Source organism: Wolffia australiana, chromosome 16 (genome assembly GCF_029677425.1).
Source record: "Wolffia australiana isolate 7733 chromosome 16, ASM2967742v1".
Classification (NCBI taxonomy): Eukaryota; Viridiplantae; Streptophyta; class Magnoliopsida; order Alismatales; family Araceae; genus Wolffia; species Wolffia australiana.
In genome coordinates, this window is record NC_135850.1 from 5,389,678 (window position 1) to 5,461,766 (window position 72,089).

Consider the following 72,089-nt stretch of genomic DNA (forward strand, 5'->3'; position numbering starts at 1 on the left):
GGAAACTAAGAAAGAAAATGACAAATCTTGGATTTCCAATTTCAAGTCTGTCCGTCCTCTTGGGCATGCCGTCATTATATAGGGTCGTGGGCATGCCCAATCAGGCGTAACTTGAGGGAACCGTCTCAACACGAGCGGTTCTCTCAAAAACAATGAGAAAAATATAATCGGTCGCAATGGACAAGGCCAAAACATCAATGGCCCGGTCCATATTTCGGTGAGGAATAAAAATATGTGCAGCTTCGTCTTCACTTGGAGTACTTGAATGAGGTGTCGCGGACGTCACCTTGTGTGGCTCGGTGCGGTTGTTGGCGACGTTCCGTTTTGATGTCGAGATGGTCCCCCATCATTTATTAAACAAAATATATAAAGTCTAGAAGTTTGATTTATAAGAATTTACTAAATAATCACTAAAATTAAATACAAAAATTACTTATTTGTATAACTCTGAACCAAGAGGATAAGACGAAACCCCGTCGGCTGAATGGTATAAACATCGAGTGGGATTGTGGGTGCCCTAATAGGAAACCTTAGGGTAGAAGCCAAACATTGGTTTTCCCCTAGAGGGCCGAACGTAAAAAAATACAAAAAAATCAAACAACAGATGTGGGAGAGGCCCGTACACATGTAGGGGGGCCTTCCTATATTGGAAAGAAATGATACATGCATGAAATAAATGACAATAGGAAGCTGTTGTCAAACCTGATTTTGGAAGTTATATATCTTCACGTCTGCTCGGGCTCTGCGACGTGGCTATTAACGAGTCTGGGCTTGATCCTCTAGGTGGTCCTCCATCAAAAAGGATCTCAAGGAGGAGTAAATAGAAAAATTATGGAGAAAATATTTTTTACCTCTTGGGATGACCATTTATTGCATTTTAAAAATAATTTCTTTAAGTACTTGTTGCATTCAAAGGTAGCCATTTGCGTGTGGAGCTTGAGAAAACTAAGTGTTAGACATTGGCATTACCATTCCGTGTATTCAAAAAATATATTATGTTGTTAGCTTTGTAATTGAATTATTTCCCTCATATCAATTTATGATGTAAATAAGCAAAGAAACCAACTTCAAAATACAAATCCATGCACAAGGGTATTGAAAATTGCCTAAGCATTTTTAATGGTATCATTGTCATGATGGCATTGGTTTAGTGGGGCTTCTCAATTTATTTTTTACTTTCAAGTTAATAATTTCTCTACGTAATTTGCTTTGAAATACTATTTTTTACTCATGTGGTTTCTAATAATTACTTGTCACATAACCTCATCAACTCTCTTTCTTTGTATTTTGTTCCTTTTACCACGATATTAAGGAGTAGGATGCAATCTTAATGAGCATATTGATACAAGAAAGGAGAAGTAACACATTAAATAGGCATAATGGGCAATTCAGTAGGCACAGAAAATGGCTATACTTGTAATATGAAGTGAATTCATGATGTGCTCTGTATCAATGTATTGACGCATGATGACACATAATTTTAGCAGCTTAGTCTTACTATGTTTACATTTATTTGCATTAATTTGATTATAAATGTGTGCTATCAAGCCTAAACTGATTCATATTATTTTTAAAATGTCAAATTTTCAAGTCAGAATATAATGATTCCAGAATTGTTTGGCATAAAATTCGCAAAGATATATTTTTTAGGTCTAAATACAAATTTATTTATAACTTGTGGGAATATATTGGATTTATTGTGAATTTTAGACTAAGTTTAAGCCTGATTATTTTTTGGCTGACACCAACTATTAATCTTAATAATTATCACATGGTGATTTCCAAGGCCATTGTGGCATTTAAGGCTTAATGGTTGTCCTTTTAATTTTCTAGGGCATGGTGATGTGGACCTATTAAAATGTGACCTTTTGCAATCAATACAGCAAGGGGATGGAGCGTCGAGGACATAAAATAATGTCCTGATTTTCTTATTGAATAGTCAACAAATGCAGCTGCACCCATGTATTATGAGATACATGGCATCACGTATACACGTGGCACACTTGTCATCTTATGATTAGAATTTGGAAGGCAAAATGCTGATGTGGCACATGGTGATGCGCCACCACAGAACTACAAAACATATTTTTTATAAAAGATATTTAAATAATCTATCATCATTTCTATATTTTATAGTTTTCTTAAGGTAAACATGTGTCATGACGAAAGCCATCGAACGTGGATGGGGAGAAAGAATCTGACCCAATTGTGGCATTAAATGCCTGGACAAGAGAAAACCCTAACAGAATGACATGTGGGTGCTGATGAGGATGAGGAAAGAGAACTATTTTGTTTGAATCAACAACTAGGAATTGTCTAACTTCGAAGCTTGATATGAGATGATCTAGAACACCAATTGCGCTGAAGTCTTAAGATTAGTTTCATCTGTATGTTGTCTGCTATATAAATTGAGCTCCCCACCTATGTAGAAAGCATTCTTAACCTCACTTTTTCCTAGAGAGTTAGATTAAAATAAATTGAAGTTTTGAAGGTCCATCGAGGTTGTTCTTAGTGTTTTTAGTGTATAGAGAGGGCTAACAAAGAACTCGGGAGGCTGAGTTGCACCAGGAAGATGCCTTGATCCCAGTGAAATATAGGGATCTGAGGTTAGCCTCATGCCATAATTAATTATTTTTCAACACACTTAGTTAGCTCATTAATCATCAACATCCACCACTTCCATCCATCATTAACACTCATTCTCATCCATTATCATTTCATCTTATCCTCGTCTATCATCCACTTCTCATGTCCCTACACCATCATAGTATCATAAAGTGTCTTCTCTCCTTCCGGGAAAGAAAACATATATAACTACTTTTTCCATTCAAATCATCATTCTACCTTATTTTCACTACCTACATCACTGCCTTAACTACGATCAACTTCACATGTCACCTACACTGTCTCAATTCCATCTCATTTTCAGATCTTTCCTGAGTATAAACCCTAGCTTCAAAATACTAAAATGGACACCTCTTATTTTTCGTGCCCCACTCATCTCACCGCAACCATTCATGTCAACCTTTCCCTCTAGTCTACTCACTTGATAGAGATTCACTATTAGTACTATACTCTTTCCATCTGGTTACATTACTGTTACCTCTGTCATGACTACTATCTCCAACCATTCATTAGCTCTTACATTATTCATAATCCTTCTCACATCCTCAAATTTACCCTTTCGAATCAATAACTAATAAAAATAATTTCTGTCTAAATGTTTACAAATATTACTGATTAAATTGAATTTCATGATGACGTAGTTTTACCCCTACTTTTGAGTTTATTAATGCCCAAATGACATGAATCAAGATTGCAGAAAAAATTTGATATTCATGCAGTCGGATGGTAAATGCGGATGCGAGGGATGTTGGTGACTTAGGTACATTTATTGGGGATTTAGTTGCCATATGCCAGAAAAAAATGGATCTGGCTCACTAGAGTGAAAGTGGGTTCATGCGGTGACAATATGGCGAGTTAGTATTATGGATGTTGGCCAATGTGGTATTTGGACGGAAGAAGAAGGGGTTCTTGGCGATGTATCATGCAGATGAATGATTAGTGTCTTGAAGGAGGAAACCTCTGAATGCCAATAGAGGCATGGCACAAATAGGTTTAGGATGTGTATGCTATGTGACTTAGAGAATAAAACCGAGACTGCTTTGACATCCTCTATGTATCTTTTCTTCACTTTAATATTAAACTAAGTAAAAATAAAGGGACATGCTGTGGTGCGATTTAAAAAGATAATATAGCTAGAGAACCTAATTCACACCACTCCTCTATTAGGTAATGTTTCAACGTCTTAATCTAACAAATAATTTTTTAGATGTCGTTTCATAAGGATGATAAGTATCCAATATTATTGAGATTTGTTAATAGTTTTAGTCATAATGTAAATTCTATTATATAATTTTCAATGCAGCATTCAAATTAAAATGTGAGTAATGACCAATGATTAATATTTTACTACTTATAAAACTAAAGCTATTCAAAAACATACATTTTCATACATTTAATATATATGTGTCTTAGATAAAAGGTTGAAAAGAAGTGCCACATATATTTTAATATATAGGAACAATTAATGTTGTAGTTCATTTATATTCAGAATTATTTATTGTCCATCTTGGAGAAAAATACTTATTCGAAGAAAAATATTACTAGGAAGTATCTAGGAGATAATGAAAGATGCATTGGAATATAAGTGTGGTGATGAAATGTCTGAAATTGATGGCGTGTCACCACCGGTCGTCATCGAGCCAGCAGAGAGAGAGGCAGGGACCGACTGTCACTCCACCCGAGGAGGCATTCACAGCTCGCCACCGCCACCGAGATGAGTCCGCCCGAGCAGCAGTAGCCGCCGCATTCCGTTATTATCCCGCAACCACGGGGCGCGACCGACGGACGCCCGGAGCACACACACGGTTACAGTTGGGTTACTTTATTTTATTTGTTTCCCTTTATTAGGGGGGCGGGAGCTGAAGGGCCCAGCCCTTTTTCCCTTTTTCCTTTTTGGCAAGCTCCGATAGAAATGCTTTTCATATCTTTGGGACAGTTAGTATTAGATACAAGCCATATGATAGGAAATGGTACAAATCAGTGATAATTACATCAACCTAACTGTGCTGACCTTTAAATAGGCTTCTCGAGATGTGTTTATAAAATATAATTTCAATAATTTAAAGAATCCTGAGAGTGTATTAATACATATTTTCCACTGGTAATACCATGAAATGTCATATTATATATCTAGCATAATATATACCTCGATGTATCAAATTAAAATGAAATTTCCCAATATAATAATACTAATAAAAGGCATGAAGGATGCCCTTTGAAAATTTATTTTTATAATATTTTGAATATTATCTGATCATGAACGATACAATTTCTATCTACATTTACTTACCTTAGTAGTATTACAATTAATTGGTCCATCAATTCTTACATTGTTATTCGAATAGAGGTAGTTCGTTCATAATTCACAATTTTTTATTCGGAGGTATACCCATGGGTTGGGGACGTGATACCTAGAAGATTCATCTTAATCTGAATTGACTTCTTAGCAGATTGACCTGAATTTCTTGCTCTCGCTCCCACACACTCGCGCCTTCATCTTAATCTTCATCTGAATGCTCGTCTTCATCCTTTCATATATTCACCGCTTCCATGCCTTCAGATTAATTCACGCTCGTAAACTCGCGCCTTGAACTTCAGATTCATCTTCAAGCTCCGTCGTGCCTTAGATTAATATATTCACGCTCATAAACTCGTGCCTAAATCTTAATATTCACGCTTCGTCGCACCTGAATCTTAATCTTCATGCCAGTCTGAATCTTAATCTTCATGCTCGCTCACTCCCGTCTGAATCTTCATATATTGACCACTTCCGCGCCTTCTTTATTTCATAACATGTTTTTATCTAAAGATAACGTTCTGCTCATAAATTTGCACCTTGCGCTAAAAGTTTTCCATTTCCGAAGGTTTCAATTTTTTAGAGTAAAATTTTAATACGTCTAAGAAAGATGGGCTTGATTTTCGTAACTGAATGTTCAAAGAAAGAACTGAAAGAATTGAATCACTCAAGGAGCAAAGTTCTGCAAGAACGAGTGTGAAGGTCGAAGGCACTTTATCTTACTATATATTTTGGCTCTGTATGTGTTTGTGTTAGAGAGAGGTTCCGAAGGTGTGGCTTCTGGCGTGAGTGAGCGGGAGTGGTTATGAAATAAATAATTAATTATATATAATTCTACATGTTACCAACAATTGAACTATTAAACATATAACATATAATCTAAAGATAACCTCCTAAGGAACCTCTTATTCCCCATCTTCTTCTCCCCGTTCCTTCAAGAATGTGACGATCTCAGCACCGCCCACTAATTGATGGCGAGATCACTGTTCTGAACATCGGGGTTGGAGCCCCGATTTTCCCGTATCAGGCGGCGTCCTCTCCGCTTGTCCCGATGCTCTTTGTGTTGGGCAGTCCCAGTGATTTAACATGGACCTGCTTATCTTAAAATAAATAAACATTAATAAAAAATCAAAGGGATATATAATTTGATTTCATATTTCACTAGTTATAATGGATGCCCTATGTACTGAAAGTTGTTCTCAATGGTACGAGATGTATACCATTCAGTTGACAGGGTTTCATCTTATCCTCTTGGTTCAGAGTTATACAAATAAGTAAGTTATCTCTATATTTTTATTGATTATTTAGTAAATTATTATCAATAAATTCTGATACCATTCAATTGACAGGGTGTGGGAGAAGCCAAACTTTATATATTTTGTTTTATTGATTAAACAAAATATATTGACGAGGTGGAGGTTGTGCTTGGACCGGAGAAGACATAAATCTTGGTTTGGGGAGCAGTTTTGTAAGAAAGTCTGCAAGTTGATCACGTGTTGAAATAAATGAAACCTGCATTCATCCTGGTGAGACATAATCATGAACAGAGTGAAAGTCAATTTGAATATGCTTAGTCAAGGCATGAAACATCGGATTCTTGCGAAGATATGTAGCTCCAATGTTGTCACACCAGAGCGTAGAAGTGGAGGGAGTTAGAACACCAATCTGATGAAGAAGAGATTTTATCCAAATGAGTTATGCGGTGGTGTTAGCAACAGCCTCATGCTCTACTTCGGTGTTGGATTGAGCAACTGTTGGTTGCTTTTTCAATGGCCAGCTGATGAGATTATGACCCATGTAAATTAGAAAACCAACTGTTGATTTACGATCCAGTGGATCACCAGCCCAATCTGCATCATTAAAGGTATGCAATTGATTTGGAGAGTTAGCGTGAAGTTTTAGAGAAAAATCAAAGGTACCTTTGATGTATTTGAGGAGATGTTTTAAAAAACACAAATGACAGGGTTGTGGGCCATGTATGGATTAACATGCGTTATTGACTGCATAAGCAATGTTTGGGGGCATAAGAGTTAGATATTGTAGACTGCCCAAAATTTTGCGGTATAAAGTATCGTCATTGTTGAGATGAGAGAAGCCACAATTTTTAGGGGATATTGTGGTGGCGCATAGGGTATTGATCAGTCATATGTGCTAATTGTAGTATTTTGATAGCATAGTGCTCTTGCAAAAGAGACAAACCTGCCTTGTTGTAAGACAATTAATTGCCAAGAAAGCTTTCGGCCTGATCGAGGTCTCGAACTACAAATTTTGTGCTCAGATTCTTTATAGTCTGAGAGATAAGCTGTTCGTCAGGGCTAGGAAGTAGCATATCATCAACGTAAATGAGAATGTACAACGGTATTTTATTCAAGAATTTTTTAAAAAGTAGGAATAATTACGTGGGCAAGTGAAGCTATGGGCAAGGAAAAATGAACTTAGCTTTTCAAACCAGGCTCGGGGCACCTGCTTTAGCTCTTACAGAGATTTATGGTGACCACATACATGATTGGGGTGTGGTTGAGACATGAACCCTAGAGGTTGACTGACGGCAAACGTCGTCGAGGTCGTCATTCGGTCGGCACTGAGTATGATGGCTCGGTACCAAGATAGTAGGTGGAACGCCGATGGTGTCGTCGTTCGACGAATAAACCCTAAATGGGTAGATGTAACTACGACGTGATGAATAGGCATCCTACGGGTTGTACGAGCAGGTTGTGACGCGAGGGAGGTGCCAAGCTTGGAGGGGGTCACCAGGTTACGACGACCGTGGCCTCTCGAACATAATCAATCCATAGGGTTTGCATGTAACGGACGAAATCGTTCGTACCAGTAAGACACTCGTGACATCGTAGTTTCTCTCAAATTGACTCTTTCACCTACCTAGCCCGAGCACGGTGGAATCAAGATGAAAGTATACTGCTGAAGGTAAAATAGCAAGCGACCGGAGGAGGACGTACCTCATTGTCGGGTGGCTTGTCATGCATGTTGTCTGTCGATAGCGATGACCGGAGCGGGTGCAATGGAGAGGAGCTGGAGAGCGTCATAAGAGGGTGAAGGAGGGATCTAGGAGGCATGACATGAGGCGTAGCTTCAGCTCATGCAGCCGATGAGCCTGACTAGCACATCCCTATAGGGATTGGAGCCAGCGGGACCGACGGTAGGTGCGAGTGATGGGACGTCTCAACGGTGGGACGTAGTCCGTGATGACCGCCTGCAACAATATGTGTGGTCGAGTGAACAGGAGGTGGCAAGGAAATGGCGTGGATGATGACACACAGGATGGCTGAGTTGATCAGCGGTGTCTTGCCCAGTGCGGCGGACGGGGGCGTGATGAGGTTGGATCTGGGAGGTCGCAACAGCCGACCAACTTCTCTTTGACGGGAACGGCGAATGTGTGTCGATGAGGTTGACGTGGTGACAAGATCTGACCCCTTCTAGCACCTGCTGACATGCAAAAGCCCCAAACCGAGGGCAATTGGTCTACCCGATTGGCCGTCTTGGTGGAAACTCGCAAAGCCTGAATTGTTGCCGATGATTCGTGGGGGTGTCTGGCAAGTCTGAGAATGAATAGCTCTCAGTGTGAGATAATTCTCACTTCCTGAAAGAGACTTCAATTTTCAGGACGAAGGATTGTCGGGCGTTATGCCGACGATCGAGCAAGAAAGGCCAGAATGGTTGTTGTGAAATGACCACAATCGGCACCCAATTTAGCACAAAATTAGAATTCTCTGTCTAGTGGGATATACCCAACCATTGGCCGTGTTCCGTCGGGATAGAGGCAGATTGGTGGCACGGACGCGGTCCTACGATGCCTCCCACGGGTAAGATTAACTGTACGGCAGGCGAACGGCGGTGAGCCGATGCGGGACTGGTCATGAGGAGAGAGAATATGGAAGGGGTGAGGGAGAACAATGGCCTAAGGCACCCTCACCGGCATTGCCAAAATCTCCCTTCACCTTCTTCTTCCTTCCAGTCTCCTCTTCCCTTCTCCACCCTCCCTTCTTCCTGTTGTAGGAGGGGGAGACATGTCTTTCCTTAAGCAAAAGTCCAATTTCAAGAAAAACAAGTATGAGGTCTTAGGGCACCCACTCTTCCCTTATACAGGGAAGTCAATTGGGCCCCCATTTGCATCAACAACGAGAGAGGAAATTGGGGTCCATTAGGGGCCCTTATATCATGGCCCCCCATTACAAAATAAATTGGAAATTAAAACATATATAAAAAAGAAAAGACAAAAGAGGAATAAGGGAGGAGGAGTCCGAATTGCTGAGGACCCACCTCCCACATGACGACACAGACACGCGGTGTAGACGGGATGCATCGTAGTGCGACAAAAATAGGATGATGAGAGTGGAAAAAAACACAAAATACGACAAAGGAAACGGTGAAAATTAAAATATGATAATAAAAATGCTTTCACTCGACTGTCAACGACGCATGGCGTTGTCAACGGTTTGAGATGGCGTGTGCCATTATTGATGCATGTAGAAAGTCTCTACTAGGTCATCGTGAAGAAAGGCAATAGAAATATCAAGCTGATGAACATGCGAGCGGTGACTGATAGCTAAGGAGAGAAGTATTATTAGGGATGTCATTTTCATGACTGGACCTTGAGTTTCGTGATAGTCAACACCTCCAATTTGACTAAAGCCTTGAGCTACTAAACGAGCTTTGGAGCGATCAAGCTAGCCATCAGAGTGTAGGTGCTCGGACTTTTTGTGGTATCAAAGCACGCTCAATCAAGCCCTTAAAGCAGCTCATCAGATGGAGTCATTGATTGTGAAAGGTGACAAAGCACTTGATAGCCATAAAAGTCCCAATGCTCTTGTACCGCAAGTCGAGATCAAGCTCACCAAGACAACCTATTCGGGGTGAAAGTGTTGTGTGCTGGCCACTGTCATGGCCTAAGGGCTTGGTAAGCATCTGACCCGTTAGAGAGAGAGGACAAGGGCAGGTTACTCAGGTTTGAACTCTTGCCCTCCTTGGTCTTGAGAAGGGTCTTTAGATGCTTCGTTGGTGGGCTGGGCCTCCTGATTGGGCTATGATACCATGTTAGAAATGGAATAGAGAAATGAAAGAAAAGGATTAAGACCTACTGGACTATTGAAGAAAATGAAGATTTCCTATTCTTTTGTGTCCAACAGTTATACAATGGTGCTTATTTATAGGGACGGATGTCCCCTAGCTTATAGAATTGAACGTGAGAGGTTCAAATGAAGTCTCCCAATGTGATACGAAGGTAATCATCATGACGAGTGATGACTACGAATCTTGGTTGCAGGAGGGGGCAACGCGGTTGATGACGACACTGTCGGTAGTTGAGGAAGACATGGAAGGGATGGAGCTGGAGGAACCACCTCCGTACCCTAATTAAGGCATGCGTCTTTAACACTGAACAAGGCTAAAGACGTGGAAGTTGGAGACTGCAATGGAGATACACTGAGCGCAGCCTAACGACGGTAGATCTTGCATGAAGTGCATCAACACGTAGAGAGTGACGAATGGCGTGAACGTAGTTTGAAGCTTGGCCAGCCCCAAACTGTCCTTTGGTGATGCCTGCTTCTGCAATTTACTCATTAGAAAACTCAGTTCTGTGTTGAACTATTATTGCTCAGCCGTATTATTGCTAACGGTTTCCACATTGATATAGAAGGTTCGTAGCCAGTGTCCAACTATCCGGCAAAATATCTGGTGTCAGATGTTGGCTTATTCAAACTTGACGAGAAAGTTGGAGGGACAGATGGCCTAAAAGCGTTTATTTTCTCTTCCACTTCATCCATTTCTTCATTATTTTTCTTTCTTTCATGGCAAGGCAGTTACGACCAAGCCATTTCTTTTGCTCTATAAATGAGCAACTTTGTAAGTTTCTTTTCTGCACGGGAATGCCATATCAAGTTTTTGTTCAAAGCTTTAGCTCTCTCCTTTTATCTTCTTTCTTCTAGTTATGCGTGGGTGTGAGACCTGCCAACAATTGGTATCTGAGCCCTGTTATTGACCCAAGAAGGAGAAGGGAGAAGCTACCATGCCGCCCAAGAGGAGTCAAGCTGCATTTCAAGTTGAGGATGCATCACCTAATAGTTTTCCTATGCTTTTGAAAACTAACTACTCCTATTGGGGAATGAGAATGGAAGTTCTTCTCAAAGCACATGGACTTTGGGATGTTGTTGAGACCGGAACAGTGTTGAGGACAAAATATCGACAAGCTTTGTCTACTAAGCTTGGCGCGATCTCAGAGGGGATCACCAAGCAGCTTGACATCAAGAAAAGTGCAAAGGAGACGTCGGAAATTTTGTGCAAGAAGAATATTGGTGTCGATCGAATGATAGAGGAAAAGATTCAATCCCTGAGGAAGTAGTTTGAGTCGCTCCCAATGAGCGACGATGAGACTATGACTTACTTTGGAGGAAGCTCTCAGAAGTTGTCATTTAGATGGGAAGTCTTGGTGAATTCATTGAAGAAAAGGTCGTCGTAGCCAAATTCGTTCCTGCAATGCTGGCTAAGTTTGATGTTGTCACAATAGCAATCCAGCAATTCACTGACACTGATACTATGATATTAGATGAAGCTGTTGGATCTCTCAAGCTCCATGAGGACAAGATGAAGGATCATTGTGTCAAAAGAGATAAGCAGGTCTTTTGGCCAAAGAAATGGAGAAAATCAAGAAGTACGATGGCGAGAGCTCTCGCGGAAGAGGTCAAGGTCATGGAAGAAGTCGTGGCAGAAGCAAAGTAATAGGATATGGTAGAAGAGGCTATAATAACCATGACAAAGAGAAGCCTCGCGACAAGTCCAAGGTAAGATGTTAAAATTTTGAAAAACTTGAACATTTTTCTTATGAATGTCTTAGAGACAAGGAGGAGAGGATGAACGTTGCTGATGTTGATGGGAAGGAACTATCAGCACTTCTTATTGCAGTTGTTGAAGGTCCCAAGGATGTTCTTCTCCAAGGAGTTAAAGAGGAGCAGTTAGAAGAAGGGATGTGGTATCAAGACACCAGAGCAAATTATCATATGACAGGTGATAGAAGTTTCTTCCAAGAGCTAAATGAATATGCAGCTGCTTGTGTAATATTTGGAGATGGGTCTACAAGGGAGATTTTTGGAAGAGGAAGCATTCTCTTGAAGCGTCAAGATGAAGGGCAAATTAAGCTGGGTAATTTCCTCTATATTCCAATATTAAAATATAATATTTTGAGTCTTGGACAATTGGATGAATAAGGATTTAGGGTGACAATGAAGGCAGGCTTTCTCTTTATTTATAATCAATAAGGGCGTCTCTTAGTAAAGGTGAAGAAGACTAGAGGGTGTCTCTACTTGCTGAAGTTGAATCTTGTGATAGATTTGGCTTGGACATGGCATAGGAGGTATGGACATTTTAATGTTGAATCCTTGAACAAGTGATCATTGCAGGAGATTGTGAAGGGGCTTCCTCAGCTTGGAATCCTAGATCATCTCTGTAGAAACTGTGTAGCTAGCAAGAAGCATAGACGTTCATTTCCTCTTACAACATCATTTAGGACTAGCCAACCGTTAGAGCTTGTTCATGCTGACATATGTGGACAAATATCACCTGCCACTTTTGGAGGAAGAAGGTATTTTTTGCTGTTGGGTGATGATTATTCTAGATTAATGTGGGCTTCAGTTCTAAAGGAGAAGAGCGAAGCCTTTCAAGCTTTTGTAAAATTCAAAAATCTTGATGAGGCTGAGAAATTTGTGAAGATAAGATATCTTAGAACTGATCAAGGGGGGAATTCATTTCTTCTGAATTCTCATCCTCTTGTGTTGAAAATGGAATCTAGTGACAACTTTCAGCTCCGGGCTATCCGCAGCAGAGTGGTATGGTTGAGAGAAGAAATAAAATTGTTATGGGCATTGTAAGAAGCATGTTGAAGGAGAAGCATCTACCTCATGAGCTTTGGGGTGAGGTAGTAAACACTTGTGTTTACATTTTGAATCGTTCTCCTGCTAAATGTCTAGATGGGGTTACTTCTTATGAAGCTTGGAAAGGGATTAAGCCAAATATTGAATACTCGAGAGTGTTTGGTTCTCTTTTCCATGTGAAGATGTTGGGAGAAAGCTTGAAGAAACTGGATGATAGAAGCAAAGCTACGTTTTTCATTGGCTATGTGACTGGAACTAAAGCTTATAAATTCTATGACACTGATACAAAGAAGCTCCATGTCAATAGAGATGTTATATTTGAAGAAGACAGTCACTGGGATTCAATTTCTACTCATCATTCTGATATGGATATTGTCAGGTCGATCATATGATGCCAGAAAACCAACTTGAAGTTGATGAAGAAGCTTCAGATCACTCTCTACACCGTGGTCATCCAACCACAAAGGAGGAATCCCCAAGAATATTCAGAAATGTTAAAAAGGTATATGATAATTCTTAAGAAATCGACATTAATCCTGTTGAGTTACATCTTACTCAGGAAGAGCCTGCCACTTATCATGAATCTACAAAGCTAGAAGTATAGATACGTGCTATGAACGAAGAAATGGAAGATATTGAGAAGAATTACACTAGGGTGATGGTCACTCCACCACCTTGTTGTACATCCATTGGCCTCAAGTGGGTATACAAGGTGAAGAGGAACCCTCAAGGGGATGTGATCAGGCGAAAAGCAATGTTAATGGCAAAGGGTTATGTTTAGAAGCATGTCATTGACTATGAAGAATTCTTTGCACCAGTAGCATGGACGGAGAGTGCTCGAATACTAATATCTCTTGCAGCTTAAGGAGGTTGGCCTGTTCATCACTTAGATGTCAAGTGTGCATTTCTGAATGGTGACTTTGAAGAGAAAGTTTATGTGAAGCAACCTGAAGGATATGTTATAGCGGGGAAAGAACATATGGTGATGAATTTAAAGATAGCTCTTTATGGCTACAAGCAAGCACCTAGAGCTTGGTACATCAAATTAGACAATTTCTTGTACTCTCTTGGGTTCTCTAGGAGTCCCCAAGAACATGTTGTCTATTCCAAAATCTGCAGAAATTTTCAACTGCTAATTTGTGTACATGTGTTGATGATCTAATAGTGACAGGTTCAGTGAAAAATCACATTGAGAAGTTCAAGGCCCAAATGAAAGAAGAATTTGATATGAGTGATCTTGGACTGCTCACTTTGTACGTAGGTATTGAGGTGACCCAAGAAGTTGGGAAGACCACGTTGGGTCAAAAGGGGAATCCTATGAAGATGCTTGAGTATCGTGGCATGATAGACTGTAATCCATCTTAGATCCCTTTAAAAGGTCGTTGTAAGTTCAGCAAAGATGAAGTTCATCCACCAATGAATTCCAAGGAGTACAAGAGCTTGATGGGGAGTCTGAGGTATTTAACCCAAACTTGACCTGGTATTATGTTCTCAGTTGGTTTTCTTAGCAGGTTCATGGAGAACCCAACTGCTGAACATATGGGAGCTGCTAAGAAATTTTTGAGGTATGTGAACGGAACCTTGGAGTTTGATTTGGTCTATGAGAAAGGAGGTGAAGATGTTTTGATGGATTATTTAGATAGTGATTATGCTGGAGATCCTAAAGACAGGAAGAGTACAACTGGCATGTTATCATTTCATGGGCCAAATCTGATTTGGTGGGGATCTCAAAAACAGAAGATAGTAACATTTCATCATGCGAAGCTAAAGATACTATAGCTACAACTACATCATGTCAATGTACATGGCTGGCTCGTTTGATTGGGGAGCAAAAGGTATTGAGTTGATCTCTGTGAAGCTGAAGGTGGACACCAAATCACCAATTGCCTTATCAAAGAATCATGTGTTGAATAATTGATCCAAACACAGTGAGACCAGGTATCATTTCATACGGTCATGCCTTGAAACAAGAAGATCAGTTTGGCTTATGCAGGGACAGAAGACCAGCGGGTAGACATATTCACCAAGTCACTTGGAAGAATAAAGTTCATTGAACTTCGTGGAAAGCTAGGACTATGCAATGTCCATTCTCGAGGGGGAGATTGTTGGCTTATTCAAACTTGGCGTGATAGTCAGAGGGACAGATGACCAAGCCGTTCCTTTTGCTCTATAAATGAGCAACTTTGTATGTTTATTTTCTGCACGTGAATGCCATATCAAGTTTTTGTACAAAGCTTTAGCTCTCTCCTTCTATCTTATTTCTTCTAGTTGTGAGTGGGTGTGAAACCTGCCAACAACGTATCGCAAAAAGCAGGTATCGAAGCACATGCTCGTGTCATCTTAGCCTAGGCAGAGGTTTGGTAGCTATGTGGCCACGTCTTGAATGCTAGTTGCATAGTTGACAACGCTCACATCACGTCTGCACTGAGCAAGTCCGTACTGTTGGACTTTTGACCTTGTTTACCATATGGGATAAGGGCATCACCGTCTTTTCCATGGGAGACGAGGACACTTAGGGTTTAGTATGCTTAAGGAAGGTTATGGTTCTTGCCTATAAAGGGCATATGAATTAGGGCAGCTAGTATCCTAAAATCGAGTTACTTACCTGGTCTTCCAAGTCCCTAAACCATAGAGGGAGCCTGAGGCTTGTTGGATCCTGTTCATAGTTTCCAAAGGTGATTGTTAGGAGCTCAAGCTGTCGATTTTGTTGTCATGGCACCTACAGGTATTCTCCTAAATTCCATTAAGTGGTATCAGAGAATGGTTGCTCACCTTTGGTAGTAGTTTTGAGGACCAATACAGGTTGTCGTCGCCATTACGGCGACGCCACCCTTGTTTAATCATTTCCTCAAACAGCTAATGGCAGGTGGGCGGCCATGGCTAGGCCATCCTTTAGGGTGGCCTGGCTGGGCCATCTCTTAGGGCGGCACACTGAGTCCATGCGCTTGCGCCTGGGCTGCCCAACTAGGCGACCCCTTAGGGAGGCACGATAAGCCCAGGCACTTGCGCTTGTGCTGCCCAACTGGGTGGCCCCTTAGGGAGGCACGATATACCCAGACAGTTGCGGTTGTGCTGCACAACTAGGCGGCCCCTTATGAGGGTGGGATAAGCCCAGGTGCTTCCACCGGGGCTGCCTAGTTGGGCAGCCCCATAAGGGGGCTTGACAAGCCCAGGCGCTTGCACTTGGGCTGCCTTGTTGGGTGGCCCCTCAAGGTGACCCACTAAGCCCAAGCGCTGATGCCTCGGTTGCCTTTTTGGGCGGCCCTTGAGGGCAGCCCGTGAAGCCAAAGAGCTGATGGCTGGGTTGCCTAGTTGGGCTGCCCCTTGGCGCAACCGACTAAGAGAAGGCACCATTTAATTATAATTTTTAATTAAAAATTTGTTACAAATTGAGCATTTAATATAGTCCTATTGGTACAGCGATAATACAAGGATTATTCAAGCAAAACATTGCTTCAATTGAAACACCCATTTATTTGGTCAAGTTGCTCAAGAGGACAATAATTGCTCAGGATTCTGGTATTCTATGGCATATAAGGTTGGGACACACATCCCAAGCAAGTGTGAAAAGACTAGTGAAGGAGGGACTTTTAAATTCCCTAGATTTCACAAACTTCCACAATTGTGTTGACTGTATAAAGGCTAAAACAGTCAGTACATACAAGAAATCTGCTAATAGAAGCCATAATCTTTTTGATTTGATTCACACATACTTATGTGGACCCTTTGACCCATGCTTCACCGGCCAAAAGTACTTACCTTCATAGATGATTACTCTAGAAACATGTATCTTTACTTCATACGTGAGAAATCTTAAGTCTTCACGATGTTTAAAGATTTCAAATTCGAGGTAAAACAACAATGGGTAAATCCATCAAATCAGCTCAATCTGACAAAGGAGGTGAATACTATGGTCGATACACTTATAAAGGACAAATGCCAGGACCTTTTGGTCGATTTCTAAAGGAACATGGCATAGTTCCACAATACACAATGCCAGGCAAGTCCAATATGAATCGGATAGCTGAAAGGAGAAATAGAACACTTAAGGAAATGGTTAGAGCTATGATGAGTCACTCGACCCTGTCAGCCTCGTTGTGGGGTGAAGCATTGAGAACAGCTGTCCATATACTAAGTAAGGTTCCTACCAAGTCTATAGGGCAAACTACTTATGAGTTATGGACTGGTAAAAGACCTTTTTTAGGTTACATGCATATATGGAGATGGCCAGCTGAAGTCAAGCTTTACAATCCACAGGAGAGGTCTCTGGATTTCAGGACAGTTAGTGCTTACTTTATTGGCTATCCAGAGAGGTCAAGGGGCTACAAGTTCTATTGTCCTAACATACCACAAGAATTGTTGAGTCTGATCAGGCCATATTCCTCTAAGAAGGTTGTGTTAGTGGAAACACATTGAGGGATTTTGTCTTTGAGGAATCAATGGAAGATAAAATGGAACCTCATCACGGTATAGAGGACACTCGTGTCAACCATCCTCAATTAACTTGCACATACTTGCTAATTATTATTCTAGTAATGGATAATACTTTACGGGCGAGTGTGCGAGTCCAAGAACAACCTCAACCACAACCATTAGAGTAACCTCAAGTAGATGAAAATCTACATCAAGGTCAAGAGGTTGCCTAAGAAGGTCTACTCGACAAAGAAGGTCAAAAATTCCATTAGATTATGTGGTATACTTATCAGGTGAAGGTATACGTGAAGGGCAAAATGACCCTAGTACATTTTTACAAGCCATGAACTTTGGACACTCTGATCATTGGTTTTAGGCAATGAATGAGGAGCTTGAATTGATGGATCACAATCATGGAAAATCGTGGACACACCATTAAGGAAGAAAACCAATTGGTTGTAAGTGGGTCTATAAGACTAAGCTTAATCTCAATGGAAGTGTCGAGCGGTACAAGGCCAAACTTGTTGTAAAAGGGTTTACACGAAGAGAGAGCATTAACTATTCTCCTGTCTTGTCAAAGGACTCATTCTGAATAGAATTTAGAGTTACATCAAATGGATGTGAAAAACGGCTTTCCTAAATGGAGAATTGAAGGAGGAAGTGTACATGCAGCAACCTCAAGGTTTTGAGGTCCAAGGAAAAAAAAATATGGTTTGCAAGCTGAATAGATCTGTCTATGGCTAAAGCAAGCTTCCAGACAATGGTACTTCAAATTTCATGAAGTTATCACCACTTTTGATTTTAAGGAAAATATTGTTGATCAATGTATATACCTTAAGGAATGTGGGAGTTACTGGATTTTTCTAGTGCTGTATGTAGATGATATATTGCTTGCTACTTCAAGTTCAAGTTTGTTAAAGGAGACCAAAGATTTCCTATCCAGCCATTTTGATATGAAGGACATGGGGGAAGCCCACTTTGTTATTGGAATTCAAATACACCAAGATAGATCCCTAGGCACTCTAGGACTATCACAAAGGTCCTATACATCAAATGTGTCGCAGAGGTTTTTGATGGAAATTTATTCTCCAAGAAAGGCCCTTATTGTTAAGGGTGACAAACTAGAAAAACTAGAAGGTCCTCATTCTGACGAAGAATGACTAGCCATGAAGGATAAACCATATGCTACGGTTGTTGGGTGTCTCAACTATGCCCAAATGTGTACATGACTCGACCTTGCTTTCATTATTGGATATCTTGGAAGATACCAAAGTGACCCCAGATTCATGCATTGGTAAGCTGCCAAGAAGGTTCTATGTTATTTTCGAGGAACAAAAGATTTGATGATCATGTACAGACGATCAGATCAATTTGAAGTTGTGGGATTCTCGGACTTAGACTTTGCTGGATGTTTAGATACAATAAGGTCTACATCTGGTTATATCTTTATACTTGCTCTGAGAGCTGTCTCATGGTCTAGTACCAAGCAGAAGCTCACCACATCATCTACGATGGAAGTTGAGTATGTGGCTTGTTTCCACGCATCTTCACAAGCCATATGGTTATAGAATTTCATGTCACATCTTGGAGTGGTTTGCTCAATCAAGAAGCCCATACAAACATATTGTGACAATGAAGCTTTTGTAAGGTTCTCCAATAACAACAAGAGCTCAAGTGATTGAAGACACATGGAGGTAAAGTTCTTGGTTGTAAAGGAGAGGATCAGAGATGGATCAGTTTCTATCAACCACATGCTAGCTGAAACACTTACTAAGGCGCTTCCACGTGGTACCTATTGTGGTAATGTCTTAAGTATGGGTCTGGACAGTTTCCCTTGAATTGTGCGGTGAGAGTTCTCACTTAAGATACTAATGTATTCACGTGATATTACTTTGTATCTCTGATTGATTCTTCATGAATAATGATTTGTTTTTTACAAATTGGTGGAATGAAACTCGAATCACTGTCATGATAATGAGTTTATCCAATTCCCTGCATATTGCTATTTAATGTCTTGAGTACGTATTTGGTGCATTGCTAGGATTTATGCCTTGAAGGTATATTACTGCTATGACTGGTATTTATAAGAGATGTTATGATCAGTTGTAATGTGTACTGATGGTCCCTTAATTGTGACATTTGTCAGAAAGGCCCATCAATCAGGTCAAGTGTGAGATTGTTGGACTGTTGATCTTGTTGACCATATGGGATAAGGGCATCGCTATCTTTTCCATGGGAGACGAGTACGCTTAGGGTCTAGTATGCTTAAGGGAGGATATGGTTAGTCCCTATAAAGGGCATACGAATTAGGGCAACCAGCATCCTGAAAATGAGCTGCTTACCTGGTCTTCTAGGTCCCTAAATCATAGAGGGAGCCTCAGGCTTGCTAGATCTCGTTCATAGTTTCCAAAGGTGATTGTTAGGAGTTCAAGGTGTCGATTCCGCTGTCATGGCAACTACAGGTATTCTCCTAAATTCCATCACGTATACCTTTGAGTTTCCGTCTACGACAGATGTAGCAGAGAAGCGCTTTCAAGGGGCGTTCGGCCGGAGCGATGACAGCAGTTTTGCTATGTTGCTGGCAAGGGCAGGAGTGTTGGGTTTGTCGGGGTTACAGAGTCGCGCAAGGGCCTCCATTGCCTCACAGTTGGGGTGGGGAATGAAAACAAGGAAAAGTGATAAGGCAAAGAAAGAATGACGAAACAGAAGCCATTCTTTTTGGTGCTTATCTGAGGATTTGTTTAGAAGTATGCAAAGACTCGGGGGAGGCGACGGAGTTATCACTTGTCCCCTTCTGTTGGCTTTTATGATGGGCAAGTAATGAATATCTCTTATCCACTTGGTTTTTTCGCGTTGTTTTCATGCTTCATGCAGTCAAAGTGCCAGAAGGATTGCGTATCGTGATATCAAGTAGACCATATTATTTAAGCTGGAAACGAGGGGCCTGTGGACTGCCGCAGTTTCGAAGCCGCTGATTTTGACTGTATGAATTCCTTTTCGTGAATTAGTGAATAGTCTGTTTAGACAATTTGCGGCAATCAGAATTGAACTTATCATTTGAACCGTACATCCAACGGTACGACTTTCAAAGTGATAATGTACGGGTCGCTATTGCTGATATGGTGAAGGAAAGAGCGAGAAAGGTGTAAGGATTGAGATTTAGGGGATGATAATCCGATCTGATCGATCGTACTAAGATTGGGTAATCCATGACCGGGTAAAGGGAAGATAGCTCGTGTATAGCGATCGGGACCTATGAATCGATTGGCATACTCGACCAATGGATGGTTGCGATTGGTGATCGGATCAACTAGTCGATTGCCCTAGAAGCCCATGGTTGGATATGTCGACCCGTTAAATGTAATGGGTCACAAGATCAACCAAATCGACGATTCATTAATGAGCGGCCATTGGGATCTCAATCGTCCATCAGAATTCGATCGAGATCCATCCCACGAGATTGATCGAGCATGTCGACCAGAGCGTATTTGTTATCTGATTCCGATACGAAGGTCACACGTGATTATTCGTTATCATATCAGATTGCAGGTCCCTGCGACTATTCAAATACACGAGGATCCCCGAATAATAGGTGAAAATACAGCACATCACTGTGACGTAGTCGTTGACTAGATAAGTACCTAAAATCTTCACGTTTCACTATCAATTATTGAATCATTATTACGCCTTATGAGTCTAGATAATTTGTTGCGGAATGGCATTAGCTAGATTAATTTCAATAATCTAACAAATAGACGATAACGTCCTTGAATCTATCAGCTGAGAGATAGAGCAATGAGTATACTTCTTCATTGAAAACTGATCAGGAAGATATTTTAGAGATCAAAGAAAGGTTTTGTATCATAGCCGACATAACAGCTCCGATACAGAGCTCGGCAGCCCTTCTTGTAGGTGAAGATGTCGGGGAAGTATCTGAACACGTGAGTGATGCACTCAGAGAAAGCTTCCCCTGATAAATCACGCGTGCACTGCGCCAAAGCATAGACTGTAAGGTTGGGGGAGAAGTCAGATATTGCCTTGCCCAGACCAAAGCGGGACTTCGAAGTCGCCTGGATGCGAACTTTGTCTATCAGCGACCCCAAAACAGTATCAAACCTCTGCTGCTCCGCCGCATCGTCTGTCACAAACTCAGTCGTGTCGTTGTAGGTGCCGTAGCTGGTGTCAACATTCCCAACAAAGAAATTGGTGTCGTGGCGCATAAAGCACTTTTCGAACCAGACCCAGCCTTCAGCCTTGCCTCGGCAACGAGAACTTAGCCTTGCTGATGCTTCCTTAAGACATGTTATACAGTCTGCGCGACGGACGTCCCGACGGCACTGGGCAAGCCCATACGCTCTGTCTTTGTCTCCTGTGCCGGCTGTGGCAAGTCCCCTGGAAGGACCGTTTGTCTCGATTGAAACTATTACGCGTTCGATGTTCTTCTTTGCTGCCGCAGTAACCTTTCTTGTGTAGCTGTAGTAGTTTTCAAGTGGATCTGAAGCATTGCAGCGTGGATAAGAGAGAAGAAGAAGGAAAAGAACGGGGAGGGTTGTGAGACACGTGAACATGGCTGTGTTTTATGTGTTTACGCTGGCCGTAATTGTTGGAGAAGGGCGATGTGGGTGGAATTCTATAAGCGGAGTTTCTGCGTTTTAGGACTTTATGGATAAGACGAACGGAGATGTTAAAAGTTTTGAGTGTTTGACTTTTTTTATGGAAGACAGAATGGAAAATGTCGGCAGTGGGAAATGATGGATTGGTCACAAAGATTACGATCACCATAATTTGTTAATTTTTCTAAAGATACAGAATATGGGTGTTTGTTATCATTTACATCTATTATTTGTTTAATCATTCACATGTTTCCAAGACGTTGATATTTTTCCATCAAGATACATGTACATTAATCGGGACATGACTATTTAACTTATCAGGATTATAGATCGGTTCATGACTGAGTAAAATCAGGTTAAAAAGGTCGCAACTCTGTTCTAATTAATTAAGTTCAGCTCTAAATCATCCCAACATAGTTGTAATTTAAATCATAATTTTGGTTTGTAGACTGGACACGCAAGATAGTAGACTTTTCGCTCCAGTCAAACTCGCTCCTAGATGCATTAGATAATGGCAAGGCACGAGAAGGGATCAAGATACTTGACGAGGACAAAAGATTACAAATTTATGGCTTTCTTTAAATACGACGAAATCATAGAAAACAGGGACGGCGCCCACAGAACGCAACAGACCTACTTATGAACTCAGACGAAGGAGCTACCTGGTCAGAACTTTAATGGTCAAATATATCTCACGCAACATCCTATTTTCAGTAATTATAGATACTAAATCCCAGATTAGTAACCTGGTGGCGACGGCGCCAACACATCATCTTCAGATGCACCACCACCGTCAACCGAGATACCCCGGATCCTGACTCATCGCCAACATCAACTAAAGAACCGTCGTGATAGCGACTAAGTCAACGCACCGGCACCAAACGCATCCACTTACACACGACATGTCCCGTGTCATGACACGTCATCAACGCCAGATCCAGAACTGCCCCTTCACGTGACACGATAACACGTTGTCCACGTTATTTTATTTCTCTTATTTTCCCTTTCTTCCACAGCCCATACGTAGGCCAAAGTTGTAAGAAACATTTAGTTAATTTTGTTTTGAATTGAAGTCTTCTTCTTGAAAAGAAAGTTTCCCTAGTGGTCCCCTCCCGAGCTGCCGCCGCTACTGCCTTTTGCAGTCGCCGTCGCCGCCAGCGAGGAAGGACCAGCCCTGCTGCCCACCCATTGACTGACAACCACCCTCGCCCTATGCCCCGGCCAACCGCGCCCGCCGCGCGTCCGGTTGCCCGCGGCCGCCGCGCACCTGGCTGCCTATGCCCGCCGCGTGCCCGGCTGCCCGCGCCTGCCGTGCGCCAAACTGCTGACGCCCCTCGGCCACCTGTGCCTGCCGCATCCCATCCCCCAGTGCCCGTAGAGTCCCCGGCCGCCAGCGCGCCCTGCGGCACCCGAACGCCCTTGCAGCCACTAGTTGACACACATACTGTTTAGGTGTCGGGCCACTGCCCTACAACCCGCAAGGGGGCGGCTCCCCTCTTTACCCCCTACTAACTGACCGCACAATTGGATCCGCGGTACCTTGTGGAAGCGCACGTCAATTGTCCCACCAACGACGCGTCAAGAATTTCCCACATCCTCTTTACGCACTATCGAGTGCCAAGGTACTTCTACACTCTTTGGTACTGTGTTATTCGTCCAGTATTCTTCCAATGTTCATCCACCACCGTGGGATTAGATTTGGATTTTGAATCTTCAAGCGAATAGACTGAATAGGCCTTTGAATCTTCTAGCGATTGCCTATTCGAAGTCATTGATGTTGGTGCTTTGTATCACCACAGTGGTTGTAAGACAGTTTTCCCGCACTCGACGAGGAAAGGTGCTGCATCATCACTATTTTCACCAGATTTAATTTTCGAACTGGACCGTGTGATTTGTGGTGAATTTTATCCCATACCCCCTAATTGTCCTAGAATCCAGTTCCCGTCATCACCTAGCTCCGTCATATCTAGTCATCCTGCATCATAACCTTAACATAACCCATTGACATCTGACACATTAGTCTATTGGGATCATTTATAGATAATAAGTTAGACAAGAATACCCGAGCATGGACGGGGTAGGTGGCGCTAAAAAGTTAGGATAGGCCAGTTAACGATACCAACCTATGAGTTGCATTTACTGAAAACATTTGTCCTCTATCAAGAACGAGAATAGGTAGAAGAATGAGAACAAGAGAAGATTGGAAGAGAGAAGATAAGGACACAAGGACAAGAATTAAGATTGTTGGTATTCCATGAAAATGTTTGATTAACCTTGGATCGTATTTATACTTATAAAGTTTTACGTATAATGAATATAGTTGAGCTGTAATGATCGTAGCCGTTATAACAAGTTATAACGTTATCACAACAAATTGTATCTGTTCGATCTTGACAAAAATGTGAACCTATCGATGTGCAATCCTATATTAAATTGAATCCTACGACTATGTTTAAACTTATATTAAATCTTTTCATCTATTTGTATTAAGGAGTATAGGGGTACGTGTCTGGTTATTACTAGCTAGTCTTTATTAAAGATTCTATTGGTCCACGCCAGCTCATTGAGATTGGTTTGGCGAGTTGATAACTCTTTTCACTTAAGCATTTGAGGAAGATTTATATACTGAAGGAGCAGTACTCTGAATGGTACTCTATGAAGGAATCATTGATCCCGATGAGCGTCAGATCGATCTGAAGACAGATCGCCCAAAATTACGAACTAATCAGTTTTGGTTCAAGTTTGTTTTTCAGGAATAAACAGTGACTGATGTATCAAGTTGAGCTGATGGAGTGTGAAGTCCCACTCCATCAATGAGGCTGTCGAGCCCACACCGACGTCATCGATAGCCGCCGGTTTGAGCCCACCCTGACCGGCACACCAAGGCGAAGGCATAGACATGCCCATGCTCGTAAGTTTCAAGATGTTTCAAGCTATATCCTCCCGTAATGGTCTTCCATTCGACCCGGCGTTTCTATTTTCATTTGTCTTTTTTCCCTTTGTTTTTGGGTTTTTAAGGGGGCTCCTATGTATAATGGGCCCCTTACATTGGATCTCTTTCAAGGGCCCATTACCATCTCCATATAAGGGATGGAGTGGGCGCCCTAATCACTTGGTCAAGGCCAAAGTTAATTTTTGAAAGGGACCCACCACTCCACGATCTAGTGAGAGGATAAAGAGGTAGGAGGAAAGTCGGGAAAGATGAAGGGACCCATCGTTCACCGCCTTTCTACAGCCATTTGACACCGGTCTGCTGCCATTCACCACCTGTCCCCCGCTGCTCTTCTCCCACCACGGTGAGCCACCCACACCACTCGCGCCGCCATCTTGCGCCGCATGTGCCGCCCGCACGATTGAGCAATGCCGTGCCATTCCTAGGCCACCAAAATGCCTACACCATCACCCTCGCCCCTAGCGCCAGTATTGAGCGCCGCCTGCATCACCACCGAGTGCCGATTGCACCACCGGTGCCAACGAGCCACATTGTGCCACCGCCTGTCCATGCCACTGCCTCGCATCCTGCACTACCCCCACGACACCGTCACTGTCGATCATGTTGCTACCATTGCTACCACCTGCGCTGCCCGCACCGCCGCCGTGGCCACCCACGCTGCATGTGCCACCGCTTTGCCGCCCACGCTGCACGTGCTGCCACCGAACTCTGCCCACACCAGGTACGCCACCTGCACCATCGCCCCACGCCATACAACAGCGTGTGCGTCGAGCCACTGCCTGGCCCCCGCCTGACTGTCGCCCACTACGCCAAGCTGCCCACCCCACTTGCCTGTGCGGCCTGCACCATTGAGCCCTACTATGTCATCACCTTGTTGCCACGTTGTCACCACATTGTCCGCATCCTACGTTAATGTGCCTCCTCTAGTCAACGCACTTGCCGCCAAAGCAATAGGCGTGCCACCCACACACCCGCGCCGCCCGTACTATCGAGCCGCGTTGTGCCGTCGCCATGTTGCCTAGCGCATCACCCGTGCCCTGCCTTAATGTGCCTCGTGCTAGTCGCCCCGCTTGCTGCCAAAGCCATAGGCATGCCACCCACATGCCTGCACTGCATCGCCTCATCCTCTACCTCTTCTACACCACCATTGCAATTCCTGAGCTGCAACCCGCTGCCAATCAAATGATGCCGTGTCCATCTCTGGCACGACTCCACCAAATCCGCCTGTTCAGTTCCTGCACCAACAAGTATATCGGCATCGGGACGACGTGAGCCCAAAGGTACCTTCCTCCCCTCGCCCGCCAATTATATTGTCTTTGGTCGTATACTTTTCCGATTGCACTACGCCGCATTCGAGTTAGGGTAGGTGAGAGGGTAAACCCACACGAGAGATCCTATCGAGTGTTTTCCTTATGTACGGGCTGCGTCCGTCCGTTACAGAGCGCCAACAAACCTAGTTTGTTCTGTGCCCTAGACGCCATTGTCACTTCGATGAGGTTCAGGAGGTCACCGTCATTGTCATCGGTTGCCCGCCCCAGAGCTGGGAGCTTGACGAACCCCATGTGTCAGGGCCTGCACGTACACCCGCCTAGGAACATTGCGGCATGCAGTCGCATCTTTGTAAGTCCATACCTGACTAGACGACGTCTTTGACAACGTGCGACATCAAAATGATATCATAGCATCATCTTAATACTCATTCGGATGACGTCACCTATGATGTCTAGCATCAGGTGCTGTTGTCAATGGCTTGATGGAGGAAGTTACATGTGTACTGATTGGGTCATGTGGAACAACAGGAAAATTTAGTTTTCTTTTGCAATATTTATGTACTTATAAATATGTCCAAAGCTGTTGACAAAATGTATCAGAGACAAAGTCAGAATTGTAGACTGTAGGACAAAGACTTTCTGAGAGAGAAGTGGTGGGAAAGCTTCTTAGAGCTACACCATCGATGTATTATTCTTTGAGACTATATATCGAGCCATTCAGCCATTTAAACATCACAAAGATGGAAGAAATAATTGGATTTCTTAAAGTTCATGATATAAGATTATATGAACAAGAATCAATAGAGGAGGAGAAAGCTCTTTTGATGTGGACTAAGGCTAGGACAAAGAAGTTCTAGGTCAATATTTAAGGAAAAGCAAGTTCTAGGAAAAGGCAAAGGCAGCGGCAATGGCAGAGGAAGAGGAAAAGGAGTCGGGGGAGGAGGAGGAATACATACAGCTGATTATTCCAATGAAGATGCTAGAAAGCCATTCAACAAAGAGGTACGATGTTAGAATTGTAAAAATAAATTGGGATCTCAATCCAGAAAGCCAAAGCAAAACGAAAGAGGCGTGGAAAGAAGAGAAGAGGAATCTAGATGGGCCAGAGGAGAAAGAGGAATCAGCACTCCTCATGGCCATGTGGTAAATATGAAGCTGAAGATGTTCTTTTTCAATTACTATGTGGTAAATATGCAATGTCAGATTCCTGGTATCTTGACACATGCGCAACATTTCACTTGACTGGAAACAAACATATTTTGCTTGGCTTGATTCTCCTAGAAGTGGCATTGTGAGATTTGGAGATGGTTCAGTAATCATATACAAAGAAAAAGGAAACTCTAACGTACAATGTTGAAGTGGAATATGCTAAGTTTAGAGAACTTACTTTATACTCCAGCTCCCAAAGTGACTATACTTAGTCTTGGGTAGTTTTGATGACAATGGGTGTGATGTATGGATGAATAATCATACCGCTCTAATTCCCAATGCTCTAGGAACACTCCTTGCCAAGGCAGAGAAATCCGCAGGAAAGTTTTACATGATAAAATTGGTTACTATTGAAACATGTTATTTATCTTATAAATTAGTCAAGCAAGCATGCGGCATAAACATTTCTATCATCAACTTTTGATACTCTAAACTTGGTGTCAAAAGACAATAAACTTGATTGATCCCCTATTAGTAATGTGGCTGTCCAATCTTGCAAGAGCTGCACCATGAGGAAACAAATCAGAAAGCCATTTTCATTTTCAAGCAATACAATCATACAAAATCCTCGAGAGCTTGTCAATGCAGATATATGTGGACCAATATCTCCGGCTTATTTTCAAGGTAATAAGGTCATCATGCTACTAGTTGATAATTTTTCAAAGCTCATGTGGGTTTTCGCATTAAATGTCAAGCTAAAAAACTCTTATTACTTTCAAAAGTTTTAAAGCCATAGCATAAAATATTGAAAGACTTGAAAACTGAATGTCTCAGCGCAGACAGAGGAGGAGAGTTCTTGTAATAAGAAATCAAAAATTTTGGCAACGCATTTGGAATAAAGAGGCAGCTAACTGCTCCATACACTCCTCAACAAAATGGTGTCGTCAAAAGAAGAAATCGGACAATTATGTCCTTTAAAAGGAGCATGATCAAAGAGAAGAACTTGCCTTTGGAATTATGGGCGGAAGTTTTAAATACATATGTATACATACTGAATAGATCTTCTACTAAGAGTCTGAAAGGTATGACACTGTATGAAAAATGAACAGGAAGAAGGGCCAACATAGGGCACTCATGGGTGTTTGGAGCAATCACTTATGTGAACAATGTGAGTGGTCACCTCAAGAAGTTGGATGGTAGAATTCAACCCGCGATTACAATTCAGTATGAAATTGGAAGCAAAGCATGTACATGCTATGAACCCATCACCATGAGAATAGCATTGTTGAAGACGAAAGCACTTGGAATTGGAAAATCAAAGATGTTTCTGAAACTTTTGAGAGGCACAAATCTGAATAAATATCTGAACGATCAGGATGAAGGAGGAGATTGAAGGCATCATGGATCCTGATGATCAACAGATCAATCTGAAGAAAGATCCCCATAAATACTGAACTAAGCAACTTTGGTTTTTAATTGGGTATTCATGAATAAACGACTGTTCGATCAAGAGGAGCGGTTGTGAACCGCTTGGAGGACTGAGTTATGTGCATGCTGATTGGCCCACATAGAATGATAGATAAAATTTGTTTTATTTTGTGACAATACTGTTTATGCTTATAAATGCAACCAAAACAGTCGACAAAATTTATTAGAGAGAAAGTCAAAAAGTTGTCCTATGCGATTAGTGTATTCCTTTCGATTCATTGATTTATCTCTTCTTGAGTGATTTACAAAACATTTGTAGATTGTAGTTTACTATTTAGTAGTGCAAACCCAGCTTATTATTCCACTACTGAACTGAACCAGTTTGGTTAAGGAACAATGGATCATGAATTAAATTTGATTATTTCAGGGAAACCAGGACATTCAAACATCAAACTATTTCAAAATTTCCATGATTTAAAGACAATTTTACTTAAAAAGGTCATGAAGATATCATTAAAGTATTTGAAATATAAAGATAATGTAAACACTAATACTTGTCTTCCTAACGTGAATTTATCTATTCAATCATCAAATCAACGATGGACTGTGAGAAATCCAAATTTAGGGGTTTTATGTCGTTGTCTTGATTTAAACATAACAAACAATCTTTAAGAAGATGTTCCACTTAAATCCTCTATAACTAATGCAGGGCAAGTAATGGGTTGATCCACAGAGAGATAGAAACTTAATTTAGGAATTTTTGTGAATCTTGGAACGAAGCAAGTGAGTTTAAAAGTGGGATCTATAATTTTTGAGCTTTTTATGGATATTTAATCAATTTATATAAATTCCTATGATATAAAATAAACCATAATAACAAAGAAGAACACTAAAAATATTTTAGACTAGTTTTTAAATTTTAATTAGCACTAGCAATAGGAAATACATATTTTTTTGATTTTTTTGAATTTAATGAACACCAAAAATACTAAAAATATTAGAAATATTGTGAAATATTGTTTGGAATTAATGAAATATTTTTTGGAATTTTGTAGATATTAAAATACTGAATATTGATTATATTAATTTTAGGGATTTTTTGGAATTTTAAAATATATATAATAAGAAAAATACGTTTATCGGCTGTCACCAGCTACGTCGGTGCCCTAACGGCGGCGGCGGCGGAGCGGATGAGCCGATTGTCCTTGTGTGGCCCTTATAGGGCTGGCCATAGTAGGTCAGCCCACTTAGATTCAGCCCAATTAGGCAAAGTAAAGAATTAACCAAATGGGCTAAGTCCTAATGGGCTTGCCCCAATATGGTTTGGACTTAGTCAATTTGACTAAGTCCTCTACTCTCAACTTTTTTTGCCCTAAATGATAGAATTCAAACACGATTTGTTTTTGGAAATTTGAAAGGAAAAGTGAAGGATGTTCTACTGAGAGACTGGAGTGGATTTTAGGGAGATAAATAAATGATTTTAGAGAGAGAAAATGACTTAAATGAAGCGATATAGAGAAACTCAAGAGAGAGTGTAGAAGAAGTTTTAGATGGAATTTGAAGTTGAAAATGAAAGATATTTTTTAATTAAATTCTGAGAGGATGTACTAGGGATATGTATGAAGATATATATATAGAATGAAACAATTCTAGAGAGATTAAGTATGAACAGTTGAATGTTTACAATGAGACAATTCTAGAGAATGAAACAATTCCAGAGAGATTAAGTATGAACAGTTGAATGTTTACAATGAGAAAATGATGGATTTTAAGTGTAAATAGATGGATGATGATGTGAAAATGGAAAGTTAATTTCCTAAAACCTCAATGCAAGCCTGGTGAGCCCTCAATGCTTCCTCGCAGGTTTGGATCCTCATCTTTCGTCAGAATGAGGCATTTTTGAATGCAAGCAAGAGATGAGATTGGATGAAAACTTCAACAAAATGACATTAAGCAGGTCAAACAACTTGGATCCTGAAATATGCCTTGTCCTGCTGGCCAGCCACTTGCTAGAGTGCATCCAGAATGAGGGGAAATGAGGGAGAAAAGAGTATTATAGATTGGAAGAATAACTACCCATTTGGGTATTTTCTATTTTCTCTTCTTGCCATTTTTGCCTCTTTTTCTCCATGGTTTGAGAGTTTCCCCTTGTAATCTTCAACTTCTTTCTTTGGAAGGCTTTTGATTGCCCAATGGAGAGTTCAGGTAGTGGCCCATCTTCCTCTGATTTCTCATTTGAAGGCCCCAAACACCCTTTTCTCATTTCAAGCCCCCTTTTGAGAATCACTTACCTCACAAAAATTTGCCAACTCTTGAAAAATTGTTTCTTCTTATTCCTGTGAATTTCTGCACATGTGAAACTATAGAACAATCATCAGTACTACAACTGCTTGACGTCAAAGAACTCAAGGAGTTTTGTAAAAAATAACTGTAATGTGCAAAAATAGAATTTATCGCTTATGCATAAATATTTAGTTGATAGTACCATACATTTAAAATGTATCTAAATATCCATTCATTTATCATGTTATCAGACTGTAACAGCTTTTACTACAATTTTACACTACTAAACAAAGACAATCTCATATATTGATTTTCAAATCATTTGAATCAAGTACTGATGTCTAGCTTTAAAATTTCACATATGTGATTTTCAAAGAACATTTTAAACTGCTTCAATGTTATGGACATCAACGTTGGAAATATATGAACATAAAACAAACTTCATTTTTGGGGAAATCTTTACACGTTCACTATCAAGAGTATCAAATACGAAATCCCACCATAGTTCACTGTTCTTTTTATGGAACACTACCCATATGATCAGTATGCACTAGAAACTCATCAGGCAGCAAGTCTTTGTTAGGCAAATCTGAAATCATAAAGTTTTTCCCATTATGCACTGAAGAAATCTATCCACTTTCAATTCCTCTTTGAAAACTAGATACTAGATGTGTTTATGGTTAGACATGTTCACTCTCTAATTGTTAGTAGGGAGTAACACATCTGTTGTATTTTCCCCTAATATGTTGAGATGTATTTTTAATAGCACTCAGAATCTATCGTCTGGGGACAGAATACTACAGGGATATTATTTGGTTGCATGTCTCATAAACTGTGATATCTTACGCTGCCATAACAGAATATGATATTAGTGATAACTCCTCACTTATTCACAATAGGGAATCTCCATAAAATCAAAACATATCGTGGCATCCACAAAATTCAGAATTAGAATACTAAATCATATCCAAGTTATTGACTTCTAATAAGTGAGAATGTTGTGTTGAAATTTTTGGAATCAGCGCATGATCTTTTCATAAATTGCCCAAGTATACGCCAAACATTCCAACTCTGTACACCATATCTGGATGTGTAAAAATTTGGGATGTGTCCTACTTCCAATGGCTGATGCACTAAGATTGTTTTCAATTTCTATAGAATTAAAATTATGTTTAGGGTATTGACCAACTCAAACTTGTTGTCCTACATACAACGGTATTCCTGGTTTGGAACATTCCATGACGATATATTTTGCGATATATTCTAATTCCAATGGCTGATCCATTCATAAATGATCTCCAGTGATCCATTCATAAATTGCCCAAGTATATGCCAAACACTCCAACAATGTACACCATATATGGATGTGTAAAATTTTGGGATATATCCTACTTCTAATGGCTGATGCACAAGGATTATTTTCCATTTCTGTAGATTTGAAATTACATTGACCAACTCAAACTTGTTGTCCTACCTACATTGGTATTCCTGGTTTGGAACATTGCCTGGAAATACTTTTTGAGAAATTTCTCTACCTGTACCTTTTATGACGAAGGAGACTTCACTCCTTTCATTCATTTCAAGTTTATAAATAATTATTTCTTCAAAGAGTAGACCTATATCATTGTAAGCATCAAAATATCTTTTGAATCCAAACCATAAATATAATTTGGTTGGGTGATGACAGTATGGTTTCGTGTATGAAAATACATATTATGCAGTGGAAGCTAAAGATCACTTTAAAATTGATTTCAACAGAAATTACACTTAGATAACAGTTAGGCGGACAGTGTTTATCCCTGGCTTGCTTCCTGGGAGAGCGTCTCCAAGACAGTCATTTGCATGACCTTTAGACGTATCCACAGGACTAGAAAATTTTTGGATCTACTCATATTCTTCCCCAACTCTTCTTGAAGACCATCTGGATCTTCTCATCATAAGGAGTGCTCACGGACTGAATGGAAAAAATATAGAAAAAAGAAGTGTGAGGTGAGTTTCCCAAATCTTACTAACATTGACATTTATAATTTATGCTACCTAATGTTTTTTTCAAAATTCCTTAGTAATGAAGTATATCTTCCAACGCCGTTTAAAGTTCATGCGTGTGATCTTCATAATAACTTTCAAGGTCCCATTGACCAACCTTATTAATTGACTATATAAACATGTATATTACGTCTTAAAGGATTTACAAGTCCAAATTAAGGGGAATTATACTTTTATTTTCGTTTAGATTTTACCAACAAAATTCATGAAAGTTTTCACTAAAATACTAGAATCAATAAAGGGCAAGTAAGAGACCAATCCACAAAGAGGCAGAAAATTTAAGTTAATATGTAAAAATTTATATGATTTACTTTTCAGCAAAAATACAAGGAAAAATACCAAAAATATTTTATACTAATCTTCCTAACTTTTACAACACCAAAAATTGCAATTAAATATTTTTTAAATTTTCTACAACTCAAAATACATATTTTTTAAATTTACACCAAAAAAACTAGAAATATTTAAACAAAAAGTTTGAGATTTTTTGTTAGAGTTATCTTAGATGTTAAAATCACTGGAAATTGATTATCGTAATTTTAGGTTTTTTTAATTTTTTTGAATTTTTAATGCAAACTATACTTTTTCATATTTTTCCTGATTTTTCCGGTGTGTTGTGAATTTAAAATGGAGAAATCACCTACTCTAGTGATAGCCGGTGATGATGGCACAATGGTGGCGGTGCAATAGCTGCAGAAGCGGCCATCTAGGTGGGATGGGATTCATTCACTTGCATTCGTGCTAGTACTAGAAAAGCTGGGGTCTTAACGCCCCCACAAAAGTTGTGCAGCTGATGCAGGATGACTATGGGAGACCAGGTAGGAAGACTATCCAATGTGAGGTGAGATATTAGACCACAATTCGCATGATCCAATTCAAAGATTTAAGTCAGGTGTAAATACTGATGGTGCAGCCGCTTTCCTCATCAAGGCTGGGAGTACTGTCTAACAACCACCGCACTGAAAAAAAAGTAACAATTTCAATAAATTCAAACGGGCGAAGGCTAGAAGATGCAAAAGCCTACTCACTTAATTGCTAGAAGATTCAAAATCCCAAAGCTAATTCAACGGCGGTGGACAAACAATCAAAGAACACTAGACGAATAACACTAACACCAAAGAGGGGAGAAAGTACTTCTGCACTAGACTATTGCATCACAGCGATGTGGGAGATTCTAGTCAAAGCGTTGTTGGCAACAGTGTGTGACGTGCGATTGGACAGGGTGTCGCGGATCCAACTAGGGTAGGCAGTTGCACCCGATAGCCAAGCAACGGACGATGGTGATAGGGGTTGCAAGTGACTACATAGAGGGCAGAAGGGGCGCATGGTGCGCGGACAGGTGGCTGTGCGCAAGGTAGGCACGGGCAAACCACCATGTGCGCGGATGGCGTGGGCAGGCGGCCGTGCACACGGTGGACACGGGCGGCCCGCCGAGCGTGCAGCGGGCGCCGGGGCAAGCAGGCAGCCATGCACGCGGCAGGCACGTGCAGGTGGCCGTGCATGCATCGGGTGCGTGCAGGCAGCCGTGCACATGGCAAGCGCGTGTGGGCGGCCGTGCGCTCAACGCACGCAGACTAGCAGTTGTGTGCACGTCGGGCGCATGCAGGGGCTGTGTGTGCGGCAAACGCGGGCAGGTGGCTATGCGTGTCCGGGTGAAGGAGGGGAAGTGGTCTTCTCTCACGGTGTCGGCAATGGCAAGAGGTAGCGGCGACGGCTCAGAAGGGGAGACGGCTAGGGCAAACTTTCCTTCGAAAAAGAAATTTCACCGTGCATGATTCCTTTAGAATACCGGCGCCAAGGTGCAAGTAAAGACACCAAGATTCAAACACCTCGGGTGGAAGCACGTTTTTATCTTTCTCGCGATTTAATTTCGTGTCGCCTATGTCATTTTATCATTTTTGTGTGGTTTTTTTTGTCGTGGCGGTATCTGTCATCACGCGTACATGTTCATATCGTCGCATGTTGTGTTATCCCATGTCATCAACATGCACGTCAAACATAATCTATTTTTGTTTGTGTTAAAAGGGGGGTCCTATGTATAGGATCCCCCACCTCTTAGTAGGGGCATTTGTGCCCTCACTAACGGCTCCTCTGCCCTTAGTAAGTGCCATCGTGCCGCTATATATGGGGGCATGATGGAGCCCTAGAATCTTAGACTAAGTTTATTATTGTTGAAGTTTTCATTCTGAATTTTTCTCTCACTAGAAGAAGAACCAGAGGAGGTTGAGGAAGGAGTGAAGGGGAAGCTTCCATTCCTCCAACCTCTGAACTGCTGCTGGGTTGCCACTGCTAGGTTGCCACTGCTGAAACCGCGACGTCTTTCATTCCTCCACCCTCTGAACTGCCGCTAACACGAGCAAAATTGTGGCAGGACCAGAACGATGTCTACAAATGGATGCTACTATTGTGACCCGCAAAATCGGGTAGATTTGTCACGCGTTGACTACCGTGCAAGGGGCCACGAGTCCCGAACAGCGCTGGTCTCAAACATTATGGCCGTTGCGGGCGGCGCCCGCTACTCTAGTGGCTGCCGCTAGTGTGGCGGCTACGATCTCTACGAGTGATTGCGGCCGGCTCTAGCGGCTAAAGCCGCTCCAACAACTACAGCCACTGCTGGCAGCTAGGGCCACTTCAGCGGCTAGGGCCGCCTTGGGCGGCTATGGCCACTATGGGCAACTACAGCCGCTCCGGTGGCTGCAGCCGCTACGAGTGCAAAGGTTGCGGCTCCCGGTTGTGACTACTGTTCGTGGCAGCAGCCGTAGGTGAGGCGGCTACAGCCGCGGGACTGCAGCCTGGTCTGGTGAAGATGGATGCATGCTGGTCTAGCAGTGGCGTTGCGAACCTCTGGACAATGCTGCCGTGGGCAGCATTGGCGGTGGCAAAGGTAGCGGTTGCGGCGAAGGCGGCGGCGGTGCTCTGGCAAAGTCATGAAGAGAGTGCCCTAATTTCTCTTTGTGAGGGCATTTTCATAAATAACCTGAACTCTAAAATTAATAAAAAACACATAAAAATAACCCAAAAACACTAAACGACTACATTTTTTACTCAATTATTTTTCACTTGGCTCTCTCTTCCTGAGAATGGACACCCCTTTTCTCTTATGGGCCTTCGCCATTAGAAAAAAAAGGGAAGAAGGCCCAAATGTTTAAAAGAGGAGCATTTTATGGGAAAAAAGATACGCCTTTAAGGCTGGATGGTCCCCCATCAAATTGCATATAAGAAAATATAGTTAAATAAATGAACATTGATCCAACGACTATGATTGGTTGAAATCCATTTTTTAATAGGTTTTGATTCTGAAGTAGGATTGAGGTGATTTTTTATGGCATTTCTTGTCTTAACTTCCTCTTTCTATCTGTGTGGTCAGATCATTCAGATCTATCTTACATCGATGGATAAAAGTTATTTCTAATTTGGGGTGGAAGGGTATTTTTTACCACTTACCCCATGTATAAAAGCAAATTTTGAGAGGAGGAGGTCATTCGGGAGGTGGCTCAATCACAACTACAAGACAGAGAAGATCTTCATTTGGGATCGACTTTATTAGGTGCTTTCTATTTCAATGTATTTGATTTTTAGCGTGATTTGGATTATGTGTTAGTAAATTTTGTGATTGCTCTTCTTGATCTTGGTCTGCATTTCAAAATTGTTTGGCTCGAGTTGAATGTACAAGACCATACTATGATTGAGAGGAGAAATTATGAAATTGATCTAGATATTCTATTCGCACGTTAAGAAAAAAAATTACAAAGTTTAATTTCTAGAAGACATTAGATTGCCTCTGTGATCTAATAGTTAGTAAATTTTGAAACTAAATCCCCCAAAAGAAACAACCTCCAAATCATATTTTCTTTCTTATCAGCCCTAATTAACCTATTTGATCCTTATTGGATCAAAGATGTCAATCTAGAGCTCCTCACTTCTTCTATTCTTCCCATTTCTTCTACGCGCCTTTTAAAATTCATCTCATTAGGGTGATTTGATCTTCATTGAATATTGAATTAACTCGTGTTAGGGTCCCATTTTTCAAGTATATCACTAATTGAATTCCTTAGTAGCTTCCATTAGATGATACATCTACGTATCATTGTACATATTATGTTAACATTTATAAATTTTATTGTATAAGCTAAAATTTACAATGACAATGGATTATAAAATTGCATAATATACCCCTAATTTTTGGCTTTTCAAAAGTCGTAGCTTGGATGACCATATGAGGAACCTGAGTTAGGAGATGGGCAAGCTGAAGCAGCATCAGCTCTACCTCAGCCCAAAGAAATGTGAATTTGCCTCAGAGGAAAATGAGTTCCTTGGACGCAGTCCAAAGGGGAAATCTGTGCATGGATCCTTCTAAGGTAGTGCTGAAGGGGGTACTACACTTGAGGTCCTTCCTTGGGCTAGCCAATTACTATTGAAGTTTACCAACGTCTTCTCTAGGCTAGCTGCCCTATGACAGACATGATGAATGATGACTTGCAATATAATATGATTAATTGATGAATTTTACAGTATATATATGTGTTTTAATGACCATATTTGCATGTTATCATGTAAAATGAAGATAAAATGGCTTACACTTAAGTTTTATTGTTATTTCTTTTTGACCTCATTTTATTGGATAAATATTTTTTACAGCGCCTTAAATACTTGGCAAGAGGTTGGTAATGGTTTTCCTATTTCTCTATAATTTGTCCCATATTTTTATATAATTTTCCAACCATTCTATAGCCAAGAAATGATTTTTTCATATTTATATAACACATATTCTATTTATTTGGCATTTTAATAATATTCATTTATTTAATCCTATGGCATCCATGTCATTTGCCCGAATTTTGGGCGAATGATTAGATGCATTAAGTTAAATATTTTATTGGCTCATCATAGCGTCGAGATGTTCGATGCCATCATGAGCACATTATTAATTTGCATGGAATTGCATGACATGGATGATGAGAAGAAAAGGTACGTTCGTTTAACCTTTTGTGTATTAAATGAAGGCAGAGGATCGATCTCCGCCTGCATTTATAACATATGATTATTCCTTGTTGATTAGCCGGGTGCATTTCATGCACGTGACAACCGACACATGTGCCGTTAATAATCTACTACGGATTCACTTGTTTTAAAAAACAAAAATCATTAGATTCCTTTTACGTGGAATCGAGTAGCCACATGCATTACATGCACGCACCAATCGATTCCACGTACATTTAAGAAAACGGTAAGCTCACCTTATTTATTATTTTGTATGTAAAACATGGCGGTGTGGCTTATTTTTAACCATTCGAATGGAGCATCATTTGTTCAATCATTTTTTGCATGTGGAAGCGCACAACACGTGTCAGAACGTGATTTGAGAAGGAGGGAAAATGAAAATAAGGCGTCAAACAATGAGAAAAGGGTATTGTATGAGATACTTTGAAAGATCTAACGACATGCTTTAATCCTCAATAAAACCTTGATATCTTGAGATCTAGATGTCAGATTGAACCGAAATTTTTATAGCATGTTTGTCTTTTCCCCCTCTACAATCAACATAGTTGGATCTTTAAATAGAGGTCTGGAAAAGGGTGAAATTCCCTTTTTAAAGCTCTCCTAAAGATTTGGCCACGAAGGACAAAGGAGTTGCTTTGGAAGGCAACAGATCTTATTTCTGCATTTAAAGTTGTAAGTTTCTGATTTGTATTTTGACCTTCTTCTTTAGAGGTTCTAAAACGCCTTGGCATGGGCAAAATGTACATGCCCTATAAGTGGTTTTGAATAAAATTAGCATCCCAATTTGAGTCTGATTCGAGAATTGATTTTTAATATTCAGTTTTAAATAGATTTGAAACAATTCTGCATTTTTTTAGAACTTTAATTTAGGGTCAGATTTTACCTTTTCCCCAAATTCTTCACTTTCTCTCTCTAGGTTAATTTATCTATTTTCTCTCTATATATTTCAAAATTGATTGTTTGGGAATTTAACTCAATATATAAAAAACCAAAATATAAAAGTTTGTCCGAAAATTCATTAATCTTGAAGTCCAATTTTAAAAATGCCTTCTTAATGATTAAATTGCCAATTTTAATTCATAAAAGTTGTCTTAAAATGTTACAATAATTGGGAAATTAATAATTTGAATTAATCTGATCTTATAATTAAAATTTTCCTATTTTAAGTGTTTTGACTGATAAATTTTTAAATCAAAATTATGTTTTTACTTAATTTTGATTAATTAAAAATATCATTAGGTATAATTAAGGTCTATTTATTGCTAAATAATTCATTCTTGAATTAATTTATTAAGAATTGGATAAAATTCTTGCTGCTGCCTCGCTATGGTTTGACCCCTTTCTTGCTCTATACTCTGTATTAAGTGATTAAGGGTATTTATAAATTTTAGTGTATAAGTCTAAACGCTCAATCGACGACATATTTATACACCATTTTTAAGCTTATCAATTGGTGCCGTTGCCGGGGTGGCATGGTTAGAATTTTAAAATTATTCATCAGGAATATTCTGTTCTAGATTGATAATCCATTTTTATACATTGTTGAATTGAATTTAATTTTGCATTTATTTTAGGAATTTTAAACGCTTAGTGGAAATTGTAAAAAACGTTATTTTTCTTTATCTCATATTTCATTTTTTCTTGTTCATCTAAGCTGATTGTGTTACTATTTGGGTGATTCACATTGCATGAATCGTTGGATATCCTTAAATCCCTATATACTGAACCTTGGGATGATCAGTAGAAGTCCTAGCCTTGATAATATTTTTGAGAGCTCCAAAGGGAAAATCATCAAATCTGTGGGAGAATGGAGGATAACCAAAATTGTAGAGCTGAACAAGGAATGAGAAGAATGAGACTGAGATAATATTCTGATCCTACCTAGAGTGAAACTTACACTTAAATTTCTACACCTTTACCTACAAATGTTAACTTTAGAATTGACCCTAATATGATCAACCAACTACCTACATTTTATGGATGATTCAATGAGGAGCCTTATGAGTTTTTAGAACAGTATAATCAGATATGTTTTGCTTATAGCTATGCAGGTGTTCCTCAGGAAATTCTCAAAGATAGGGCCAAAGAGTGGTTCAAAGGGGTAGGTCAAGAATTTCGATCATGGAGTGAGATGCAATCTAATTTGTAAAAGAAATTATATTCTTATGGAAAGACAACTTCAATTAGGAAGGCTATAAGAGATTTCTATCAAGGAACTGACACCCTTGGAGAAGCATGGGAAATATTCATGTCACTTACTACGAAGTGCCCACATCATGGAATTCGACCTCATGAATTAGTTCAAATTTTTTATAGTGGATTGAATGATCAGGAGCGACACCTAGTAGATATATCTAGTGGAGGAACGTTCCTTGACACTTATGCAGATGAATCCATGAAACTTATGGAAAAGTTAGTGGAAGATTGGACGTATAGAAAAAGTTTCATACACTAACCAAAATGCAGGTCCAAAGCGTGGAGGAATCATTGACGTCAAAGTAGTTGAACCAGAGATCAGAATGGATAAATTGGAAAGAGACATGAGTAAGATTGGTAAAACAATGGAAGATATGAATAATAATTTTAAATATATTTTGGAGGAAACTAAGGGAAAGGCAAATGCATATGATGGCAACAAATCTTCTAACACCCCTTGCTTTTGTTCTAGTGAAGAACATTCTGATGAATCTTGTCCTATGGTTGAACAGGTTAACGCATTTGGGAGACAAGATGCAGGACATGCTCAATGGAATGAAAGACCTAATTTTGCCAATCAAAATTGGAGCAAAGGAGGAAACAACAACTTCGCATCAAAGCAATTTGCTTCGCAGCAATATACGCAAAATTTTCAAAATTTTTCTAAGCCTTTTAACTCTCATCCTAACAACGATAATGAAAAAACTAACTAAACTTTAATGGGTTTTGTCAGGGAAATGTAGGAAGAGAGAAAAAGCATGCATGAAGAAAGGAAAATGTTGATGCAAACCTTAGAAGAGCACAAGAGAGAGATTGAAATGCTCAAGTGAGGACAAGGCGCTCATGCACAACAACCTGCCCTCAGAATGAAAGGTAAATCAGAAGGAATCCTTCTAAGAGAAAGCCATCCAGGTGAACTCCTTACTCAGCCTAATATTAATTCAAAGAATATTATGTTATGTGTAGATAGGAGTTTAGAATCATCAAGTTTTGTATCGTCTGAAAATATAAATAATCATGCATTAGTGAAAATAATAATGTTGCATTATGCACTAGTTTTATGAATAATTTTTTGTATAGTTGTTAAGAAGATATGAATAAACAAAATAATGATGAGCAAGTGCACGCAATATCAAAACCTAGAAGTGGAAAAGTTGTACTATATCCTGATGAAAAAGTTTTAGAAATGCATGGAGCTAAAGAGAAAGAAAATAGAGAGATGGAAAATGATCAACAAAATAAGGGTTGCCTGGATGAAGAAAGGCATCCAAAGTTGGTAGACCCTAATCCAGTTGATTATAGACCACCCATTCCATGTCTTAGTGCATTAAATTTGAGCACGCAAAAACTAGAAAATCCTCATTTGCTTGAAATATTTAAAAATGCAACCATAACTATTCCACTTACTGAGGCAATACAAAACATTCCTTATTATACAAAATATTTGAAAGAATTGTGCACCCCTTGTAGGAAACAAAAAAGAGTACAACTTTCTAGAAATATCAGTTAAATTCTATTGAATGATATTCCTATAAATAGAAGAGATCCAGGGGCTCCGCTAATTAAATGTGAAATAGGAGGAATGGTTTTTAGCAAATCACTTCGTGTTTCAGGTTCTTGTGTTAACATAATGCCTAAAGCATTGTATGACAAATTTAAATTTGGTGAACTTGAACCCATTTTTCTTGAATTACCATTAGCCGATGGATCAATTAGGCAACCTTATTGAAAATTATAAGATGACATTGTGAAAGTAGAGAACTGTAAATTTCCTATTTTTTTCATAGTTGCAGATACGAAAATAACAGGAAATCTTAGCCATGCACCTATTATTTTAGGTAGACCATTTCTAGCTACGGCAAAAGCCACAACGGATTGGGATAAGGGTATTGTGGAACTCAGAGTAGGAGATGAAAAAATTGAACTATCCATCTAAAAATGAATGAAATATCGAAAAGACACCAGTGAGGATGTTTGTTTTCTAGGGTTGGTAGAAGACGATAATTTTGTTTTTGATCTGTGCTCTTATGATTTGTTTTCTTGTGAGTCTATTGAGTATTTAAATGAAAGATCATCTATGCCATAAAATATTTATTTGCATTCTGAAATTGAGCTTAAACCTTTTACCTTCATCATTGAAGTATGCTTATTTAGGACCATGTCATTCGTTTCCCGTAATTATATCATCAATGTTATCCTCTGAACAAGAATTAGAGCTATTGGATGTTTTATCTACTTATAAATCTGCTATAGGATGGACCATAGATGATATTAAGGGCATTAGTCCAATCATCTGTGAGCATAGAATTTTCTTAGAAGAAAATTCCAAAGCAACAAGACAACCTGAACGACGACTCAATCCGCACATGTTAGAGGTTGTTAAGAAAGAAATCATGAAATGGCTAAAAGTTGATTTCATATATGCCATTTCAGATAGCCCATGGGTAAGTCCTATACATGTAGTACCTAAGAAAACAGGAATAACAATGGCGAAGGACGAAAATGGAAATGAAGTTCAAACTAGAGTGGCTTCTAGTTGGAGAGTACGCATAGATTACACGAAGCTTAACTCGGTAACAAAGAAAGATCATTATCCGTTACCATTCATTGAACAGAATCTTGAAAGAATTTCACACCAAAACTTTAATTGTTGTTTAGATTGATATTCAGGGCATAAACAAATTGAAATGAACAAAAGTGATCACGAATAAACAACGTTTACATGTCCAGTAGGTACTTTTGCATTTAAAAGGATGCCTTTTGGGTTGTGCAATGCACCACCTATTTTTGAAAAATGTATTACTGCCATGTTTTCTGATTTAGTAAGGGATTGCTTAGAAATCTTTATGGATGATTTTTCAGTCTTTGGTTCATCATTTGATAATTGTTTATCTAATTTAGCCAAGGTGTTGAAGATATGTGTACAGAACAATCTGGTGTTAAGTTGCGAGAAGTCCCACTTAATGGTAGAGAAGGGAATTTTCCTAGGGCACCATATCAGCAAGGATAGACTAAGGGTGGACAGGGCCAAGGTCGAGGCCATTAAGAACCTCCCCCTGCCCATAACCCTAAAGCAACTTAGGGGATTTCTAGGGCATACTGGCTTCTAAAGAAGATTTAGTAAAGAGTTTGCTAAAATCTCTAAACCTTTAACTAATTTAGTTTCTAAAGATACATTGCTTGTTTTTAATGAAAATGCTAAAACATCCTTCTTGCAGTTTAAAGAGGCTTTAATTCAAGCACCAATCTTACAAGCTCCAGATTGTAGTAAACCTTTTGAAATCATGTGCGACGCCTCTAACAGTGCAGTGGGAACTATTTTAGGACAAAGAATTGACAAGATGCGAGATGCCATCTACTAAGCAAGCAAAACTTTAGGAGGAGCATAGGTAAATTACTCAACAACTGAAAAAGAATTGCTTCCTATTATTTTTCCTTTAGAAAATATTTCTTTCTTATCTGTTAGGTAGTAAAATAGTTGTGTTTTCAAATCACGCAGCTTTAATGTTTTTATTAAATAAAAAACTAAACCGAGCCTAGATTAATACGACGAATTTTAATTTTACAAGAGTTTGATTTAGAAATCAAGGATAAACGTGGAATAGATAATACAGTTTCAGGTCATCTTTCTAGATTATCAACAGAACTATCTATGCCTGTGCACGATGATTTTACTGATTAATATATTTTAGAAATTTTCTTGTCACAAGGTTATTACGTAATGATTGGGATCTTAACGATAGAAAGAGGTTTTATAAAGATATTAATTATTATTACTATGATGAACCTGAACTTTTTAAATTAGGTGTTGACCATTTGTTTAGAAGATGTGTACCCAAGGAAGAATAATGGAGCATATTAGATGCTTGTCATTCTTCTTTATGTGGTGGACACTATGCTCCAAAATTAACTGCATTTGAAGTTTTAAATTGTGGATTCTTTTGCCCAAGGTTATTTGCGGATGATTTTAAGTTATGCTCTAGTTGTTTTAAGTGTCAACCTATGGTAAATATAAAAAAGAAAGACAGAATGCCACTACAGCCCATAATTGAAGTGGAAATCTTGGACCTATGGGGGACTGATTTTAGGGGACCATTCTCAAATTCAGATGGACCTGAGTACATATTGATGGGAGTAGATTATCTCTCCAAATGGGTTGAAGAAATCCCCACTAGGTCAAATGACCATAAAGTAGTCCTTAAATTCATTCAACAACATATATTTTGCAGGTTTGGTTGTCCTGGAGCAACTATTAGCGATGAAGTCATTTCAACAATTCTCAATTCAGGATCATGTTAAAGAAATATGGGGTTCAACTTAGAATCACTACCCCATATTATCTACAAGCCAATGGTCAAGTTGAAAATTCAAATAGATAGATTAAGAAGATTATTGAAAAGATTATTCGGCCTGATGGGAAAGATTGGTCAAGTAGGCTATATGATGCTCTTTGGGGATATAGAACTGCTTATAAAAAACCCTTAGGGATGTCTCCTTATCGGGTTGTTTTCAGTAAGGCATATCATCTTCCGGTGGAAATAGAACATAGAGCTTATTAGGCTATTAAAAAGCTTAATCTCTTTTTAGATGCAGTAAGAAAATAACATTTATCGCAGATGCATGAACTCTAGGAGCTGAGGAATGAAGCTTATGAAAACTCAAGAATCTATAAAGCGAGGATGAAACATTTTTATGAAAAGAACATTATCCGCAAACATTTTTAGAAATATCAAAAGGTATGGCTTTATAATTCAAGGTTGAAACTTTTTCCAGGAAGTTAAAATCAAGATGGGATGGACCATTTATAATTACTAATTTAAACATATGTGATAATGGAGCAGTTTTGATATTTGATCCTAAGACAGGGAAGGAGTTCACAGTAAATGGTATGCTATTAAAGCCGTATTTAGAAGCAGAAAATATACCACAACCTACAACAACAATATTGGTAAACCTGATTGCACCCACCAAACAAGAAGCACCAACTTAGAATTTTCATTCTGAACTTTTTTCTTTGTTGCATTTTCATTTCCCAAATAATGGGCATTAACTTAATCCCCTGGCTTTCATATTTGTTATTTTTTTTTTAGGTTGTAGTTTTTCCAGGAATAAGGAAGAAGAATAAGAAGTATAATTTGCACACATAACGAGATGTCGGCTCATTATTAGTAAGTTCTTCAAAGAAATTCAAAAATCACGCCTAAGCAGGTTTGCAATTTTGAACTTCTGAATTATATTTATGATCCATTCCCATGCATTGAGGACATTGCATAATTTAGGTGGGGAAGAACATTTCATGTGCTTAGGATTGCAAACCTTTGTTTGGTTTTTGTCATATAAATTTCCTTTATAACTGAAAACCCACCTTTAGAAGACCTTCTTCATCCATGATTTTGAATTACATGTGTAGAGAAGTTTGGCTTTATATAGCGGATCATGATCATGCAAAAATAAAACAAACCATGATTTTGGATAATGTGGGAGTCAATTACTAAATCACTAGGGTATCTAGTGGGTGTGTAGTGGATAGGAAAATCAAAGGATTGAAGCACTATGACTCAAAAATGTAGAGCGTTGAGTGAATTGATGACCCCCACCGTGCCACCATTCACTAAGCCGATCCTACTTGAATGTTTTTATTCTTCCATTGAGTCAATCTTACTTTAGGGTGGAAGATAGGCTTTTCTCCAAGTCTTTGAGCACAAATTTTTCTTTTTCTTGATCTCCATCCACCTTACCATTCCATTTGCCATTCCATTTGTTATATCATATGCCGTATTTCTATCCACTTCCTTGAACCTTTCTCTAGCCTACAGCCTTTCATGGATGGTAGCCATCTCCCAAGCCATTCCATCTCCCTTTCCATGGGATCACCTATATCCCATCTCTATCACCATTTTCGTCTAATTTCGCTCTTCACTTTCTTATTAACTCTTATTCTCTTCAATGATTTTACATAATGCCCTCATTAAAGTCAATGATTATTCTCTTCTCTCCTCTTTCACAATGTTTTAGTATGTTCTTTACCCGTTAAAAAAAAGTCCTCGAGTTCAAGCAAAATATGAGGAATTGAAAAAAAGAAAAAAAAATGGATTTTGTGGTAGGCATTGTTAGTACATCAATTTTGGTACAAGTTATTATTTATTGAATCTAGTGAGGGCATCACACATGATTTATTTCTTTATATTTCTTTCTCATTTGTCTATGTATTGGGAGAAGGCAACCTGAAATGATATATCCTTGATGAAACCTTTCATTCCAAATCCATCTCTTTTCCTTTGAGCATTCTATCTTCGGTTCGTTCTTATTCTCTTACCCATGCAATCACAACATTTGATATTCTGTGCTAACTGGGAGGCGAAGAATGTCTAGCTTTTATCTTATAGTAGGAGAAACTCAGTGGGGAATTTGAACATAAAGTAGCCTCTACCCAGAAGAGAGTGACCTTGATATGAGAGGCGAGAGGTCCACCACTTGAAGACTGCACTGAGGAACCTTTTAGATCATAGTGTAATTTCTGGAGTGAAGTACATCTTTCTATCTCATTTCATTAGCTCAGCCCAAACCGAGAGGGATGGCATCCATATTCTTGACAAGGTGGAATCCAAATTGTCGAGGGGAGTTCCATTTGAGCATGTGATTGATATTTCTAACACTTCATGCAGATGAATGAGGATTGATAGATGAAGAAAAAGTCATCTATAGAAATAATGGTACATTGCTAAGGGACTAGCAATGATTAAAGTGGGGGGGTATGATAACTTGCAAATTAACATGATTAATTGATGAATTTCATTTTATATTTATGTGTTTTAATGACCATATTTGCATATTATCATATAAAAATGAAGATAAATGACTTATACGTTGGTTTTATTATTATTTCTAATTTTTTTCATTTTTTTACATGGTGTTTAACCTCATTTCATCAAAAAAATATTTTTTACACGGCCTTAAATACTTGGCAAGAGGTTGGTAACAGTTTTCCTATTTTCCTAGAATTTATTCCATATTTTTATATAATTTTCCGGCCATTCTATAGCCAAGAAATGATTTTTTTCATATTTATATAATACACACTATATTTATTTGGCATTTTAATAATATTTATTTATTTAATCATACGGCATCCACGTTACTTGCCAAAACTTCGGGCAAATGATTGGATGCATTAAGTTAAAAACTTTATTGGTTCATAATAGCGTCGCGATGCCATCATGAGCACATTATTAATTTGCATGGAATTGCATGAGGCAGACGACAAGAAAAAAGGTTTGTTCGTTTAACCTTTTGTGTATTAAATGAAGGCAGAGATTTGATCTCCGCATGCATTTACGTCGGTAAGCCAGGTGCATTTAATGTACGTGGCAACAGACACACGTGCCGTTAATAATCTATTTCTAAAAATCAATAGATTCGTTGTATGTAGAATCGAGTAGCCGCATGCATTAGATGCACGCGGCAATAGATTCCACCTACATTTAATAAAACAGTAAGCTCACCTTTTTATTATTTTTCTATTAAAACAGGTCGACGTGACTTTTTTTTAACCATTCAAATGGAGCATCATTGGTTCAATCATTTTTTGCCTGTGGAAGTGCACAACACATGTCAGAACGTGATCGTAGAAGTGGGGAAAACGAAAACAAAGCGTCAACCAATGAGAAATGGGTATTTTATGAGATATATTAAAAGATCTAGTGACATGGATTAATCCTCAATAAAACCTTGATATCTTGAGATCTAGAAGTTAAATTGTGCCGAAATTTTGTGGGCATGTTTGTCTTTTCCCCTTCTACAATCAACACAGTTGGATCTTTAAATAGAGGTCTAGAAAAGGGCAAAATTCCCTTTTTAAAGCTCTCCTCAAGGACTTGGCAACGAAGGACAAAGGAGTTGCTTTGGAAATCAACAGATCTTGATTCTACATTCAAAGTTGTAAGTTTCTGATTTTTATTTTGAACTTCTTCTTGAGAGATTCTAAAACGCCTTGACATGGGCGAAATGTACATGCCCTAGAAGTTCTTTTGAACGAAATTAGCATCGCAATTTGAGTCTTATTCGAGATTTTTTATTATTATTTAGTTTTAAATAGATTTGAAACAATTCTGCATTTTTTAGGATTTTAATTTAGGGTCGGATTTTACCTTTTCCCCAATTTCTTCACTTTCTCTCTCTAGGTTAATTTATCTTTTTTCTCTCTCAATTTCATAATTGATTGTTTGGAAATTGAACTCAATATATAAAAAACCAAAATATAAAATTTTGTCTGAAAATTCATTCATCTTGAAGTCCAATTGCAAAAATCCCTTCTTGATTATTCAATTGCCAATTTTAATTCATAAAAATTGACTTAAAATGTTACAATAATTTGGAAATTAATAATTCGAATTAATCTGATCTTTTAATAAAAATTTTCCTATTTTTAATGTTTTGACCGATAAGTTTTTAAATCAAAATTAGTTTTTTACTTAATTTTGGTTAATTATAAACAACATTAAGTATAATTAAGGTCTATTAATTGTTAAATAATTCATTATTGAATTAATTTATTAAGAATTGGATAAAATTCTTGCTCGCTGCCTCACTATGGTTCGACCCCTTGCTTGCTCTATACTCTGTATTAAGTGATTAAGGGTATTTATAAATTTTAGTGTATAACTCTAAACGCTCAATCGACGACATATTTATACACCATTTTTAGGCTTATCAATGAAGAAGGGTGTAAAGTGGCAACGGACATACTATTTCTAACAAGGATTTTACGAGTTGAAGAATGTACTCTCTAGTAAACCAGTGCTCTATTTGCTGATGTTTGGCAACCACTAGAAGGTATATACTGAAGTTTGTGATTTTGCCCTTGGAAGTGTTTTGATGCATGATGGATATTTGGTGGCATATGGGAATCGGAAGCTGAATGACACATAATGAATGTATTCGGTGCACGACCATGAGATGATGGCTGTGGTACATTACCTAATGGTATGGCCGCAATATCTCCTTGGAGGTAAGTTTGTGGTCTACATAAACAACATAGCCACCAGTTGCTTTGAGTTTTAGAAGAAACTGACCTTGAAATAAGCAAGCTAGGAAGACTTCTTTGTGGAGTTTGACTTCGACTTGAAGTACAAACTAGGGCGTGCCAAGAAAGTAGCTGATGCCTTGAGCCACCAAAAACTAGAGATTTTTGTGGCCGCACTTTCAACAGACGAAGGGAGCATCCTAGGCAATATCAAGCTGGTGTTGAGAGATGATCCAGAAGTTTTTCGGCTTACAAATCACGTTATTGCATATGAGACGATGAGATTCTAGCTAGAGGATGGTGTCATCTATGCAAGTGGAAATCAGCCTTATGGCTCATGTGAGTTGGCTTGCTCCACGTACTTCTCTATAAAATGCGCAATGCACCACACGCTAGACACCTTGGGCAAGCACATATGCTTGCGCCATTGTCCAACGACTGTCACAGGCCAAGAATGGAATGGAGGCTTATGTCCATTGATGCCTAGTGTGTCAGAAAGATAAGACAAAGAAGGCCAAAACATTATGAACACTAGAACCTCTCCTAAAGGCAAGCAGACAATGGGAGTCCATCTCGATGGAATTCATCACCCGCCTTCCGCGCATGGGTGGGCACGATGCTATCTTGGTAGTTGTAGACAATTTTCCAAATATACAACATTCATCCCGACCTCGTTGAATGTGCACACTAATGACATGGCTTGGCTCATCGTGTCTAATGTAACACGACGACTGGGATCACTAGGCTCATGTTACACCACCGAAGGTCGAACACAAAACACGATTGGATGATGTGAAGCATGAGTATAATTAAGAAACAAGTGAGAAGTACACTGGTTTTCCAATTATCTGAGATGCAATCAATTAGATGACACCGGACGAGTCTTGACACAATCAAACTCCCAATGACCCGGTTGATAGGATCGAGGCTGACGGTGTCGGGTATGTTCCATGTCCATGAGCGTCCACACCATCATTGGGAGCAACACTGGTCTAACACAGACAAGGAGAAACTATATCTCAAATAACGGTGGCTATTCCTAACACGTGTAAAATGACTCATGACAGTGGAGCAGCAAATCCATTACATAAGGATGTGATCAAACTACAATATAAGAGGGAAAGGGGAGTGGAATCAGAACAGGATGATTCAATCTGGGCACGCTAAATAGAGTTGGGCCTCGAACGACTATCACAAAGATAGATGTAACCAAATGGGATGCCTTCTAAGTTGAGTTTGACCTCTCTTGGAGATGGACTGGTCTACTTGCCTTTTACGAATATGGCCGCAGCTGTCATGACTTGTGGGGTTCCACGAGGAATACAATTGAGCGGGACCGCTAGATCACGAAAATAGGCACTAGGTCTTGAATATGTTTGTTTCATTAACGGAATACGATAGATCAATGAAGACCGAAGGTATACCGATGTAGTGGGAATTGTTATTGATGATTTGTCAACCGTCGTAGATACAATAGAGGAGTTGAATCATCAACAATGGAATCGATGAAATACCGGGTGTTGGCCCAACGGTTCCAGACAAACTATCCGGATGAAAAGATCTTGGGCACAAACAATGGTCAGTAGATTTTTGAAACAGCGGGTGATAACACCCTAATTTCGGTCTTTATTTCATGTTATTAGCATGATTTATGCATTTAAAAGGCTTAAATTTGGGTTGTTATCATATATTTACACAAAATAATGCTTCCAAGTAATTTCTGATTTTTCCCTAATTTTCTGTTAATTATATGAATTTTTAAGGATTTATTGAAGCTCGAAATAATTATTTTTGGATGAAAATGGCACATTAAAAAGTTTATTTCGACATTTATCAACATGGGAATTAATCAGGGAATTTTTTAGAATTTTCTAGAATTTTTTACGAATTTTGAGGAATTTTCTGGGATTTATTTCAAGAAGAAATGCATTTATTCTATGAAAAAGGGCATATTTATAGGAGAAAAATGTATTTATGCAATTTCTAGACTTTTGGGCCTTTTGCAACGTTTCGTTGCAAAAGACCCTGAAAACAACTCTCGATCGCCACGGCAGGCGTAAAGATCCTATTTAAAATCATTCAGGGTTTTATTGCAATTTTTAATATATAATTTTAATGTTTTAGGAGAAATCGGAGGAGAGAGAGTGCGCTAGGCATATACGCAATTACTTTTGCGGCGTCCAAAAGCAATTCCAGGCTTTTAAGGACTTTTCTGCAAAAAGGAGGATTCAAAATGCGCCAGCCAATGAGAGAGCGACACGTCATTGCGTGTTTAAAAACGAAACTAATAAATAAATCAATTTTAAATCTAATGGATTAAATTGGTTTAAAATTGATTTATTCATAACTTTTGATCCTGAAGTTCGATTGAGATGATTTTTATGGATTTGTTAGTCTTGATCCTCTTTCTATCTGTACGGTTAGATCATTCGGATCTAGCCTACATTGATAGATAAATATTAAGTACTAAATGGGGTAAAATGGTGATTTTTACCCTATAACCTAAGTATAAAAGCTGAATTTCGAGAGGGGGAGCTCATTCTGGAGGGTGCTTCATCACAGCTGCAAGACAGAGAGGAGTCCCAGCCTGGATCAACAGTGTTGGTATTTTTTTTTTTCATTGTGTTCAAACTTTTGTGCATTTTGAATGAAATAGGTTAAGTTGTTTGTTTCTTCATCTCCATTCTAGTCTGAACTTCTAAATCACTTGGCTTGAGCGGCATGTACAAGCCCTGATTAGGATTGAGAGGAGAAATTGAGGAATTTTACCTGGGCATTCAATTGCATTACAAAAGAAAATTATAAAAATTTAGTTTTAATTTTTAGAAGTCTCAATTCACCCCATTTTAGTTCTGAATTATCAATCTGAAAAATCAACCCAACTCATTTTAAGAACCCTCTTTCAACCTCTCTAAATGATTTCTTGGATCCTTTAATTAGGATCAAAGAAGGAAATTTAGAGCTCTTAATTCTTCTAATCTTCCCATCTCTCGTACCCCCCTCTCTAAATTCTCACCTAATTAGGGTGACTTGATCCTCATTGAAGATCAAATTCACTCTAATTAGGATCTAAAACACCAAAAATTAAATCAAATTGAAATTCCTACTTGCCTCCCTTGGACGACACTCATACTTATCACTATACATATTAAGTAGAGTTTTATAAATTTTATTGCATAAGCCAAAAATTCACAACGACAAGGGCTAAAAATTTGCGTAATTTTCACCCCTATTTTCGGCTTATCAGCGGGGATCGTGATCCCTTTGAAATATCGATGCACCAAACCCTAACCACGGGTCAGTGAAAGAAATGTCTTTTGGGGGCGATGGAGATATGGCCAATTCAAACAAGGGCCGATCTGGTCTGCCAATCTTCTTAAAATCCTTCAAATCCACCAAGGATTGAGTCTAGAGGGCATGAGATATTCTAGTCCAATTTGGATCTCTATAAATCGCTGATGATAGCACGGAATGACCCTCATGAACAGTGAACCAATTGAGAGAAAACAAACTTGTACGCGACGGTGAAAAGAAATAGAGGAGGTTGTGGACTCTAAATCAGCGAGAGAAGCGAAGATACGATCAGATTTCCCACAGAAATTCACCGTCAGATCCATTGAGTTTGTCCACCATGGATGAGAACCTGATCAGCAATTATTCTTCACTAATTGTGGCTTTGAAGATGGTGAATCCCTCCATCAAATAACAATAGAATGAAAAATTGGAGTTCGTTCCTAAAGTAATCTTGAGCACTACTGTCGAACATCCCCTTTCTGACAAAGTTGACACAAAGGATTGAGTCCGTAATGTAGTTGAACACCAATAGAATGCTCGGGTTGCATCACAACCCTAGCTGAAACAACTTCGGCAGTTTCTACTTCTTCTTTTGGAAATTCAGATCAGATCTCGATTTCAAAGAAACAAGCTTGTGTATGTCCACTTCCCCCCATTCTTCATAAAGGATGGAGGGGCAGTTATGGATCTATTTTGGCCCCTTTTGATGGAGGACCATCATGTTGAACAGGCCCCGACTCGTCATCAGCCTTGTCGCGGAGTCCGAAACAACGTAATGAATCCAAACTTTCACTACCAGGCATAAAATTGCATCCGGGTCTGGTTGTTTTATTTCATACTCCTACAGTTTTACAGTTTTTCGGAGGCCCTTCGTTGATTTACAGAGGTTTCTCTTTGCGTCCCTGGTTTTTTTTCGTCACCCGTTGACTGTAGGGAGGCCCTCCTGCATGTGTACAGGCCTCCCCCATGAGGTTATTTTGTTTTAAGTCTGTTTGTTTACCCTTTTGAGGCTGGGGGGCCGGGGAGCCATGCATAACTTCGGGGGCGGGTGTGTGATGTCAGACGTTGTCCGGTCAGCACTGAGTATGGTGGTTCGATACCAATAAGAGGTGGTAGTATGGAATACTGATGGTGTCGTTGTCCGACAAATAAACCCTAACAGGGCGATGTGACTATGATGTAGTGAATGAGTGCCCTGCGTGTTGTACTTGTTGGCTCCAACTCGAGGAAGGTGTCGAGCTCCAAACTTGAACGGGGTCACAAGGTGATGGCAATGGTGGCCTCACGAGCCTCATCAGAGCAACGAAGATGTCGACAGCTGAACAGAATCAATCTGTGGGGCTGGCACATGTCAGACAGACTCGTCCATACTGGTAAAGACGCTCACTAATCGTAGTTTTCTCTCAATTCTCTCTCTCTTCCCTCACCTAACTAGCCCGAGCACGGTGGAGTCCAGATGATGTTATACTACAAGAGGTAAATAAATAAGCGATGGGAGAGGATGACGTACCTCGTTGGTGAATGGTTCATGGTGCAGAATTCGTCGACAGTCGGTAGCAGTAAGAGCGGATATGGCGGGGAGACGCCAGAGAGTGGACGCCGGCCCGACATGCGATGCGATGATGCTAGAGCGTTGGTAAAGGGATGGAGGAGAGGGGTCGAGAAGCGACAATGATGGTAATGCGGCTTGAGCACTCCGCTGGATCCCTCAGGGCTAATGTGCATTAGTCAGCTTAGTGCGAGTCGGTAGTTGGAGCGAGCGTCAATGATCATTTCATGGTGGGGTGGGAATCTCGGTGACACCCAATAACTCGGGGTGGGCCAAGCTGTCACGAGCTGATAATTGGCGGGAGCAGGTTCATCACCTCTGTGTTTTAGGTGGGGGGGGGCAAAGCTCTCGGTCAAGATGTCCCACCAAAGACCGGCCTTGGTCAAGGGCGCCTTCGACCCAATCAGGTCTAACCTGGTGAGTTTCAACCAAGGCAAGACCTTGGTCAGCGAAGCCAGCAATCGTCGCATTCCCAGGTGGCAGAAATCACGAGCACGTCGGTATCTGATCAAGGGAATTTCTGTGTAGTTGAACCTAGTCAGGCAAGTTATCAACCAAATGCAAACTCCCGGCCAAGACAATTTGCCACTGGGTGATTCCCGTCTGGTAGATTTTTGTGACCAAGGCAAGTTCTCAGACAAGAGCCACACCCGATCGTTCTGGTCATTAGAGCTATTGGCCAGCAATCACCCAATCAAAACTGATTCACAATGGACCAACTCCAACCAGCTACCCAACGACCTGGTCGATCGATAGAATTCCTGAGAGGTAACAGTCTTGATAGGGGACCATCTATACGTAAGGACATATCTTTTTTTTTTCTTTTTGATTGTTTTTGCACGCATGGCCTATATGTACCTTTTTTTCCTTTCTTTTTCCCTAACTTGGGCCCCCAATTCAAAGTTCTACATTTTCAAATCTTTTTTTCCTTTCTTACAAGGGGGAGGGTGCCCCTTGTAAGAGAGGAGAGCAATTGAAAAGAGATTTGAAAATGTAGAACTTTGAATTTTTAGGCATTTTATAGGTTTTTTTTTTAGTTTTCTTAAAATTTGGAGAGATTTATGGAAACGTCCTCAAGAAAGTTGGTTAGGGCTTCTTCCTCACCATCTTTGCCAGCACGCCGGCGTTGCCTTCGCCGGCATTGCTAGCTCCGCCGCATGGACAACAATCTGCGCTCCCCTGGCCGCTCTTGTCGGCCCTTCCGGCCGCCTCGATATGGCCTGCAGGCCTCGATCAATTCCGTCGCCTACAGCTGCTTCCAGCCATGGACGGCTGCCTTCCGCTGCCCCCAGCCACCTCCGGTTGCCTCTGCCTCCTCGACACCCATGGGATCCCTCACCCGCCTTGTCGCCCCCTTCACGCCACCTCCCATTGCCTACGGCTGCTTCCGGTTGCCAACGGCCACCTTCGGCCGCCCTTGACTGCCTCTAGATGCCTTGGCTTCCTCGATGGCCATGGGACCCCTCGGCCCCTTGAGGCCACCTTCAGCAGCCTCTGGACGAATTCGGCCACCTTCAGCAGCCTCTGGCCGAATTCGGCCACTAACGGCCTCCTCCGGCCCCCTCCGGCCTCGGACCGCCTTGGGCCATCTCGCTCGCGTCAAGTAACCATGGGGTGCCTTGGCCCCCTCCGGCTGGCCTACTCCCAGTTTCAGCCTCCTCTTTGGTCACCTTCTCGCCGCTAAGGGTCGCCTAGCCACTTCCAGCCATGTCGGTTGCCTGCTTTGGTGGCCTTCAGCCGCATGTCCCCCTCCGGGCAGCCTACGGCTACTCTCGGCCCCTTCGCCCACTGTGTGACTGCCACAGACCGCTCCAGTTGTGACGGCCACCTCCGGTTGTGTCAGTTGGCGCCAGCCACCTCCGTTCACCTCTAGTGATCTATGGATGGCTCCAGATGCCTCCCGCAACTTTTGGCCACCTCTGGCCACCTACGATTGCCTCTAGTCGCCTTCGATTGCCCGGGGCAGGCCTGATCGGCTTGATCTCGACCGCCATCATCCACCGGCCACGTCGCTGCCTCCGTGCATCCATCCTGCCTCTTGCTACCTCCGGCTGCCTTGGCCACGTTTGCCCTCATCAGATGCTTTGGTCATCATGCTCGCTACGAGCGCTTGGGCCACCCTCGGCTGCCCCCGTCGTCCTCAGCTGCCTCGGCTGTCCTCAGCCACTTTAGCCATTCTTAGCCGCCTTGGTTGCCCTCGGCTAGCACAGCCACCTCGGCCTCCTCGACAGACCTCATATGGCCTCGTTCACCCATGACCCTCCCTTTGCTGCCCTCGGTGCCCCTTTGCGTGTCCTCGAACAACGGTGCCGCCACCGTCCTCCATATCTCAATCGCATCTACGCCTGTATCCACGTCTACTAATGCCAATGTCTTTCACGCACTTCATGCGCGCCTATTGTCCTCTAGAGTAGTTTTGAGTAGAGCAATTGCCGGACAACTCGCCGCCTCTAATTCACCGCCACGAAGTACATGCCGCCGTAGGATGAACCGCCATCGCCTTCGCCACTGATGCCTACCTACGTCAGCTAGTAGTTAGTTACAACCTTCTTCATCATTGAAGCGACACCAGACATTATCGTCGCTAAAATCCGATAGTATCTAGATGTAGCTGCCTTATGCCCGTGCGCCATTACGTCATCACATGCCTGCTGCTATGGTCTCTTAGAGAAGCTTCAAGGGAGACTATCGTTGGATGACATGGTGCTGCGTGTTTACCACAGCAAAGTACATGCCGCCGCAGGATATACAGCCGCCGCTCCACACCACTGACGCCTGTCTTTGTTGCCCTATAGCAGAAGTAGCCGAGCCCACCATGTGACCACTACCGACGCGTCTGCCCCATGTTGCCGCTCTACTGCTCTACCCTCCATTCCTTGTGGTGTAAACACGAGCCGCTTGATCCCGGCACGTCATGATACATCAGGTCACGTGGAGTCAGTTGGGTTCTGGCAGCTCCCAATGCAAGAATGATCAATCTCGTAACCTCTCAAACCACAAGAGAATTCCAATTAGGATCCCCGATGTCGCATGTGCAACATCCTGATCAATAACTCCGTGCGTCATGGCCAGGCAGAGGCCGCGGAGGTGCGATCTTGACTGGCAGCCGCCAAGATCATCATTGAGGAATTCCCCTAAAATCAATGGTAAATCCTCAAGTTGGAAGTAGCAATTTGTCCGTGCAACACTCAGGTCACAAATTCCAGACGTCGCATTGAGGAGGAGGCTGCGGCGAGTTGATCGTTGATCGACGGGGTAGGGGGAATGGCTGCGGTGCTCGAGATCTAAGGATGCAGGAATTCTCCATAGTAGAGGGGCTGGGTAAGAACAATTGGAAGGGGACGAGAGGGAGGGTCAACAAAATCTTCCCCTACCTCCTTCTAGTGACTTCTTCCTTCCTCGCGGCATTCGCAAGCTTCTCTCCTTCCCCTCTTCTTATGATCTCTCTTGATGGAAGAGGGGTGAGACCAAGAACGGTACGCAATTCTTCTTCTTAATTCCTGTTCTAAGGGGGCAAGGGCATCCCCCTCTTCCCTTATAAAGGGGGAATAGGTCAATGGACCCCGCTTAGTGGGTTAACAACAGAAAAGAAAGAGGGTCCATTAGGGGCCCTTATAGAATGGGCCCCCATTACACATAGAAGGGGGGTTTAAAATATAAAAGGAAAGGACAAAGGGGGAATGTGGGAGGGGGAGTCCAAATTGCTAAGGATCCCCTCCCACACATTGACAATAACGCACGACATAGATGGGACGTGTCGCTGTGCGACAAAATTAGAACAACGAGACAGGAAAAACACAAAAACACGACAAAAGAAATGATCAAAATGAAGATACAATATTTGAGCATCATCACCTGGCTGTCGATCACAGTGGCAAGCAACGAGAACGACGTCATTGATGATCCTTGATGGCAAGTGCCATCAATCCTCCCGGGGTTGGAAGAACTCAGTTCCGTCGAGTTGGGGTAGCCGGCGGTAGCGTGTAGTGAGGGCCCGGTCGTCGCTGGCGTAGATCCCTCTCCGTAGTGACCGGGTCATCACCGCCTACACATAAGAACCTTTGGGGTACCCTGTCCCTTGCATCGTTAATTACCCTAAGCAGTATCCGATCGACTAACTCCAGCCAATCGAGCGAGATCACTAGAGAAGTGATTGTGGCAAACTCGCTCACATTTAAGGGTTAAGAAAGGCCATGGTATATGGGAAAGAAGGGGCTCGGTACGAGATTAGGCCCACCGTGTTAACTCTTTGACCAAATTTTCACCAATACTCGGTTCCCCACATTGGACACTGGAAATCAGCTCTACGAGTTGGCAGCTTACTTGTACTTTGCATGCCTATGTAGATCTAACATGATGATGACAACGTAGAGACAAAACATGCTGGGCGAATGCATGAAGAGGAGCTTCTACGGGTGCTAGGGTATGGGGTCAATGATGGACTTGGCCGTTGGCAATCTCAGGTGGGTTCAACCCGCTGGCGTGGGCTTCTGGGGAGTCAAGCGCATGCTCAGTGCGTGACACGACAACGACAATTGGCCAATACCATGCAAATGGTATGGCGGTCGCAATGCGTCAGCTGTTCATCATCCAAGCCAGGGAAGAGTGTGGGGTCCACACTGGGTTGAGGAAACTCTTTGACGAAGGTGTACTCTAGGCAAATGGCGTGGGCTGCCAAGCAAGTGGAGCGATTGGTCTGACGATTTGCGCCTTCAGCTATGGTAGTTGGGCAAGCAACACGACCGGCGCTGTGTGTAGAGTGGGTCACCTGACTGGTTGCACGAGTGGTCTGGCGGGCAGTGCTATTGGCTGGCATGATAGCACATCAATGTCATTGCATCTCGGCTCTTAGGGGGGTGGATGGCAGATGATTGTTAGCCCGACTGTCCTGGTCGGGGCACTCTTCGAGGCTGGCTTGGTGGTCTAAAGGTACCACCTGACCCATCATCCTTGATGCAGAAACAAACACGTGTTCGCTCTGCCGGCTATAGTGATGTCGTGGTCATAGATCTAGGGACGACCTAAGATAATGCTTCCTACTTTCATAGAAAGGAGGTCACACAAAACAGTCTCATTGTACATACCCATCTTCAACGAGACGTGACATTGCCGCTTCACCGGCAATGATGAAGCGTCAATCCATCACACGTTGAAAGGGGTCGGATGAGGTATGGTCACCAACCCTTGCGGCCTGACCATCACATCTGATATGGCATTAGCACAACTGTGGCTCTCCACCATGAACTTACACGGTTAATCGTTGATCTTGACAAATGTGTAGACGACCAATGCCTGTAGATTCATGTTGGCTAGTGGGGCTTTCCTCTACAGGATAGGTGCAGCGTAAACTACGATGTAACGTCGGGTGGAACAAATGTCCCACTAGTGCGTGGGCGGTCAGCGATGATGCTAGCAAGTCATCGAGTGCTAGGGCGTGGAGCCGGTGCCAGAGTCGTACCGTGATCCACTATCTAGATGCACCCAACATGTGGGTTGGGTGACCCCTACCCATTCGTGTTCTCCTCATCGGCGCGACAATCATCGTCGGGTAACAGATCCAGTTCTCTGTTTTGGTCCTTCTTGACCTCTCCCGTATCGATCAGGAGCGGAAAAGGATAATTGTTGGGAAGAAGATAAAAAGTTCTTATTGATGCATATCAACATGCTGAAATCAACGGGAATCAGTAAGAGCTATGAGTTTTCTTGGGACTAATCCCAGCTTCAACCTACACAACCATTCGATGAAGGGGAAGAACAATCTTTACTTAAAATTTCCTCTAGTCTTCAAATTTCTAATTCATCATCTTCAGACCATGAAAATGATTATATTCATGAACTTTAACCTAAAGAGGTACCATTTAATTTCATTGATGAATTTCATGAATATAAAATCAGAGATAATGATATCATGCATTATAGGGATGCAAATGAGGTAGGGGTAGAGGAAGAATCATTTTATGGTTTGGTCAATGATTTCAAAGATTTGATTAATGGAAATGAGAATAAGAAGAATAATAACTTAGTGATTGGAAAGATTTTAGATTTTTAGGATTATCTTCCACCGATCCCGTTTCCAAAAGCATATTATTCTAGAGTTCCAATGGGACAAGTTCATTTTATTATGGAGGTTAAAGGTTATATAATGGAGTTGGATGAAATTATTATCGATATGGATATGATATTTGGGGACTTAAGAAGAATTATTGAGGATGAAGATGAACAATTGCTTGAAGACAATAAGGAGCTAATTGAAGACAATAAGGAGTCATATGAGAATAAACTTATCAATATCTGTGATCATGATAGGCAAAATATAGATATCATTCAGGATATCAAAGTATTTGAAAAACGATTTTGTGATTATTTATCTTTAATATTCATGAATGAGCATGCAAATATTGAATATTTCCTTCTTCATTTCAGACACTTAAAATAGAAAATGACTAGAGAAGTAAATATTATGCCAAATCTAACTAAATTCTCTTATACTGATTGGCAAAATCATCTGCTCAATAATGAGAAAGAAACTTTTCTGGTTTAACATTTTCAAAAAATCATGCTTAATAATAAATATGTTATTTCATATTTTCTTTAATTTTTTTTTTTCTGATTGGCATGATCATTTCATGGAAAACAAATTTTTTTCTCATATAGTCATTGGTTATAACGTCTCATCTAAATCATCTGAGATATCGTTTCGAGCAAATATTCTTAAATATTCTTTTAGGGGATCATGTTGTTATTTCATGGAACTTTTTTATTTTGGTTCAATCCAAAATTTATTGCATTGATGTCTTTATTCTGAAAATTATAGTCTATATGAAAACTACACGAAGTCATTGAGGTATGAAACCCACCATGAAATACAAAGACATCTATGTGGGTATTGAATTACTCCTAGTAATATAGAAGTATCTTGACTTTCGTCATAAGATTTAGTTTCTAGTTTGCATGCTGTATAGTTTGTAGTAGAAAAAACAATAAAAATAGAACAGTGTTATGTATAACCTTGTCTTTTATTTGTACTTGCTTTACGAGAATTCTGTGAGGACGAGGTTGAGTCACCCCGTGCAAGTTGCAACAACGTCATTACATCCAAGGTTTATGTTTCTAATTTCTATGTTGGAATTTCTTTTTTTGTAGTTACTTTCTATTTTGGAATTCTATATAGCTACATTTGTTAAGTACACCCATTAACAAACATAAGTGGGGGAGAGATATCATTTGAAGTATATTTTCTTCATGATGTTTGAATTTTGCATAAATAAGTAGCCAAACTTTACCTTACTATGCAATAGGAATAATTGAGGTTGAAAAAGTTGAGAAAATTCTTAAATTTGGTTGAATGATAGATTGGGTAACTTTTTGTGTAATTGAAGACCATTATAGGAGTAGCTCTGTAGGCAACTCCCTTTGGGGTTAAATCACAACATAGGTTAAAGGGTCTCAATGCCTACTTATTTTTACTCTGAAATTCTTCTCCCCATCCAATCGTTCTTCCAATATGAGATTAGCCTATCACCAATGCTGAAGGTTATGGGTATTATTACTCCAATTCTATTGGAGTAATAAGTGGCACTAGCCGCAACTAAATGCTCTGCACAAAAGTTGTTAGCAGTAGTTCAGAATTAAGTTCCCTGCACATATTAAGTGGCTTAAACCACATGTGGGGATAAGCCTGATCTATTTGGGTTTGCATAATTTTTGCAGATTAGCATTAAATAGATGGAGTCCAGTCGAATCCTGTAGACAAACACTAAAGGATAGGGCTGAATATCATGTAAAAAGAAGAACTGTTCTACTTTGTTTTAGTCACAAGGCATTGAGATTCAATGACTATCATTTACAAAAATGAAAACCCTCTACGAGCCTCTAAATCTTTTCCTTATTAGGTCTGTTATGTATAAGAGCAATTCACATGGCACTCGAAGGGGAAACATAAACTACCTGATGTGATGATGTGCTGAGGAACTAGGTAAAGTAGGGGGTTATGATAACATACAAAGAAGAACTAATAAAATGATAATTCATCAAATTTTTTTATGTTTTTAATGCAGAAAATATTAAATTCAAGTGCATGTTATCATGATTTTATGTTAAAACAACACGTTTTTTAATTTGCAAGAAAAACAATACTTTTGACAAATCGTGAGGTTAATAAAAACATTTTAAACGTTTTGAAATTGAATTTTATAAGAATTAAATGCTATTTCTATAAAAAAAGTAACAATAAAACTTATTCTAGAAATTAATAAACATTTTTCAACGTATTAATACAGAGATTTTAGAATTTACTTCAATTCACTTTTTCATAAGAAATATTTTTCTTATAAAATTGGCCTTTGTTGGGCCCGTTTAAGCCCTAATTTCACTGGGAAGTGGTGCATAGCACAGACTGATGGAGGACCATCTCGAGGATGACGCCACGATGACAAAGAACCATCTCGAGGATGATAAGACGGGACATCGTCAGCCATGCCTAGCAGCTCGCGCCGACGCTCGCCACCCGGCGTTTAAGTACCCCGCATAAGAACTTTTATCTTTTTACTTATGCTCATTTTCATGTGTGTTTGTATTTTCAGATTCGTGGACTGGGCCAATGTTGTTGGGCCCCGTCCTCGTCGTTTTTACTTTTTATGTTTGTATTTTGAATTTGTAAGGAGAGGCCGAACCACGTCTCGCGACGGTTCGTCCTCTCCCACGTTCACTTGGCACCCATCCTCACTATATAAGGGGATGGCATGCCCAAGGAACACCTTGGAGTCATTGTTGAAAAGTTTATTCACAATTCGTCTCCCCCCTATCGTAGAGAGTAGTGCAGGGGGTTTCGCTAGCCCCACCCCAGGTCGAGATTTCTCCGTGGGTAGAGCCCACGTCTCTCCCGTCGAGATCACTCCGAGGGAGACGTGTTAAAGCGCACCGTCGAGATCACTCCGGTGCGAGGAAAGAGTTTCAAGAAGCTGCCACCATCAAGAATCGAAAGAGGCCTTCATCGAGATTACTCCGGGGGTCTTGGGAGATTCAAGAAGCGTCGCCGACACGCCATCAACTGGGGAAATCTGCTCCGCCGAGGGAGCACACCCCAGATCCATCAAGAACTCCTCTTTCTTGAAGGGTTCTTGGTTGTTACAGTTCAAGAAAGCCATTTCTTGGTACCTTTTCCCACCCTTCCACCATTCATGATCCATACCCTACCCTTCTCTTCGTTCTTGATCCACCCCACCACCATTCTTGAACATCCTCCCACATTTCTTGAATTTCCCCTCTTTCCCCTCCCCCACGTTTTCTTGATTCCTTCCCCTCACCCCGTTTCTTGATTCTACCACGTCCCACCCAGTTTCTTGAACTTCTTGATCCGTCCCTTTACGTTCTTGAACCCCCCCATCTCGTTCTTGATCTGTCCCTCCACGTTCTTGAACCCTCCCCATCTCGTTCTTGATCCTTCCCATCACGTTCTTGAACCTTCCCATCTCGTTCTTGATCCGTCCCTTCACGTTTTTGAACCCCCCCATCTCGTTCTTGATCCTTCCCATCTCGTTCTTGACCCTTCCCATCTCGTTCTTGATCCGTCCCTTCACGTTCTTGAACCCCCCCATCTCGTTCTTGATCCTTCCCATCTCGTTCTTGACCCTTCCCATCTCGTTATTGATCCGTCCCTTCACGTTCATGAACCCCCCCATCTCGTTCTTGATCCTTCCCAATCTCGTTCTTAACCCATCCCATCTCATTCTTGATCCGTCCCTCCACGTTCTTGAACCCTCCCCATCTCGTTCTTGATCCTTCCCATCTCGTTCTTGATCCGTCCCATCTCGTTCTTGGTCCTTTCCCCATCTCGTTCTTGACCCTTCCCCATTACCATTCTTGAATCCTCAATTCTCCCACACTTCTTTCCTCTCGATTCTTGGCCCCTTGCCCTCGCCTCCCGCTCAACCACCCTTCCACCGTTCATCACCCGGCGCCCGCGCGAGAGGTTACCCCTCCCGCGCGCCTCTCTGCGTGCCGCTGCAGGCGTTTGCGCGCCCTCACCTGCGACCACTGCGCGGTGCATCTGCTCGCCAGTACGCGCGTCGTTCTCCTCGCGTTGGCCCGTGTGTGGGCACCAAAACACCTCCGCGCGTGCCTGTCTGTTGCCACATCCTTTGCCGTGGTCCCAAGGTTGGTTGACTTGATCACCTCCTACGCTCATCGGTCCGACGTCTGAGCAATCACGCTAGAGTCGTCTACCAACACGTTACCATCTACACCACATCACTTGCCAGAATGAGATTTGACGCCGTGGATTAGCGGGGCTTAAGGTTAGTCTCATCTCCCCTTCGTTTACAAGCATTATTATCTTTTCCAGTCTCGTCTTCCGCTATCGCATCCTCTGCCATTATTTTCATTACAATTCACGAATAGGATAGCCAGCGTCGTCAAGTGTAGGAATTCTTTGAGGTTGACGGATATTCTTTGGCCTAGACGCCGAACACTCCAGGGCCGTCATACGCCCCTCATTGTCTAGACCTCTAGTTGATTTCGCGGGTCATTTGGGAGTTTGATCTAGGGATCATTCTTCTCTTGTTGACCGGCACGGCCGACACCATTATCTGCCGATTCCCTCTACTGCTGATCCGCTATTTTCCCATGCATTGAATTACATCTCACGTCATCGCATCATAATTCCTGTGACGTAATACGAGCCGCTCGATCCTGGCCGACATTGTATTGCATCACAGACACATGTTGCAAGCCAATCAGAAGGCGCGATCGCACCATTAGTGTGCAACACACATGTACGCAGCTCTGTGCATGTCGCACACTACATGAAGCCAAGTGAAGCACAAAACGTACTTATCGCAGTGCTAAGCGTTGCCTGCGTACAAAGCGAAAAAGGACAATAGTTAGTAATGACCGGGTTCTTGATTTTGAAGCTCCAGGAATGATCATCTAGCCTCCTTGAAGACTCAAGAATCATTTGGAGCAATTTGGAGCAAGATTTGAGGGCAAATTTGACAATTTTGACTAGTGTTCATTCCAAACATTTGAAGCAATTAATCCTGAAATTTTCATCTTGTTCGTTGCATGGACTCTCCGCACGAAGCATCCTAATCCTCTCCTGGTATATCTGGGCTCAACCTAACTTCAGTTTATGCTTGATTGTGTGCTTAATTTTAGCGATTTCAGAGTTATGTTTAGTTCATCATCTCGCTTCATATTTCATTTTCCATTCATTTAATTTGTGAAGTGCATTTGCGTATTGAGCTGCCCCTTAAAAAGGGTTCTTTGGGGGGGGGGAGTTTAACATCAAATTCCCCCTCCCTACTCCCTAAAGAGTAAAACTAATCATAAATGAACAACACGCAAGAAAAGGAGAGGGCCGGTACTCATGCAGGAGGGGCCTCCCAACAATCCAAAGATGATGAAAAAAACAAAAGAACACAAAGGACACGACACACTCCAAGACGATGCTTCTCACACTTGATAGTAGAAATGCGGATTCTTCGCGTCGGTGCGAGCTACACGACATGGTTGATGAAGAGACTGAATGTGCTCATTCGGATGGTCCGCATCAGTTTTCCATGTGACGAAGTACTAGGGCTGTTATTGGACATTTTTAGTGACCACAGTACATAATTCACGGGACGTTTCTTGGAGTCATGTTTTAGGTACATGGGCTCCAAGTTTGTGTTTTTAACGAACATACACCCCAAACCGATGGTTAGACGAAGCGTCTGAATGTTACGCTAGAAGAGTAATTACGACACTACATCTTTGCTAACCAAGATAATTGGGTGGAGCTCCCAAATGCAACACAATTCACACACAACATAAACCAGAGCTCAGCTAGGCGACATTCCTCATTTGAGATTACAACATGAAGGCAGCCATTAAGTCCTCCACAAGTGGGAAAGAGAAAAGGGAATGGTCGTTTCCCTATGGCCTTCCACTTTGCCCATGACTATCACATCCCCATTGAGGAAGCTTGCGAGGCATTAGAATGTGCTGCTCAAAGAATAAGGAAAAGTGCATATCATTACACATGAGATGTGGAGTTCCAAGTGAGAGATCTGGTCTTTATGAAGACGAACGCCAAAACATTGAAGACAAAGCAAGCGAAACAAAGGCACAAAGGTCTAGTACCAGGTTATGATGGCCCATTTAAAGTGGCAGCACGAATCAAACGAGTTACCTACTTGTGCAACATACCACGAAGGCTGGCAGTTCGTCTGATCTTGCTTGTATTGGTTCTGAAAAGGTATGAGTCACACGCCAAAGACACAGCAAGTAACCAGCCTGATCGTACTCCACCAAAATTGCCGCACATTTCAACCAAGAGGTAGAGGCCATTCTAGCAAAAAGGGAATGATTAGAAAAAAATAGGGGGTGAATTCTGCGAGTTTATGATTCATTATGGTTTTAGCTTATACAAAAAAAATTATAAAACCCTTACATAAGATGTATAGTGATGAGTATGGGTATTGTCCAAGAAGGGCTAGTATTGTATCCAATTAATGATTTTCTTGAACAATTATACCTTAATTAGCATTAACTTAGTCTTCAAGGAAGAAAAAATCACCCTGATTATAAGGTGAATTTAGGAAACGGGTAGAAGAGATGGGAATAATAAAGCAAGTGAGGATCTCTAGATGGATTTCTTTGATCCACTAAAAAGAATCAAAGGGGTCAACTAGAGGGTATAAAAAAGAGATTTGGTCTTAATTCTTTTTCTTGGGAAGAGGGGTTTGAAAACAAAATTCAGTAACTACTATCTCATAAACACACCCTATTATTCCTAGAATTTAAATAATTATGATTTCTTATTATTCCTAATTTGCAATTGGAATAGTTAGATCAACTTAATGCTCACTCCTATTGATCCTAGTGTGGAATTGTACATTCTGCGCCAGTCCAGTGATCTAGAAATTCAGACCAAGATCAAGTAGAATCATCAAAAGTTTCACTAACACCTAATCAAATCACACAAAAAATCAAAAACATTGAAGCAAAAATACCTAATAGGGTTCATTGAGGCTTGTGCTATTCTTTGTGTCGCAGTTGGGATGGAGTCCTTTTGGGAATAACATCCACATCTCCAAAGGCAGCTTTTAAACTTAGATTAAATGGTAACAATACAATTTTACACCTAGTTTATGATTAATTTTTATCAATCCATGTAGGCTTGTTCTGAATGATTGAACCATGAGGACAAAAAGAGGAGGTTGAGAGGATAAAATCCATTAAACATGACCCCAATGAGGCTTCAGGATCAAAATGTATAAGTAAATGAATACTGACCAGTCCTAGCTGTTGGATCAATATGAATTTATTTAATTAACAATTTTTTCATAAATATGCTCACGTGTCGATCTCCCATTGGATGATGCATTTTAAAGGCATACCCCCCTAGCTGAAATAAGAAGAACAAAAACTGAACATTCTACATAGCGTTTTGCACCAACATATGCACTTTTACTTGCACCAGCCAACTATAGAGTGCCACATCACCCCCCATGCGTGCACCGTACATACAATGTGTGGGTAGCCAACTTACCGCTAGGAGATAGAACTTTCATATATTTTACAGAAAAAGCCCAAAATTAGATGAGCGTATGCAAACGGATGTCGAACACAAAAATATTTAGGTTCTGCCCTTTTCGCACTATCTCTTTTTCCGTACTTCGTAAAAAAAAATAAAACATCATAAAATTTTCAGACTAATTCAATAAACCCTAGAAATATTTTTGTTGGAGTTTTACATATGCACTGGGTGATCGAGAGTTGTTTTGAGGGCTTAATTGCAACAAAAAATTAAAAGACCCTCGAACCTTATTAATTGATATACAACTCTTATTTTTCTGATAAATATATTCCTTTTTTAATTCCTTTGTGTCATCTTATAAATTACAAAAAAAACAAAAAATCTACAAATGCAATAATTTCTCTCCACATCAATTAACATTAAAATAAAATTATAAACTTGCTATTTTCATTTAAACAGATTAAGTGAAAGCATAAATAAATTCCATATAATTCATAAATTAATAGAAAGTTATGGAAAAATCAGAATTGGTTATAAAAATCAACTAACATGTAAAAATATGATAACAACTGTATTTCATACTCTGGAGAGTCATATCATTGGCCTATTTATGTGAATTAAACATAGAATTTAGGGTGTTGTCGTGGAGATCAACAAGAGATGACGTCATGGTGGCTATAACAAGACTGAGTAGCTCATAAAGTGAAAGAACAGGCCAATTTAATTAGTGACATCGGAGTGCAACTTGTATCTGTTGCAATTCAAGTATCTACTACATGCAGACGAAGCAGTGCATATCATTTCAATGAGGGCATAAAAAATTCAAGCAGTTGGGGCGTGTAAGGCCCGGAGGTATGTGGCTTCATGCGTAGAAGCATGTGTCCTAACTGTGTGGGCATGTGATGTAAAACATAGTTGTCGGAATCACATAACTCATGCCATAATGCAGGAATATAGAAAATACGCACAGAAATGGTATGAATACATTTTTTGTTTTAAAAGATAAATCTTGATGACGGAATAAGGCAAAGTACAATTGAGAAAATATAATTCACTTAATCTCCAAGGGAAATTTCCACAATCAATGATGTAACACGACGATCGGGATCGATGCGCCGTGTAGCATTTAGAGATCAGGCTCAAAGTACAATGTAATGATGAGAATTTAACACAGATGATTTTCTGAGAATTGTTTTTTCAAAAAAAAAAATGAGAGGTACAACGTTCGTTAGAAGATGAGGGTAGTAGATCAATTAAGCGAGACATGATGAGTTTCAATCGAGCTCCCAATGATCCACGTGACCAGTTGGAAGGGACCGACGTGGTGGGGGATGCCCTTTTCCAAGTGTGCCCACACCGTCTATGTAGACAATCAGTTCTGATACTTTCAATAAAGTCCCTAACAGAGATATCTGGCTAATTCCTAGAATTCACGTATAAATTCTCTGGACGACGATGAGCAATTGAGAAATCAACACTAAAAGACGCAATTGAACGGTAAATAAAGGGGCAGTGGAACGGAGTGACCTGTAGGCAAAGGGCTGGACGCGTGCGGGTGAGCAATATACTTGGGCAAGACCAACGTAGTAGATGTGGATCTGACTGATTTACATAGTAATTGCAGCTGATAATACGTCACCCGAGTGCTTACAAGCGATAGATCTGGATTGGATTGGTACACATAGGATCTCCAACTAGAAGGATTTTTGGATAATGTAGTTGCATTTGAGACGCCCGACGAACGAGTGTCATCGGCAGCGGAGGTATTCAGTCTTCGTGATTCAATGGGATCAAACAACTTGAGAAGGGTCTGAAGGGGGTGATCCTCACTGTTGGATCAAAATCTAATGGGTTTTATGTTTTGAGTGCAGAGGTATGATCATAGCCGTTGGAGCGGAGGAGTTATAACGTCTGAGATGAAGACACGAGGGAAGAGTGGGGCCAGCGATGGTTATAACATCTTCTTGGCTATGTGTTTGTATAAATGCCTTGTATAAGGGCGGTGATTGTGTGTGTGCGTGTGAACTTGCTTGTGTGTTTCTCTTGCATTCTTGATTCATTTCCTTTTTTAGTGAGTTCTTGAGCTTCCTGCGACGCCTCATATCGTTCCTTGAGAGCATTTTGTGCTTACAAGTGGTATCAGAGCTTTCTGATTCCAGGGATCTGCCGCGATGCAGAAGCGAGGTGAATCATCGACACAAGCATAGAAATCCACGGCCGAAGAGTCTGTGCGGAAGCTTGAGGTCGTGGTGCCGACGCCGCTGACGCAGCTATCAGCGATGAACTACCGGCATTGGGTGATGTGGATGGAGGCGCATCTCGACGCCCAAAATTTGTGGGATGTGGTTGCCGGAACAGAGACAAATCAGCAGAAGGAAAAGTTAGCCCTCTCTGCCATGCTAGCTGCGATTTTGAAGACTTCTTGCGTTCAATTGGGCATCAAGAAGTCAGCCAAGGAGAATTGGGAGATCGTCTGATCATTTCACGTGGGGATAGATCGTCTCGCCCAATCCAGAGCTCAGGGTTTGCGGCGAGAGTTCGAGAATCTCACCATGAAGGAGAAAAAATTGAGTGATTTTACCGATAAATTCATAAGAGTTGTCTTTGAATTATGGCAATGTGGTGACCAAATCGAAGACAAAGAAGCCGTCCGGAAACTACTTTGGTCAATGCCTCCGAGGTATGATTCCCTGACGCTCCCTCTTGAACAATTCGGTGATATGGAGACTATGTCTCTTGTGGAGGCCATTGGATCTTTAAGGATTCAGGAAATGCGTCTAGCTGAGAGAGACGTCAGAGAAGAGGAGCAAGCGTTATTGGCTCGAGCGTTAAGTCGATCTAAGAAGACAAAGCCAGAAGAAGGGCAGTGTTCATGTGGCAGAGGCAGAGGAAGAGGAAGAGGAAGAGGCCGAGGCAGAGGGAGATCTTAGGCAAATGATGAACCAAAGCAAGAAGGGGAAAGAAAGCCGTTTGATAAATCGAAGGTGAGAGGCTATAATTGTCAAGGTTTTGGGCATTTTGCAGATGAATGCACTAATGAGAGAAAGCCAAGAGCTCGAGATGAGGCTGCCAATGTGACTGTGGATGAGTCAAAATTGTTCAGGAGTTAAATCTTGAAGATGATGTGTGGTACCTTGACACCGGTGCTAGCTCTCATATGACCTGTAAGAGATCCTATTTACATTCTTTAGATGAAAATCAATGTGGAATGGTCAAATTCTTAGAATTTGCATGTTCATTGCCTTGCATATTTTTCATAGTTTTCTCAATCATCAATTTAAACAAGGTTTTATCACCAAGATCGGAAGCAGAAAGAGAATGATAATTTGAAGATTGAAAATCATGGGAAGGATGTGCGTAAAAAATTCTAGAGTTCTCACATTCATTATTTTGAAATCCATTCATATTCCCCAAAAATAGGTTATTATGGTGGAAATTAGAAGTAATAGGATGAAAATTAGAACAATCACTTGAAAATCGATCATATGAAATAAAATGTCTGGCATAGTATGGACTATTGCTAATTCCCTGTCTACTATGTTGAAATTCAATCATGGAAACATCGATGTAATCATGTGAAAGATTACAATACAAATTTGAAAATTGAGGATTAAGTGGAGCATTTGAGTTATAGTTATTATAATAATCGGGGAAAATCGGCGTTGATGTACCGGTGCTGTCAGAAAAATAAGAAGAATAGTTCCCCTGATTAAACGGAGAATGATTTCACATATTTTCTATACTTCCATTGTGGAATTCATTAATTCCATAATGGTTAATCATTCTTTCGAGCAATTTTTTTTCATTTTAACAGAAAAAATTAAATTCAACCAGAAAACACTTGCATAGTATTCATCATTCCAATAAGTGTTCGAATGAATCCCTAACTCAAAAAAAATGAAAGTCAGCTTTGTTGCCTCTCCCGCGACGGCGCAAAAATGATAAGCTTGAAAATGTGTGTTTATATGTCGTTATTTAGGGGATTTTTCGAACTTAATCACTAAAAGTTTTATATCCATGAATGCTTGACTAAGGGGTCGAATCCTAGGGAGGCAATCGGGAAAAATTCAGTTTTTATCAACTTAGGGTTTAGATTCCAATTTTTCTTAAGATGTTACTTTTTTTAGCCAAAATGAAAATTATGCTCAAGGATGTATGTAAGATTAACCAAGATTAGTTTTCTGAATTCTATTATCAATATGCTTCTGATGTGTGATTAGCTAACAATTTTTTTAAGAATTTCTAAGTAAGTTCAGAATTTCAACTAATCAGATTTAGATGACTTCATATGTTTTAGTAAATCCCAATTGAAATTGATTGCTGAATTGGCATGATTTAGTTTAGGGGATTTTACGACATACAAATTTATTCATGGAAATTGTTTACTAAAACCCCACTCCAATTCTCACTGATTTGGGATAATAGGAAGGTTTTTTATTCAAATTTTTTTTTATTGGAATTCATTTGAAATTGTAGAAATGCCACAATTAGCAAATCGTGAATACGATTTGCTAATTTGAGAAATAATGGGCCAATTTGAGCAAATTAAAT

The 72,089-nt window shown here is 40.5% G+C and overlaps 1 protein-coding gene across 1 annotated transcript; it reads right to left on the reverse strand.

The window, feature by feature from the left end:
- Positions 1–20,892: 20,892 nt before the first annotated feature.
- LOC144713762 (cysteine-rich repeat secretory protein 55-like) lies at positions 20,893–21,810 on the reverse strand. The gene has a single exon (XM_078588439.1). It carries the CDS (start codon positions 21,780–21,782, stop codon positions 21,051–21,053), a length of 732 nt encoding a protein of 243 aa, XP_078444565.1. The 5' UTR covers positions 21,783–21,810; the 3' UTR covers positions 20,893–21,050.
- Positions 21,811–72,089: the final 50,279 nt, after the last annotated feature.

Bases quoted from the DNA above. Each gene is read 5' to 3' on its own strand.
- LOC144713762 (XM_078588439.1), bottom strand. From the start codon at position 21,782: ATGTTCACGTGTCTCACAACCCTCCCCGTTCTTTTCCTTCTTCTTCTC.